The sequence below is a fragment of the Tiliqua scincoides genome, chromosome 10, assembly GCF_035046505.1.
Source record: "Tiliqua scincoides isolate rTilSci1 chromosome 10, rTilSci1.hap2, whole genome shotgun sequence".
In the NCBI taxonomy this organism is placed as follows: Eukaryota; Metazoa; Chordata; class Lepidosauria; order Squamata; family Scincidae; genus Tiliqua; species Tiliqua scincoides.
Window position 1 is genome coordinate 25,647,730 of NC_089830.1, and position 65,000 is coordinate 25,712,729.

Sequence of the window (65,000 nt, forward strand, 5' to 3'; positions counted from 1 at the left end):
ACAGGCAGCGATAGAACAGCAAGGCACAAAAACTGGCCAAAAAGTGGCACAAAAAAGGCATAAAATGCAGCCATAAAAGCAGACGGTAAAATAACAATAAATAAGCATTGCCAGATAAATGCAGGGAGCAGTGGCAGAGAGGGGAATTAGATGCCCCCCCCCCCATTATTCTGGACACAATCTAACTGAAATTAAAATGATTTGGAAGGGTCTGGGGCAGAGCCAACACTTATCCACTTGAGCTGGGAAAGTAAAAGTTGGCTGATGGAGGGGAGAGGAAAATGTTCTTATTTTCCATTGCTTTGCTGGCATCCCAAAGTGTCACTGATCTGGGCAGGGTGGCAATTACTGATAAGTATTGAGCAGGAATGTTGGCAAACAAGGAATGCAGTGGGGAGAGTGGGGAAAGCATTAAGTCCTAGATGAAGGAGAGTTGGGGGGAGGATTCAGTGGGGTGGGAAGGCTTCAGAGGACCCAAAGAATGGTTGGGGGGGGAGCAGGCACGACAAACCTTTGCGCTAGATCCTGGATGTGTCCTTTGATTTTGACCCTCTTTCCCTCGCGCAGGCCTCCCAGGATGGGATAAGTGAAAGGAACGCTCTGTGGGGTGGAAAAGTAAGGAGGGGAGGTCAATGCATTCATGGTCCTTCTCTCTGAACTCTGAATCATTAACTGAATCATTAACTTCATGCCGGCAGTGATTACCCTGGCTGGCATGAAGATAAATCTCTGGATATGATGGGTGTTGCTATGCATTCGACTTTTCCAAAATCAGGCTTGTTTTTTTTTTTAAAAGATGGCCTTTGGGTTTCAAGGGCCTGGATCATGATGGGGGCATCTGGGAGAGAGAAACCCCACTCAAGCTTGGTAGAGGAGATGGGGAAGGGCAAGAGCCATGCTGGATTCTCTGCCCCCCCCCCCATGTCTTTTCCTGTGCAGCCTGGAAGCTTATGGAGGCCAAGCAATTCCCATCACTCAGCTCTACGCCAAGAAAAAATTCATCTGCTTCTCATCAGATGAGTTTGCATAATCTTCATCCAGAGCCTGGACACATGCCATCAGTCCTCCCATTGCCCTTGCCAGGATGCCCAGAAACCCCTAGCTGCAAGCAGGCAAGAAGGGTGGCATAGATGTGGCGGTGGTCAGCCACCTCCCCTGGGGCAGACTGTGCCTCACTGCATTAGAGGCATCTTGTCTCTGTGTTCAGTGCTGGGCAAACAGCTTGCATGGAGAACATGCTTGGCAGCCTGTCCTGTGGGCCCTTCTCTTGTTCATGTTCTCCCTCTGCACTCACCGGGTTCTGCTGTTTAAAAGCCATCCCGAAGCCTCAGCCCCACGTCCTTCACTGCCGGCGTCCTCCAGAAACGGGAGTGAATCTTTGCACAAGTTACCAGCTTTAGAATATGATTTCATTTCCTCAAATGAGAGGGAGGGGGAACTGGCTGCTCTCTGTTCTCTTATTTGCCAAACAAAAGCTGGATTTCTGTCCATACCCTGGTCGGAGCAGATATTTTTCTGGCAGCGTTCGCTTGTGACCTTTTCTGGCCCTGGAAAGGGAGGGAGGGCTATCACCCATGGAATTCCTGTGGTCCAGCTGTCGCAGTCAGAGGGCACATCTTCCCCAGCAAGCTTAACAGTGTTAATGCTGGCGATTCCTCTTTCTCAGGAAACTCTGCATGCTGGGGTTGGGAAAGGCCATCGTTTCCAGGATTCTCCAGGGTGCTGTGGATCAGGGACGTGCTGTGGGTGGGGACGCAGGTGAGGCAGAGCCTCCCTACCAAAGTCCTTCGGAAAGCAGCACCAGCACGGTGTGAAGCATGCAAGCACTCTCAACCCACATGCAAGAGCACACACTCACTGTTTTGGAAAGAGGGAAAGCAATTAAAAAAATGGAATTGGACAAAGTGCCAAGTCTGGATAGGTGCAATCCTGATTGTTGCAGAGCTCCAGGAGACGGACTCTGTATCCTCTAAATAAATTCCACTTTGTGACACAAAAATTGCTTATGTTGAATTTTTTTAATGTTTCTCATACAATTCAGAGGCGCTGCTTCCAACCACAGTCTTACTTTTCTTTGTATCATCAAAACTTCTTGAGTTATCTTAAATTTTGTGTGTGATGCCTAGTTTTGAGAAGCGCAAATGGATGGCATGTCCTAAACACCAGCATTCTTGAAATCCTCGCACAAAATGCACATCAAAATATTGTTCAAGTATTGTTCAAGTGAGATGCACAAAATTGTTCAAGTTTTGTTACAGAGCGTTATCGGAGGAAATTCTAGAAGGAAATGCCTGTCCCATGATGCAGCTGAGGTGAAAGTGGGCCCCATCTGCTGTCCCAACTCTTTCAGTAGACACACTATCTGCTGCCAATAGTGTCTTGCCCTGGAAAGCAACCGGGGGTGGAGGGGGGGGTGTGAAGTGGAGTTCAGATCTTCTGTCGGCATGGATTCAAGGCCTATTCTCAGAATTGTCTCTCAGGAACCAAGCCTACAGCTGATTAAACCCAGTATGGGTGTCACACAGAGATTCTGTCTGTGCCATGACCGCGTGGCTCTGACCAGAGGATGAAACTGAAGGGAAAGCAACCAGACTGGAAGAATAGCTCGGGAAAGGTCCTATGGTAGATCTGGAGCCCTAGAAAAGCTATCCAGGCACAGAGGCAACCCTGAGGCAGGTACCTTACCTGAAGGCGCTCCTTGTCCCAGAAGTTTGGGGGTGATGTAATGACGTTATCACATCACCCCTGATCCTGAATGGGCACACTGTTAGTTCGGATTTTGGAGAAGCAAACCACAGACAGGAGAATTCAGAGGACTTCTGACAAAAGTAAACGTTTACTCGTTTGCAAACGGGACCCCCCCACACACACACAGGTGGAGGACCGTGAAGAGTTACAATGATGCAGGTTTCATAGGGCATTCTAGATAGGGGAGGGGTACAAGAGCACACAAAGAGAGAAAAGCATCCAGGGGAAAAATAACGGTCTGTTATCCAACAGACAGGAAAACAACATTTGGCATTTGTTATCAGTTCAGGATGTTGATTTGAGAAGGGCAATTCTATGCGCATCACCATTTGTTTACAGAGGTATCCATTACAGAGGATCTGGTACTCTATCTCATCCCTTTACCCTAACACTTTCATCCTTATTTGTTTATTGCCACTATTTATGGCTTTCTGTTCACCCTTGGGGCCCATACTAGATTTCTTGCAGCCAGGCTGTTCTCTGAGAGGGATATTAGATGCTGGCTGGTAACATTCTTGGACAAGGGTCAGAGAGGGGCACACAAAGAATTTGGGCCTTGTGGGTATTTCAATATTGTGAGCTGGGCATTTTGGGACCAACCCTGACCTTCCTGGCTATCACATTGCATTAAATGGAATAAGCCCTGTAGACTGCCGCCAGTGAGTGATCTTTGACCATCTTCAGCCCCAGTCTCCACGTTCTTACCAGCAAGCAGCAAAAAGACAGTCGTCGGCAAGAATGCCAGGCAGCTGGGCCAGGAGCAGGCCAGGGATGGTAAGTGGTAAGGGCTCCCTTTTCTGGGGATGTCGCTGGGCATGGCCCACCCATCACCCCCCCTTGTGATGCCACTGGCCAGGCAGGCATGTTCTCTCATCTGAGCACCAAAGGGACTCTGCTGCTGCGTTCCTGGTGGGTGGTAGCCCTTTCTAGTTTGACATCAGCCGAGTGTGCGGAGAAGCCTGCATGCCAGTCATGTAACAGTAGGAGCACACAGTTGGTGCCCCTGTGCCACAGACAGGCAATTCAGGCTCCCTTCCTGAGGCCACCAAGGACTGAACTGCCATAGAAGGCCTTTGAGGAAGTCCGTCATCTCTTTGTATCCAAAGGACAGGAAAACTAATGACCTACTTGGCAGGGTGTACTTATTGATGTTACAGGATTTATCTAAGGACCAGTACTAAGAACCATCACTAACCCCCCCCCCCCCACTACTGGTTTTGCAAACGAAAGCAAAGGAAACAAAAGGTTTTCACTTACTGACTAGCTTGTGGTGGACACACCAACACCGTATTCGATGGGCTGAAACACAAAGAAATGCACACCAGACAATAAGGACAAATGTTTAGCCATAACCATCACCCCACTGGGCCCTCTGAGACCACCTCCTTTCCCAGCTTGGCCACTGTGCACCCAAAATCCACCTCTGGTCACCTTGAACCCCACAGGACAAACTCTTAGAAATAAATGAACATTCCTGGCTGCAGCTCTGCCTCTCTTTCTCATTCCCACTGAAGAAAAAAAACAGACATGGATGGATGGGTGGCACCAGGATGAGGTCTCTTGTTACCTGGTGTGCTCCCTGGGGCATTTGGTGGGCCACTGTGAGATACAGTTTGTGGAACTCCTTGCCACAGGATGTGGTGACGGCATCTGGCCTGGGTGCCTTTAAAAGGGGATTGGACACATTTCTGGAGGAAAAATCCATTACGGGTTACAAGCCATGATGTGTATGTGCAACCTCCTGATTTTAGAAATGGGCTATGTCAGAAGGCCAGATGCAAGGGAGGGCACCAGGATGAGGTCTCTTGTTATCTGGTGTGCTCCCTGGGGCATTTGGTGGGCCTCTGTGAGATACAGGAAGCTGGACGAGATGGGCCTATGGCCTGATCCAGTGGGGCTGTTCTTATGTTCTTAACTACAATTCCCAGGAAGCCTTGCAGGTCTCTTGTTATCTGGTGCGATCCCTGGGGCATTTGGTGGGCCGCTGTGAGATACAGGAAGCTGGACTAGATGGGCCTATGGCTTGATCCAGTGGGGCTGTTCTTATGTTCTTAACTACAATTCCCAGGAAGCCTTGCAGGTCTCTTGTTATCTGGTGCGATCCCTGGGGCATTTGGTGGGCCGCTGTGAGATACAGGAAGCTGGACTAGATGGGCCTATGGCCTGATCCAGTGGGGCTGTTCTTATGTTCTTAACTACAATTCCCAGGAAGCCTTGCAGGTCTCTTGTTATCTGGTGCGATCCCTGGGGCATTTGGTGGGCCGCTGTGAGATACAGGAAGCTGGACGAGATGGGCCTATGGCCTGATCCAGTGGGGCTGTTCTTATGTTCTTAACTACAATTCCCAGGAAGCCTTGCAGGTCTCTTGTTATCTGGTGCGATCCCTGGGGCATTTGGTGGGCCGCTGTGAGATACAGGAAGCTGGACGAGATGGGCCTATGGCCTGATCCAGTGGGGCTGTTCTTATGTTCTTAACTACAATTCCCAGGAAGCCTTGCAGGTCTCTTGTTATCTGGTGCGATCCCTGGGGCATTTGGTGGGCCGCTGTGAGATACAGGAAGCTGGACTAGATGGGCCTATGGCTTGATCCAGTGGGGCTGTTCTTATGTTCTTAACTACAATTCCCAGGAAGCCTTGCAGGTCTCTTGTTATCTGGTGCGATCCCTGGGGCATTTGGTGGGCCGCTGTGAGATACAGGAAGCTGGACGAGATGGGCCTATGGCCTGTTCCAGTGGGGCTGTTCTTCTGTTCTTAACTACAATTCCCAGGAGGCCTTGCAGGTCTTCTTGTTGTCTGGTGTGCTCCCTGGGGCATTTGGTGGGCCGCTGTGAGATCCAGGAAGCTGGACTAGATGGGCCTATGGCCTGATCCAGTGGGGCTGTTCTTATGTTCTTAACTACAATTCCCAGGAGGCCTTGCAGGTCTTCTTGTTGTCTGGTGTGCTCCCTGGGGCATTTGGTGGGCCGCTGTGAGATCCAGGAAGCTGGACTAGATGGGCCTATGGCTTGATCCAGTGGGGCTGTTCTTATGTTCTTAACTACAATTCCCAGGAAGCCTTGCAGGTCTCTTGTTATCTGGTGCGATCCCTGGGGCATTTGGTGGGCCGCTGTGAGATACAGGAAGCTGGACGAGATGGGCCTATGGCCTGATCCAGTGGGGCTGTTCTTATGTTCTTAACTACAATTCCCAGGAAGCCTTGCAGGTCTCTTGTTATCTGGTGCGATCCCTGGGGCATTTGGTGGGCCGCTGTGAGATACAGGAAGCTGGACGAGATGGGCCTATGGCCTGATCCAGTGGGGCTGTTCTTATGTTCTTAACTACAATTCCCAGGAAGCCTTGCAGGTCTCTTGTTATCTGGTGCGATCCCTGGGGCATTTGGTGGGCCGCTGTGAGATACAGGAAGCTGGACTAGATGGGCCTATGGCTTGATCCAGTGGGGCTGTTCTTATGTTCTTAACTACAATTCCCAGGAAGCCTTGCAGGTCTCTTGTTATCTGGTGCGATCCCTGGGGCATTTGGTGGGCCGCTGTGAGATACAGGAAGCTGGACGAGATGGGCCTATGGCCTGATCCAGTGGGGCTGTTCTTCTGTTCTTAACTACAATTCCCAGGAGGCCTTGCAGGTCTTCTTGTTGTCTGGTGTGCTCCCTGGGGCATTTGGTGGGCCGCTGTGAGATCCAGGAAGCTGGACTAGATGGGCCTATGGCCTGATCCAGTGGGGCTGTTCTTATGTTCTTAACTACAATTCCCAGGAAGCCTTGCAGGTCTCTTGTTATCTGGTGCGATCCCTGGGGCATTTGGTGGGCCGCTGTGAGATACAGGAAGCTGGACTAGATGGGCCTATGGCTTGATCCAGTGGGGCTGTTCTTATGTTCTTAACTACAATTCCCAGGAAGCCTTGCAGGTCTCTTGTTATCTGGTGCGATCCCTGGGGCATTTGGTGGGCCGCTGTGAGATACAGGAAGCTGGACGAGATGGGCCTATGGCCTGATCCAGTGGGGCTGTTCTTATGTTCTTAACTACAATTCCCAAGAAGCCTTGCAGGTCTCTTGTTATCTGGTGCGATCCCTGGGGCATTTGGTGGGCCGCTGTGAGATACAGGAAGCTGGACGAGATGGGCCTGTGGCCTGATCCAGTGGGGCTGTTCTTCTGTTCTTAACTACAATTCCCAGGAGGCCTTGCAGGTCTTCTTGTTGTCTGGTGTGCTCCCTGGGGCATTTGGTGGGCCGCTGTGAGATACAGGAGGCTGGACTAGATGGGCCTATGGCCTGATCCAGTGGGGCTGTTCTTATGTTCTTATGATGAGGCCGCCTCGTATGGAGTCCAGCTGTGCTCTATCACGCCCAGTTCTGTCTCCTACAACTAGCAACATCTCCATACGAGCATCACTGCTCTGAAATGCTTTACTGGCAGATGCCGGCCATCGAGCACAGGACTCTCCGGTTTTCTGTGAAGAAGGCAGTGAGCTCACCTTTTTCACTTTAACATTTTCCGCAGTCCCCATGGTGTACAAGGACCGAATGGATCCAATTTTGAAGTCATGGGTTTGCGTGTAGTCCAACTTGTCATGGACAGTGAACTAGAGAAAGAATGGAACCAGAGGGTGAGAGTGGCTCTCGGGACACAAGAAGTGGAATTCTGCAGGCATAATCTGCAGGTCCGCCTTTCCAGTGGCGTAGCTGGAGGGGGGGCGGAAAAGCCAGCCTGGCAGGGGGCAAGCTGCCCCTCCCTTCGGAGCCATTCCCGTGTGGCTCCGTTTTGCTCCCCCCGCCGGGAATGGCTCCGAAGGGAGGGGCCGCTTGCCCCTGCCAGGCTGGCTGCTCCGCCCCCCCTCCAGCTACGCCACCGCCCATTTCCACCAGTAGGTGGCAGCAAACAAACAAACAAAACCAGTTGCAAGACTCTTAAGAGATTTATTGTAGCATCCCATTTCATAGGGTGCAGCCCATCAGTGAAATATCACATTTGCATTTTCAATTAAACATAGTGATGGCTCAGATCCCAGGGACCAACCGCTAGAGTGATGGAGCAGCCAGAGGTATTTTTGCCACCCCATCCCCTGATTTAGTTAAGCATTTTCCTTCCAACCTGGCTTGCTTCCAGTACCAGAACCTTTGCTTGTTCGGTGACCAGAAAATGTAAGGCAGGGCTTGTGTGGCCCAGTATTGACAGAAGAGAACAAGAGGCTAGGAAAACTCAGAAGCCCTACCTGCCTGCGTTGGCTCGGTCATGTCGTGAGAATGGATGATGGCCGGATCCCAAAGGATCTCCTCTATGGAGAACTCGTGCAAGGAAAGCGCCCTACAGGTAGACCACAGCTGCGATACAAGGACATCTGCAAGAGGGATCTGAAGGCCTTAGGAGTGGACCTCAACAAGTGGGAAACCCTGGCCTCTGAGCGACCCGCTTGGAGGCAGGCTGTGCAACATGGCCTTTCCCAGTTTGAAGAGACACTTGGCCAACAGTCTGAGGCAAAGAAGGAAGGCCCATAGCCAGGGAGACAGGCCAGGGACAGACTGCACTTGCTCCCAGTGTGGAAGGGATTGTCACTCCCGAATCGGCCTTTTCAGCCACACTAGACGCTGTGCCAGAACCACCATTCAGAGCGCGATATCAGAATCTTTCGAGACTGAAGGTTGCCAACAGAGAAACCTGCCTTTCCTTGGCCAGATCCCTGACCCCCTGAAATTGGCCTTGCCCACCCTCACCTGTAAACATGCAGGTATGTCATCCAGACAAGCGTCACTACCCTCCATCCACTTCCCTGGTCGACACAATATTCCCACAAGGGCTGGTGCCAGGTTGGTGAGCCTCCAGGCGGGTGCTCCGGTGCCCCCACTGCTCTACTACAGATGGTTCAGGTGCCAGCCAGCCAAACAAATAACATGGACCAGAGAGGAGTCCTAGTCTACCCTTCAGGGAGAGCTGCCACATTCTGGTTTACCAAATCTTGCCGGTCATAGTATGCAAATCACCTGCTAATTATGCCTATACCAGTGTAGAAACACTGCCATTGTCCGGATGTAACTCTCAGTGAATGTAAATGCCAGTCCCCAGTTGGTGGGTGACCTGGGGCCAAATCCTGCAGGGGGGGGCCTCATGATGGAGCACTGGGCACTGGCAATATTGAAGGTCCAGAAACCCTCAGCGGTGCCCTTTGTGGCTAATCCCTGACACTACCCCTACATGCTCCCTGTCGTACTTCCTATCCTAAACAGTTCTCACCCCCTCCCCATCACACCATCCAGCCTGTCTACACAGGCCTTTTTGCATCTATATTTTCTTTCTTGCTACCATTTCCCCTACAAAAATACCACACAGAAGCTTCTGTCAAACATTGAAGGTCTTCAGCCATTCTTGTCCAACAAGACACATTTCCAACACTGGGTGGAGGCAGGAGTGTTACGTGAAAATCCCCTTTTTCCTTTTAAGTTGTGATTTTATATCTGTTTATGTATTATGGACTAATACAGGCCAAACCTCAAAACACAGGACACACTTCTCCCAGCACACTTTTCCAAAAACCCTGGTCAAAACCACAAGCAGATGGATTACACAACCCCCATTTCCCTGTAGGTCAATGTATGCATTGTATTGTTTTATATACAATACATATGCAAAAGTATATGATATATGCAAAAGTGTCTCCTGATCCAATCACTGTGTATGCAAAACAAGTCGGCATGCACCTCCGGAGGAAGAAGTCTAGCATCTTAAATCATTGTTTAAGTATCGCCTATTCTTTGTATTGTCTTAACTCATCACTGCTTAAGTGCTCTATGCAAATTTGAATTGCCTTCCTGAGCTGCTGTATTTACTGGTTATTGTGTAAGGTCCCCCAGGTAGAAAGCCAGCCATTAGACACATTGAATTCTGCTGATAAGGGACATCTGGACCCCAAACACCCTGGTGGGTGGTAGTTTTCCCCCAGCTCCACCCCAGACACCCTGGTGGGTAGCAGTTCTCCCTCAGCACAGGGCCCAGCCCATCTTGGTCACAGAAAAAACCCTTTTAAGAGAGGGCTCCAAGCACATGGTCTCTCTCTCTGGGCTCCCCCTCTCCAAGGGCACAACACATCTGTGTTGTGAGGGTCCTCCATAGGACTCTCCACCCCCCATCCATCCGCTCCTCAGGACAGGTAACTATTTTTTGCGTTCTGAAACTCTTTCCCTTCTTTCTTTCCCAGCCTATTTCTCCCCTTCTCTCCCTATCTTTAGTTAGCAACTGGGTAGAACAGATCAGGGACCCCTAAAATTCTTCCCTACAACCAATTGGGTAAGAGGCACTTTTTCAAGTGGGTGCTCCTTTTTTTAGCAGGGGGAGAGTAACTGGCCCACCTCACCCCAGCACTGTCTGTTCTAGTGGTTGTCTGCTGGTATTCCTTGGCATCTTTTTAGATTGTGAGCCCTTTTGGGACAGGGAGCCATTTAGTTATTTGATTTTTCTCTGTAAACCGCTTTGTGAACGTTCAGTTGAAAAGCGGTATATAAATACTGTTAATTAAATTATCCTTTTCTGATTTCCTTGGATGCACCAGATACACTCCACACGCAACCACCAAGAAGGTTAGGTACACTGGATCCAAGTACTAGGATTCAAGTAGACATATTTTTCCATGTGTATTATGTATACCTGTGTGTTTTTGTGATAAAAATATAATCTTTGATTGAAAGTTATCTTTCTCCCAGTCTCCTCCTTAAGCTAAAAGGGAATTTCTCTGCATTACGCTGTTTTGATATCCAGCCTATGATCCTGCAGTTTCCAATAAAGGCAGTGTACTAATTCCCCTAAACAAAACAGCCCTCTTTTGGTAACAGGTGGGAGACACATACTCTTGACAATCCCCTTCTGACCGCCCAACATTCAGAGCCATTTTGTCCTTCATGATAGCGAAGGTGAAGCCATCTTGTTTTACAACAGGCAAGGCCACTCAAGATCTGAAGAGGGCTGCATGATGCAGTTTAGCTACTACTGGACGGAGAGATGCCTCTCACCTTCAGCCAGCCGCTCCTAACATTGATGGCAATCACAAACAAATCTCTTGACTGGAATGGCCCATCGAAGGTCTTTTCTATTTTGTCTACCCACGTCATATTTTCCTTTGCACCACATAGAAGCACAAGATTCTTCTCAAGCTGTATCTCAATGTGGCTGGCCACTCCGTCCTCATTCCTTAGAGTAATTTCAAAGCTGAAATACAAAGAGGAGACATTGAGGCTGAAGCCCTGTTGGGAGAGCTAATGGCATGAGGGCCAAGAGGGCAGTTGACCAAGAGGGCAGTCCTGAGGAGCATCAACAGGGCTTGGCTTGGGAAGGTTGGTGGCCTGGGAAGGACTTGGCTTGGGAAGGTTGGCTTGGGAAGGTTGGAAGGGGGAAAGTGTTGGCCCTCCATCATCACATGCCACAGTCCTGGGCCAAATTGGAGCTCCCAGAAAGAATTGTTTCTGATCCACATCCGGATTAAATCCTTTCGCCTAGGCCAGGATTCCGCAGTGAAGAAGTGAGCGTTGGGGTTTTAAGTTATGAGTGGCTGTCAGCTATTCTGTGGGGTGACAAACTCATCGTTCAAAAGAAGTAGTCCTGTATTGAGGCAGAGTCCTCCTAAACAGGTGGTGGAGCCAGTGGGCAGAGGGTGGTGGTGAAACGCAGGGAGATAGTCGATATGAAAGCCACAGACTTCCCTGGTTGGGCAAGCTGCGCCATTGCAGCAAGCGGCCTAGCAGCCCCCTCGTGCCATAGCGTGTGATAAGACCCCTCAAACCGCCATTGTGGCTGGCACTAGGGAGACGATGACTACTTCTTCCTCCACCTGATGGAGACCTAAATACTGCCCTAAATTCTGGCAAGGATGAGGTAGGGTGAAAAGGAAAACTGACGAGACCAAAGCTAAGGTAAGGAGGAAAAAAGGGGAGAAAGAAAGGGACAGGTCTAAGGGTGAGGCAGTAGCAGGGCTTTCTCCTGCTAGAGGCAGGGCCAGTCTGGGGATCAAAATCCTGCTGCATCATGAGCCATGTGATTTGCTAGCTGTGCTTCCTGCTAGTGGCATTCCCAAAGGGTTAGGAGAAGACGTGCTCCAGGTTAGAGGGAACGGAATGGGGAAAAGGAGGCAGGACAGACCTGCCAGCCCTCAGCTCCCTTGTGATTTCCACTTGTTCTGCTCGTCTAAGAAACGGCTGGGGAATGGAAAAGCAAACGGCAAAGGTTATAGACAGGTTAAACCTCGGACAAAGTAGATAGCAGAGCCTTCCTTCCAAACCACCGGTGACTTCAGTTCTCTGGGATGCACCCCATGATGAACTCAGCCTTTGTTTACTCTCCCACATCCTTCCCCTTCCAGCCTGCCTTGCCAAACTCTCCCTCGGATCAAGTCAGCCTGACCTGGCGGCTAGTCACCTTGCACTGTTGGCTTCCTTGCATTGACGGACCAAGGGGGAGGGGAAATGTCCTTCCGCTCTCACCTCTGGCTCTTTACTCTTTCTATGGGTTTCTTTTCCAGCACATAACAGAGAAGTCAATCAGCTGCTATTCCCAATCAGAACCACAAACCCTCACCTAATCTCTGGACAAAAAAGGACGTTTTCTTTCTTTTCTGAAAGGAAGTATTTGGGGGAAAGGCCCACACAGCCTCTCCTGCCCCCGTGAACAGCCACCCACCATTCAAATCACTTTCCACACTCACCAGCTTCAGGGACTTGCCCATCTTTGCTTTTGCTGGAGCTGAGCAACCTGCTCCCCAATTATAGAGTGTCTTCAATGAGTGCCAGTGAGGGTTTGCCCAAGAAAAAATGATTTGAACATTCGATTGCATTTATTACTCGACATGACAAAACAAATCTTGGGAAAGATTTATCAGAAACCTAAACCGAGTGGTACAGCTACACTTGGGGCTCCTGGACAGCAGGTGCCAGTTATGATGCATTTGTGGGGGGCCTAGATGGGTGGGCTGCTGCAAGAGGGACCCCGTGTCACATGCGAGCCAAGTGATTACCACATCAGCCCAGTGACATGCTCCAGTCTCCCAGAGAGCTGTGCCTCTGTCTGGTTCCTCCAGGACGTGTTAGTGAGAAGGCACATCTCAGGATTGGACCTGTGGCCTCCTTTGGCTGGAGGTTCAAGAATCCCACCCTAGAATCTGAATCCTGTCCTCTGGGGTTCCGGACAAGCAGACCCCTGGCCCCTGCACTTGGCCTGGTAGAGACAACCATCCTTCCGTTCAAGAAATTCAACCAATAGCCCAATCCTAACAGCAGCTACACCAGTGCCAGGCATTGTGAACATGCCATAAAGTACATTTTGTGATGACTCAGGAGCAGGCAACACTGGTGGGAAGGCCTGCACCATCCCACCAGCGTTGAATCTGGAGGGTGACCACTGATGCTGGTAAGCAAAGCACTGAGTGGTGTGGAGAGGGCATAACAGAGGCGGGGGGAGGTGTTTAGGGGCTCAGAGGGGGTGGATCAGGCCCAGGAGCTGGCGTGATTGGCAGAGGAGGTCTCCTAAGTCACTTTCAAATGTAGAAAATCATTGCAGAAAACTAGCACTATCGTGTTTCGCCTTGCACTAGAATGGAAAGTGTCTTGTGTGTACCAGAACAGACTTCTGCAGCAGCCGTAGCCCTTCAGCTGTGTCCTGAGCTCCTGTTCACTTCTGCATGGGAAGTGGGTCCACAAGCCAAAGAGCTACTGGAGCAGGTCAGTTTCCTCCCAGATGTAACATGATGTTAAAGCGAAACCCTAGAACTCACCATGCATTCCAGGAAGAAAGCCTCTGCAGTGCTGGCAGCCAATCGGAGCCTATCAGATCAAGCCGTTTCTGCCCCCTCCTGCCTGTCCCACATCCTCCAACTCCCTCCCTCCTTGTGTGTGAGAGCCCAGACAAGCAAGAAAGTGTAATGCATGCTCACTGTAAGGTGCGCATGATTGTGCAGCTGCATCCAGAGGAGTGGTACCCTGCGGCCCACTGTCTCCATTCCTTGACCCCGAGCTTTCAGGTTTCTCAGGAGCTGGGTCAGGACTCCAGCCAGCCTGAGAAGCCCCTTTTGTAGGGGGGGGGAGGGCAAGGCCGAGGAGGTGGAGGAAGATGAGCGGGCTGAGGGCTCCCAATGGCATCGCAGGCTGGAGGGGGTTTCCCCAGGAGTCGGAACTCCAACCAGTCAGGGAACACGGAGGAAGGGAGTTGGAAGTGGTGTGGCAGCAGGAGAGGGGAGAAACAGTATGCTCAAGTCCCAGCTCTGGTACCCTCCCCCAGTTGGCAGGATTGGGCCCCCTGGTTGTGCCCTTCTAACTCCCAGGCGTGGAGCAAGGGATCCAGGCAACCAGGGTTTTGTACCCCTTTTGGAGAGGGGAACAGGCAGTGCCTCCGCAGGCCGCTGGCATAGCTAATGATCGTGTCACCCAGTGCTAAGTTCAAAATGTTGCCCCAGAAGTGATGTTACGACCAGAAGTGACATCATGCCCGGGCTTTTTAAAAATTGAAAATGGGGAAGAATCCACTTCCTCTCCCCTCCCCCCCCAGCACTTCACCACCCACTTGCTCTGCTGCCTCTCCCCAGTCAGTGGCATAGCTAAGGCATATATCTGCTACCTGAAGTCAAAGAAGATTTTGTAGCCCCCCCCCCCGCATGACAAAAATCAAATTTAATTAAATAAATAAGTAAATAAAAAGTTATTGGTTCCATGCTGTATCATAACACCATCTCATTGGCACTCAGAACAATCAGGCTCATAGGTCAGTTTGGAGTTGAGCAAATCCACTTTTTGTTCCACAAGGCAGTTGTGTTTTCATTTTCTGGTTAATTGGCCATAACGTTTGAGAGAACACAGATATTCCAATGGGGCTTACTGCATTGCATTCCTCATTAAATTACCTTTCCAATGATATATAACATGATGGTATTACTCATACATACCAAGATTTTCACAGTTTTGGTCACTAGTGTCAAGCTCAGCACATCCTGGGGCAAGGAGTTCCACAGTCTAAAGGCAGAAGGGAGAGTGAGCAGTTGTTGTTTTGTGGCTGCAGCCCGCTGCTGCTCTCCTTGGCTATACCTACCTGTATAGCCCCAATCTAGCCCCAACCAAAGTAGTCCACAGCTAGAGCATGACAGCAATTAGAACAGGAAGTGGGTTTTTTTTCCCCTAAAGGCCTCGCAGTGCACGCCGAAAGACCAGTCCTGAGACCATGTGCAGCAGCCATTCCAAGATGTCTCTCTGAGCAGTGCTTCCTTCACGCACAATTTTCTTCTCGTGGTTGAGTAGCTTCATTCATTCATTCACTTGAATTTTTTAGACTGCCCTTTCTCCAAGAAGCTCTGGGTGGTGTCCCTTCCCTCCTTTTGTCCTCCCCACAACCCTGTAAGGCTGAGGGAGGGACTGACTGGCCTAGGATCACCCAGGAAGCGTCATGGCCGAGCAAAGCTTTGAAGCGGGATCTTCCAAATCTAAGTCCAACCACTACACCAGTGTTTCTCAGACTGTGAGTTGGGATCCACTTGGCCCCACAGAGCCTCCAATGAAGAAAAGCGTGATGGAAAGATCAGATAACTAACTGACTCAAACGCTGAGGCTATTCAAGAATCAGATCGCGACTCATTGCCTGAGCTCCTACAGTTTGCAAGGTAGTTGCTAATTGTGGTCCAAACAACTGAGCTCCCACAGTTTGCAAGCTGGTGTAAATATAGGGAGATCAATGTCTGAGCATCTTTTATCTGGTGTGTTTTTTATTTAATCCGTCAATGTCAGGTGGTGGGGGCAGGTGAAGGCTAGGTCACAAACCTAAGCCCCTCAAGCCTTGAGGCTCCCCAGGAAGGCTGCCTCATTACGAGAAAGGTGTTTTGCAAATAAACAAACAAAATATGACTCGTAAATAAAGAAATAAATATATTATTTCTTTCCAGGTCACCTGTTTTTTTGGGAAAGTCTCGTAAAGCTAAGTGAGTCCTGAGAGAGTGTCGTTTTAAAAAGTGGGTGCTAAAATGTTTGAGAACCTCTACGCCGTCCATGCGTCCGTGGTGGAACACAACTCAATGGAGCGGGGGAGGGTGACACCAGGTGCAGGAGGAAAGAAACCTTTTTCCTCTTGTTTACCTGGCAAATGGCCACAGAGCAAAACTTCAGGGCCAACAAAGTGACATGTGAGACATTCCTCCTCCTCCTCCCCTAGAAGGAAACCTCCTGGAGCCCTGAACGCCTCTGGTCGGGGCTTGCCTGTGCTGCCAAGAAGATGGGCAGAGAAGAAAACAGGTGAATGTTCTCATCGGACCTGCAAACCTTTCACTGAATGCCTTGACAGTATACTCCGAGGGTGACACTACTGCTCTTCCCACCCTCATCAAGCCAGCACCTTTGAGCCTGCTGGAGGTGAGTGACGGGTTCAGGCCTTTTTCCTGAGAAAAAGGTTCAGGCCTTTTTCCTTCTCCAGAAAGGGCAATAAAAACAATAAAAGGAAAACAAAAGCTTCATTAAGCCAATGAAACCTTACCAAACACCAGGAATTGTCTCATTTCCTCCAGGGCTGGGTGGAGCATGATTGATGTGATCTGTGTTTGCTCTGCTACAGGACCAGCTATGCAATGCCTTTGACAGCTGAACTGCCTCTCCTCTTATCAGGGATCGGAGTGACTTCACATGTTTATTGCTGCATATTTTTCCGGCAGGGCTCCTTTTGCCCCAGCTTTGGAGAAGCAGCCATTGCAGGAAAGGAGAGGGCTTAGGGCTGGACTTCTGGCTCCTGTTCGGCTGGGTGAAAGCGCAGGGCCAGAGGTCACACTGCACATGCCTGCGGTCAAGGCAGGATCTCCCAACCAGATGCTCTTTCATTTCAAAAAGCCATGGAGGGAAGGGGAGGGGGGCAGGATGCTGATGAGGGATACAGTGTTGAAGGGGATTTCCCCCCTCCCCTACAGCACATAGAATAACTCCTCTCTGGAACTTAAAGATAGTTTTTGTTTAAGGAAAGGCATCTTTATATTATGGGAAGGGGAATCCTAGCTGTGAGTGATTCGATCATTAGGAATAGAGAGAGATGGGTTTGTGGTGGGCAAGGGGACTGCATGGTGACTTGTCCACAGGGTGCCAAAGCTGCGTCATCTAGGTAGGCTGATAGACTGCGCTGGGGAGGAGGTAGCAGTCATGGTGTACATTGGCACAAAAGATGTTGGGAAACTAACAGCCCAATCCTCACTGCTTGGCGCGCGGGGCTGCCACAGTGCCAAAAATGGCTGCTGTGGTATCCTATGTGCCCCAGGCAGCTCCTCAAAAGAAGGGGACATTTGTCCCCTTCTCCCAAGTAAGGGAAGTAGCCCTGCAATGGAGCTAGTCAACCCTGCGGTGGGCACAGAATCAAGAAGCCTCATGTCGGACCATGTGGCCCAACACAGGGCTCTGAATCTGGCCCACCCCCTTCCTGTCCTGCTCCCTCCCCCTGCCACACCTTCTTCCTATATGCAGGAAAGTCTTAATATTAAGTTTCAATTGACTTGCTTGTGATTTCTCTTTCTGTGACCTGATCCAGCATAACCTTTGGCGTCTGTGAAGTTAGCAGCTTCAACTTACGAGGCAGACTGGCTCACCCTGTCAGCCTCTTTTTTTAGCTAGAAAACCACAAGGATGTCTGGAAGTTGTTCCTCTTTTATGTGATGGTACATTTAGGAAGGATGAAAGTGCAGGGGGGGGGAGGATTGAACCGTAGCATCAGGAAAACAAAGATAATGACAATAGCCGAAGATGGACAAGTCATGTTTGAAATCAATAAAATTGAACTGAATTCAGGAAATTGAATCAGTCCAGGATTTTATCTTCCTTGGATCAAAAATTGTTCATGATGTCAATTCAATATTCCAAATAAAAACGCAGGGTAACTTTAGGCCAGGGGTGCTCACACTTTTTTGGCTCGAGAGCTACTTTGAAACCCAGCAAGGCCTGGAGATCTACCAGGGGGGAAGGAAGCGTCTGACAGACACCCCCTTTAATGTATGGAGCCCCTGCTGGAGTCTAGTCAGTGTTGCTGCATGCCTGAAGAGCAGCTAAAGTGTCAGTTTCAGTGTCAGTTTGTATTAGTATGTATTGGCAACCTTCAGTCTTGAAAGACTCTGGTATCGTGCTCTGAAAGGTGGTTCTGGCACAGCGTCTAGTGTGGCTGAAAAGGCCGATTGGGGAGTGACAATCCCTTCCACACCGGGAGCAAGTGCAGTCTGTCCCTGATCTGTCTCCCTGGCTATGGGCCTTCCTTCTTTGCCTCAGACTGTTGGCCAAGTGTCTCTTCAAACTGGGAAAGGCCATGCTGCACAGCCTGCCTCCAAGCGGGCCGCTCAGAGGCCAGGGTTTCCCACCTGTTGAGGTCCACTCCTAAGGCCTTCAGATCCCTCTTGCAGATGTCCTTGTATCGCAGCTGTGGTCTACCTGTAGGGCACTTTCCTTGCACGAGTTCTCCATAGAGGAGTGTCAGTTTAGTGTTAAGCTAAATATGTCAGTTTCGTCTAGTCACTAGACAAAACTGACATATTAACAGTTTGGAGAGACAGGGCTCCGCGATCTACTCATTTTGCCTCGTGATCTACCGGTAGATCGCGATCCACCTATTGAGCACCCCTGCTTTAGGTCATACTGCAATGGTCAACATGAATAAGATCTGGAAAAGCAAAGATATTGTCCTACATACAAAAGGTAGACTAGTAGTTCCCAGATGTTTTAGCACCGGGATGCACTTTTTTAAACAACACTCTATTGGAACTCACCTAGGTTTACCAGACTTTTAAAAAGGAGATCTAGAAAGAAATATTTATTTATTTATAAGTATTAATAACTAGAAAAAGACCCTCAAACATTTGAGCTTTTTGCAGGGAAATTAGCAGCTACAGTATCTGATTTTTTTAATGACCTCAGGGCTGGAGGCAATTAGTTATCTGATCTGTCCATCACCCTTTGGCAACCCAAATCAGGTCCCATCCCACCAGTGGGACCTGACCCACACTTTGGGAACCACTGAAGACAACATCTTTCCTATAATGAGGTATGGGTGTGTGAGTCGGATGGTAAGAATGGCTGATCGAAGAATTGACGTGTTTGAAATGTGGTGCCGGCAAAAATTATAATGTGTACCGTGTCACAAGAGTAATCAACAGAGAACTAACTGGGCCAGAGTAATCAACAGAAAAATGCTGAACCGTACAAAACCAGATACATCATTAGAAGCCAAAAGTCTGAGAAGACAGCTGACTTAGGGTCCAATCCTATCCAACTTTCCAGCTCCGGTGTAGCTACAATGCAGCCCTATAGTAAGGGAATACATGTTCCCATACCTTGAGAAACCCCCAGTGACTGCCCCACCACTCCACTTACTTTGGCCATGTCATGCTGTGACCACACCTCTAACAATAAACCCTTATCACTCTTCTCTCACCTCCATCTGTTTTCCTTTGATCATTAAACAGACCTGAACTCTAGATTTGATGGGCGCTCTCCAAATACCACCCGCCCATTCTTATTAAGATCCCCTAGAAGGCTGACCTTGTGAGTCTGTTGCAGCAAAAAAAAAAACACCAAGATTCCCATAGTCTTTTATTTCAGCACATGGACTGTGCTAAATACACAAGTACAAAAATCATTTATATTGGCAGTAATAGTGTTCATAGCGTCTGCTTGGCTGAAATAAGAATGCAAGCCTACTCAGAAGTAAGCGCCACTGAGCTGCAATAAGTTTTAGGCTGCAATCCTATCCACACTTACCTGTGAGTAAGCCCCATTGACTATAATAGGGTTTACTTCTGAGAAGACATGCACAGGATTGGGCTCTCATTCTCAGAGTGTAAAGGATTTTGGCCTTCCAGTGCAATCCTGTGTATGTTTACTCGGGACTAAATCCCAATGCATTCAACTGGGGTTTACTCCCAGGTGTATAGGATTGCAGGATTATTCACATAACATAACACTGTTGTGAAATTTAAAACAAGCAAACAAACAAAAAACTATCACTGGGATTTCCAGTCTTGGCAGTCTGCTGGAGTAAAACAATCAAACATAGATCCACTATTCCTTACATTAAAAAGGCACACAGGTTAACTCTATAGGTCTGCGAAGTTCAGGAATGCTTGAGCTCACTTTTTCTCAAAACATTATCCAAGGAAGAGTCCAGGACAAGCTTTCTCAGTGGTGTAAAGATAACAGCACTTTCTGTTGAGCAGATGCCATTTCTCCTGGTTGTTCCCACTCTTTCTGAAACAGATAATGCAGTTAGAAGGACAAAATTGGGAGAGGTGCCGGGATCAAATGGGTGCACCGCCTTGATTGGTAGAGAGCTATAGAGAAGATGGACTTGTGTCCCTTCTATGCAAGTCATCCGAGGAGATGCTGCGGGGGGGGGGGGAATCTGTCCCAGGATTCACACATGGGGCTGACATCACATATATTTCAATTCCAAGATGAGATCTTCACATCTATTGGTGGAAATTCTGGGTACAAAACCCAGCTAGAATAATCCAGCTGAAATACCCAGCTAGGTAACTAAGAGCCCAATCCTATGCATATCTACTCAGAAGTAAGTCTCACTATAGTCAACGGGGCTTACTCCTAGGAAATTGTGGTTATGATTGCAGCCTAACTCCTGTTGTCCCCAGTAACTAACTCCAGTGTCCCCAGCTGGTCATTCAGTAGGAATTCAAACATTTAAATATATGGCGATTATTATTCCAAAGGATATATGGAGCACATCCTAGCCAGTTGCACCCATCGACCCCTCTGCTGCTCGGTGATGCAACTCTGATCAAACACAGGGGCTTACACTGAGTTTATGGGGCCAAATAAGCAAATTTTAAAATAGTGATTTTTAAATAGTTCTCATCAATTTGGAGCAATTCAGACTCCGAAATTCAGACTCAGCAATTCAGCATATGGTGCTCCATACAGGCTTTTCTCTCTCCTTTCCAGAGGCCACCATATACACAGCTGCCACACAAGCATGCTCTCAGTGGATGCCACTGAGCACATCACTTATCTCTTTGCTCCGTACTTGAGGAACGGGAAAGCTACTCACCTACCTTATAGGGGTGTTGTGAAGCCATAATGCACTTGATATACAAAAAGTGTCACATGAATGACCAGCATTAACAATCATCACCAGCCCCACCGTGTATTGATTTCACCAGTGAAAGAAAGGGAAACAAATAAGGGTTTGTACTTACTCACATGGGGGTCCTCGAACCAGGAAAATGAGGGGGCTGAAACGCAAAGAAATACAGCAGGAGATAAGAGGATTTCTTATTTGGATGAAAATAGAAATATGAAATAAAATTATACCATTTGACTTCTGTATATATTAAATTCAAATTAAAATGCGGTTTCCCCATGATGGCTTTCAAAGATGAACCTAACATCAAGTGCACAATAAATAAGCAATGGGTATGCCCAATAAAACCTATCTTTGGGCTGGAAATGGTACATGTTTTCCTGGAAATAACCAGTTAACCCCTGCTAACTGGTTAAGAGGCACTTTTTCGAGTGGGTGCTCCTCTTTTATTTAGCAGGGGGAGAGTAACTGGCCCACCTCACCCCAGCAGTGTCTTTTCTAGTGGCTGTCTGCTGGTGTTGCATCTTTTTAGATTGTGAGCCCTTTTGGGACAGGGAGCCATTCGATATTTGATTTTCTCTGTAAACCGCTTTGTGAACTTTTTGTTGGAAAGCGGTATATAAATGCTGTTGTTGTTGTTGTTGGAAATAAGACCCATTGAGCACAGTAAGCCCCAATGAAACAGGATTGTCCCTGTTACCCAGGGGCACACCTGGATGTTAACCTAAGCAGGGAGAGGCAACCACCCCATTGGGGATCCCATGGGAAAAAACAGTGACCTACACTGCAGGGGCGTTGTGAAGGGTGAACCCAGTGGCACATCAAGAAACACTGCCACTAATCAGTCATATGAAGATCTGAGCCTGTGCCATCTGGAGTCAGAACCCCAGGGATAGAGGGACAGACAAACAGAAGAGCTGTACTTACAATGCGGCAGCCAGGGCCCTTTCCTTTCTTGGCAGGAGCGGCTTTGCAAACTCGTGCCTGAAACACAAATATGCAGCTAGTATAGCAACAGACCCTCTGTAGGTGACAGTGAGCCCAGCACCGGTCCATCGGTTTCCTACCTGGAAAACAAGAAAGCCACCGGCCTGCCTAACAAGGGTGTTGTGGAAGAGAATGGTAGGTGGAGCACTCACTGTACTGAGACACACACCGATACGTGAAGAGTGTAAAGGATGGAGAATTGCACCCAGCCCAAGCCGCTCTTGGGAGAACATGGTGGAGGCTGGACTTACCTGGGTAGCTCGTACAATGTCTTTTTCAACAGAATTGCTGTCAGGTGCTGGAGCCTAAAACACAGAAAAATACACATAACGGAAGCTGAGAATCTGGCCCTGGGATCTGATCAGCTCAACCATCATTAAGTCAAAAGCCGTCATTAGCCAGGTGAGATCTTGGAAGGCAGACCTGCAAGGCGGCAATAAACACATCAGACCACTTAGTTCTGAGTAAGGACTTTGATTTCCAGCCCCTTTAATCCTGTACTATCTACTCAGGCAGGCGATAGCCTTTCCTGATTTCAGCGGTGCTGAAGATTTCTTGCTGCCTCTGGCAGCAATGCCCCCCCCCCCCGCTTTCTTGGTGATGCTCCAGCCTCTTCCCTTCCCACTTCCCGGACTGGAAACTATTCCCTGTTCCTCTGATCCTTTGTTTACCTGCACACACACATACCCCACAGGGCTGGAGAGGCTTGCAAAGTGGAGGGTTGAGCCACTGGGCTTCCACCCACTCCCTAGATATCAGCAGCCACCAGGCACCTTCCCATTGCCTGCCCCCCCCCCCGTGCACATTTCTGCAGCTGCTCCCCCCCCCTCCAAAGCCTCTACACCTTCTCTCTCCCTGGGGCTGCTGCAGGCTGAAAGCCAGCGAATGAAGGAAGGTAGGCAGGGTGGTGGCTGATGAACAAGGGTGACAGATTGAAGCTGCAGGCTTGGAGGTAACTGGCAAGCTGTTGCTGTAAGGCTGGAGGAAGGAGGCAAGCCCCATCCTCCTCCCTCTTCCCCCCCCCCCAGTTATGCACCAAAGAAATGGAGCTGTTTTCATTCCTTAGCACATGTCTGTGCAGAGCTTGCAAACTACTTCCCATACATCAAAAAAAGAAGAGGCAGTTTTAAAAGTGGGAAGAGTTCTGCTGAGGGCCTTGAGGACTGACCACTCACTCCTCCTGCCTGGTGAATGGCTGCCTGTCCATGGGGGCCGGGATAGCGCCCCCCCCCCCCTAGCATGGCAAGAGGGTGTGCGGAAATTCCTCACAACACATTCCCTGAAGCGAGGGAGTGAGAACCAGTCCGGGGAAAACAGGAATTCTGGGGAACCCATTCATGGCTTCATTTACGGTATGGAGCAAGAGTAGAAGAAACCGCACTTCCCCCAATGACTGCATAACGGGAAACTGTGGTTGAGTCAAGTGTACCACACTCTCTCCCTTCTCGAGGGCAAGGAGAGAGCAAAGGGCATTGAGGGCATCAGAGCCCGGCAGTGGCTTTGCTGGAGGGTGTGGGCCTCACCGGGTGACGCGCGTGGAAGGCTGACACCGCTACTGGCCAAAACTTTTCAAATCTTGGCATTTTCAAATAATGCCATCATGTTATATATCATGCCATGCAGAATTTCATGCAGAATGCACTAAAGCAAACCACGTTGAAATAGATCTGTTCCATCAAAAGCTATAGCCAAAAACCAGCAGGGATGGGACATTGATGTGTCACGATGCCCACTGCCCAGGGAGTTGCTCTACCCCTCTTCATGGGAAAAGGTCCATTATGGGGGGGGGGGGGTGACACGCTAGCCTCCCGCACCAGGTGACGTAAACCCTAGTGATGCCACTGGAGCCCAAGGCTTGTTGCGGCTCCTCTCTGGCACGCTGCTTCTGAATGCCAGGTGTAACGGAGTGGCACCAGGATGCAGGTCTCTTGTTGTCTACTGTGATCCCTGAGGCATCTGTTGGGCTGCTGTAAGATAGAGGAAGCTGGACTGAATGGACTCTTGGCCTGCGCCAGCAGGGGTCTTCTTATGTTCTAATTCCCCTGCAAAGCGCCTTCAGGAGTGGGATGATATTGGCCAGCATCCCATTCATGCCCAACACATTCCCCTGTACCTCCTTCCCCTCAAACTGCATTGGTCCTACCAGTATTCCAAGCCCCTATTTATCTCACCACCACCACCACCACCCCCCGGACTATGAACCTTTCTGGAGAGTTCTTTGGAAAGAGAGGGGCGCACTGGGGCCTCATTACACAGGGCCATGTATAACACGCGTGCTCCCAAAGCATCATCTTTGAGCAGGTCCTGAAGTGGAGGCATTTGGGTCAAGGATGGAGGCGGGGGCAGGCTGTGTCTTGAGGGGACTATGGTGGCAGATTGTGGCCCAGTTTATCCAGAGCCGGAGGGTGCAGGCGCAAAGAGAAACAAGGCTCTTATTATCGACTTATTCTGGGCACGAAGCCCAGAAGCAAAGCATTGTCTGGCCAGGTTTTTCTTCTTCTTCTTCTTCTGATTGGTTGGCAATAGTAAGAGCTATTGAGCAATGATCTGGGACAGCACGAAGGGGTCGGAAAACAAAGGAGAGTGGGAGGAAACTGGTGTGATGGAAGGAGAAGGGTTGGCTCCAATGGGAGGATATTCACAGGGTCAGGACAGTGATCAAAGGACCACTGGGGGAGGGGGGCACTTGGCAAAGGTTTTGGGTCGAGCGGAGGACGCAGGTGGTTCAGCAACACCAAAGCACTTTTTAAAAATTCACTCAAGGAACTGCTGAAACAACGTGGATCTGAAATGGATGCCGTGTCACTCCTCATCCACGAAGAGTTCTGGCTGGAGGATTGTCTGTGACCCTGGAGAACTTCTGTGCAGCTGAGCAGTGCTATGGAGGGAGATAGAGCAATGGGCTGGCTCTGTGGAAGGTGACTTAGCTGGCATTTCATCATAGCACTTCCAGGTCGTCAGAATTCCTTGCAGACATTCTTCTCTGCACATGCCCAATCTCATCTGATCTTGGAAGCTAAGCAGGGTCAGGCCTGGTTAGTACTTGGATGGGAGACCGCCTGGGAATACCAGGGGCTGTAGGCTTCTACCAGAGTCTTTCGAGACTGAAGGTTGCCAACCAACCACCCTTCTTCTCTTGGAGCTGCGCCCCTCTTTCTGGCTTTTTCCTTCCCCCACTTAGGTCTCTTATTTTGGGCCACCAATGGCTCTTGCTCTCTCACCTTCCCCTCCAGAGCCAGCTCCTCTGCCTTCAAAGGGCAGCGAAGCAGGACTTGGCAGGAACTGGCCAGACCATGGACAGCGAGCTGGAGCTCCCTCCTTGGTGGCACAGCTGACTTGAATGTAAGAACATAAGAACATAAGAACAGCCCCACTGGATCAGGCCATAGGCCCATCTAGTCCAGCTTCCTGTATCTCACAGCGGCCCACCAAATGCCCCAGGGAGCACACCAGATAACAAGAGACCTCATCCTGGTGCCCTCCCTTGCATCTGGCATTCTGACATAACCCATTCCTAAAATCAGGAGGTGTTTACCTCAGACCAGGATGTTGTCCCTCGGACCAGGATGTTGTATGAACGTGATGCCAACCCCTTTTGGGCAAAAGAAGAATGAAATGGAGCAGGGGAAGGAGGGAGAACAAGCTACTCCCTTTAGTGAGGACTTCAGCCTTGGATTTTAATTCCCCCCCCCTCAATTAGGCCACCTAAAAAGGGGCCAGGTAAGGGAACAAAAGCAAAAAGGCCAACGCGTGGATGGCCTTGTATCCTGAACTCTGTCCTAATCATCCCAGCCAGTAAACATCTGCTCTCGTGGGGTGTGTTACAGTCCAAGTTGATTTAACCTTTTCAAAATCAGGATCCTGTTTTCAGAAATGCCCTTGTGGCCTCACGGCCCCCAGTTGGGGAGTCCCTTGAAAGTTCTCCTCATTTTGGAGGACAGGCAATGGGGGAGAGGGATGGGGAAGCCCAGGACCACAGAGGTGAGAGGGCAAGGGAGGTTGCCAGTCTGTCTTTAAGGGACGGCAGCCTGGCAAAAAAAACCAGGGGGGCAGCAGAGACACCCCCCCACACACACACACTTCTCTTCTGCACAAATCTTGGGTCCGAGGAGTATGCTGCCATTCCAACTGCTCCCACGTTCCTTGGAAGGGATGGCCATTGGGGATCACCTCCCTTAGAGGGAGACCCATCTCCCACTGCACAAACAGCAGTCGTTCCAAACATGCCTATGCAGCCCCCTCCCCTGAAAGGCACAACTATGAGCGGCTGTCCTCTCACCCGGCTTAAGGGTAGAGTGAAGCGACAGAACACAACAGAGGTCCTGGTGGCAGTTTAAAGTTTAACAGATTGCTGTCGGAATGGCCTTCCTGATCTCTCCCACACTTACTGGCTTCAAGACGGCCGTCGGGGTCTCCTTGCTCTCCATCTCTGGGTGGGCTTGGTGGCTATCTGGTCCACGTCTTGTGCACTCCAGGTTTGGAGATGAAGGTTCGCTGGGAGCAAGTGAGTGCTGAAATTTAAATTGCCTGTCTCCAGGAAGTGGGTGGGACAAAAGGCTGGCTGAGCCTGGCTGTGCAATGTGCCAGGATCCAAGAATTCTTTAGCGGGGGGGGGGGGGGGGAGAGCAACTCTCTACCAGGTTGGTTCTCTCTACTCTCTAAAGGGCACCCTGTCCAGCCGTGGCAATCCGGTTGCGTCTCCTAAAATTCCCTCCTCTACAGTCTGCACAGAAATCCTCCCCCCCAAATTCTCCTCCTTACAACCTGCCCCAAAGCTGCAGCAACTAGGCAGGCTGAGTTGCTTCCCAAATGGCATCACCTTCACCTCCCGTGCAGCATGTGACAATCCTGGAGGACTCGCACAAGCCTTGGCTGACAAATAAACACCAGCTGCAGCTTCTTGGGTTACATACGTCTAAGCACAGAGCCAGCTCCAGCACTGAGCCGGAGTCTTGCAGACAGTACCCAAAGAGGCTGTGTGGCACTTTGATGTGGCCACCGAGTTGCACGATTCAAGAGGTTTTGCTTTCCAACCTCTGAATGGCAGCACTTGCACCCCCAGTCCCCAATCTGGATGGCCTCTTTCCAAGGAGGCGGAAAGGAACCAAACAAGTCTGGTCTTGATATAACTTTTAATGGCCTCAAAGCATATCCTTGTGTCACAATAAAGGCTGAGAAATGCAAACATGGCACACCTGTCTCAAAATCATGTTGTCGTTGTACATGCCTGCGATGCTCGGAACATGTGCTTGCATGCTCATGTTTCCTTAGCCATGCAAATCCGATGTGGCAAGATTTGAGTCTGCCCACGTACGCAGCCCTCCGCAGCTCCTTTTCTCCATGAGATTTCATGGGATTCCATCAAACACACAGGATCCCCCCCCCCAAAAAAAAGTAACACTGGGTGCAATTCAAACTGTCATTCACGCTGGATCTTGATTGTCAGTTATTTTATTACTCTTTAAGGAGGCAATCAGGGTGTAATGTGCATAGTGCAGGGCAGATCAGTTACAAAACGGATGGAGGAAGTAAGCAAATACCATTGGAGGCAAAAATGACTAGTCGCTGCCTAGTTAGGGTCTCTTCCAGTCACCCACCCTGATGTAAACAGGTGCAAACTGCCGGAGCCACAATAGCGTCCCCCACCGAACGCTACCCACACTTCTCTGTAAGCAGTCAGTAACCCGCATGGCAGAACTACCATTCCCAGTGTTCCATATGCTGCAACAAGGTGTGTCATTTTAGGTTTACAGGTCAGGTATGCATGACAGATGCTTTTGAAACAGCATTGACTTTGCGTTTCGACCACTGTGCCACGGCAGATTGATGTGCCGCAAATGGTCCCCAGGTGTGCCGCGGGAGTTTGGAGCACAGGAGTTGAAAATCACTGCAAAACTCTTCTGTGTTCTGCATCTCTGCTTCCAGGGCAACTGTCTGAAGTAATAAATTGTCTGTCCCTCTTCCTCTCCTGGCAGAGGGACAATTTGTTACTATAGACCAGTGTTTCTCAAACTGTGGGTCGCGACCCACTAGGTGGGTCATGAGCCAATTTCAGGTGGGTCCCCATTCATTTCAATATTTTATTTTTAATATAGTCAACTTGATGCTACCATGGTATGACTACATTTGGGGAAATGTTACAGAACTATATTTTTAACAGGTTTTACTAATGATATAAATGGGACTTATTCCTGGGTAAGTGTGGGTGGGATTGCAGGCTAGGATTATTAAAAATTTTTCCTGCTTGATGATGTCACTTGCAGTGGGTTCTGACAGATTCTCATTCTAAAAAGCGTGTCCTGGCATTAAAAGTTTGAGAACCACTGCTATAGACAGTGGGCCTAGAAGCTGAGCCACAGAACCCGGAAGAGTTTTCCAGAAGCCAGAAGTGATATCACAAGAGGCAAAAATCACAGAGAACACCATAGAGGTCAGCGTGCCATGATGTGAAAAACGCTGAAAATCGCTGATAGAGGGAAAAACCGGGGCAAACTATTGTGTGCTGTTCCCCCCTGCAAGAGATTTGAATAGCAACGTTGAAGACCCCAGGAGCAAGAGGCTGCATTTGGCCTGCAATGGTATTCCGGAAAATGAAGACACATCAGTACTGCACACAGGAGAGGGACACATCCCCACCTATTTCCATCTGGTCCACCTGGCCTGCGGGGATTCTGTGGGTGTAATGAAAGGCCACCACCCCATTCACGGTCACTTGATAGGCAGTCTTCAGACTGGTGATCTCCATCTAGTGGTCGAAACCAGGAGAGATTTTATTTCATACTGAGTTTCGAAGTCCATGCTGAGCGACATACAAGAGGCACTGGGCAGGTCTAGACTCTACCGTCGCATCAGTTCCCCACCAGTTCATTGCCCCCCATCACCCATCTGCTGCCTGAGGCAACAGCTTTAATCAACCTCATGTATGACCCAGCCAGTGCTGTCCACAAGTCTGACAGCAACTGTTACCCTGCGCATGCCTGATCTTGTCTGATCTTGGAAGCTAAGCAGGGTCAGGCCTGGTTAGTACTTGGATGGGAGACCGCCTGGGAATACCGGGTGCTGTAGGCTTATACCATGATCTCGGAAGCTAAGCAGGGTGAGGCCTGGTTAGTACTTGGATGGGAGACCGCCTGGGAATACCGGCTGCTGTAGGTTTATACCATAGTCTTTTGAGACTGAAGGTTGCCAATCATTTTTTTGTCCACAAGTCCCCAGAAGCAGCTGTTTGAACCAGTAGCTGTTACAGGTGACAAGAGGCTTCCACACATGTGGAATCTCATTTGGAAGCTCCTGCCTGGGTCTCCTGTTGCTAAGTTTGAGGTGTTTATTCATTTTCACATGTTTTTATACTGCCCTTCCTCCAAATAGCTCAGGGTGGTGTACATGGTTCCCCCCTCCTTTTGTCCTCACAACAATCCTGTGAGGTAGGCAAGGCTGAGAGAAAGTGAGTGACTGGCCCAAGTTCACCCAGGAAGCTTTATGGCTGAGTGGGAATTGAACCTAGATCTTCCAGGTCTCTCCTGAATGACTACACCACCTTGGCTTTTGCGTTGGCAAAAGCCTGAAACCCCATGAGACGTTTTGCCATCTCATCTAGCATAAATCCTCATTTACCTGGAAGGCTTGACCGCAGGAGAAAGGCATGGCAGAGGCATGCCTCTCTTCAGAGCCCCAAGACCCGTTGATGAGCGTGTTCCGGACCAGCGCATTCTCCTTCAGTCGGGGGTTGATGTGCAAGGCAATGTTGTTATTCAGGGAGTTTTTCAGGTTCACATGGAATCTAGGAGGGAGGCGGTGACAACAGTCATCCCAGAAGCCTCCAAAATGGCACAAGTATTTCCTCAGCTACATGCAAGCTGGCACCAGGGACATATGGTCAGGAGTGGCAGGAGAGGCAGAGCCTCCCTGGTGATTGTACGTGCACTCCACCCAGTTTTTGAGGGATCGCAGGGGAGACTGAGCTGTCAAGGCCGGCAAGATCCAGTCTCTCCAAGAGACTCTCCAAGACTCTCTGAGTCTCTCCGAAAGACTAGAGCTTGAGGCAGTAGCAGCTCAGCCTCCCCTGCGGTGACACAGGCACTGAGGCTTCTGGGTAGTCCCCAGAATCTCTTGCAGCATGATGTCACCTGAGAGCTCTACGTGCTGTGCCTCCCCAGCCTTGGACCTCACCACACATCACTGCCTGGCACACAGTTCGGAGATACAAGCCCCCTGGTTAATTCTTGATGAGCGCACCTGTTCGCGTTGTAAGCCACATTGCCCACAATTGTGATCTTATGGTTCCGAGTGAAGTACCCTGGGATGGCAACATGGAATGGGACAGCCTGAAAAGACAATGCGAGTCTGCTTTGGTCCAGGGAGCAAGAGGGCCTTGTATAAAAGGTCCTTCTACATTAAAAAGTCTGGACAAACTACCCTGCAGCAGGGACAGATATGTCCAGAGAACTTTGCAAGAACAGAAATTTGTGGGTTCCGCATTTCAGAGACCAAATTGCTTTAATTGAACCAACTTCTATCAGATCTTGTGGGGCTAAACAGTGGGCTTTGTACATTTTACTGAGCAAAACATTGAGGTGGGAGTTTGCAAACATTGATGTTAACACCACCGCCTTTTGTCCTATAGCCAGAACGTACATCACACTGGTACCTTGACATAAACACAGAAGAGTGAGATACTCACCGGGTTGGACAAAGTCACTCTGCTGCTGTTGCCCTGAAAAACAAATGAAGACTGAAGGAGAGACAACTCTGGTTGCAATATTGTGTGATCCACAGATGTGGAAGGGCCCAAATGCATTCACACCAAGCCTGCTCTACAGGGGTGGTGCAAGGAGGAGGTAACCGTTACAGCTTTCCTCAAGTAGCGAGCAAACGGGAGTAGCAAAAAGGTTCTGAATGCTTTTCAGCATGAATCTGCTGCTGCCTCCCTGTGGACAGAAGCCATTCCGATCCTCTTCCCGCTCACCGAAGCAAACTGGAGGGCAATGAGTCTGTCACCCACCACCCTACCATGCGCTGTGCAGTTCCATTAAGCAAAACAGGAAGTACAGAATGCCCATTCCCCACGTGTTCTGCACTTGCTGGTTTGGTTAAAGGGGCCCTACAAGGAAAGAGAATGGTCAAGGAGCAAGAGCCAGGTTTCCATCTCTCTGGGCAGTGGGGACATTGGTGTTGGATGATGGATCACCTTCAGCCACCCCGCCGCCCTGTCTAAACTAGGTGAACTGCAGTGTTGCCGCGGATTTTGACTCACACACCTGGGTCCATTGCTTCTTCCTCTACAAAGAAAGAACGGACAGAAAAGCAATAATTCAGAGGGCAAAGAACAACTAGATACATGCTTGTTACCCTGCACATGCCCAATCTAGTCTGATCTTGGAAGCTAAGCAGGGTCAGGCCTGGTTAGTACTTGGATGGGAGACCGCCTGGGAATACCGGGTGCTGTAGGCTTATACCATGATCTTGGAAGCTAAGCAGGGTCAGGCCTGGTTCAGTACTTGGATGGGAGACCGCCTGGGAATACCAGGTGCCGTAGGCTTATACCATGATCTCGGATGCTAAGCAGGGTCAGGCCTGGTTAGTACTTGGATGGGAGACCGCCTGGGAATACCAGGTGCTGTAGGCTTATACCATGATCTCGAAAGCTAAGCAGAGTCAGGCCTGGTTAGTACTTGGATGGGAGACCGCCTGGGAATACCAGGTGCTGTAGGCTTATACCATAGTCTTCCGAGACTGAAGGTTGCCAACCATCTCCCTATACTGAACAGTATCTCCCGATCTTGTCTGATCTCGGAAGCTAAGCAAGGTCAGGCCTGGTTAGTACTTGGATGGGAGACCGCCTGGGAATACCAGGTGCTGTAGGCTTATACCATGATCTCGGAAGCTAAGCAAGGTCAGGCCTGGTTAGTACTTGGATGGGAGACCGCCTGGGAATACCAGGTGCTGTAGGCTTATACCATGATCTCGGAAGCTAAGCAGGGTCAGGCCTGGTTAGTACTTGGATGGGAGACCGCCTGGGAATACCAGGTGCTGTAGGCTTATACCATGATCTCGGAAGCTAAGCAGGGTCAGGGCTGGTTAGTACTTGGATGGGAGACCACATGGGAATACCAGGTGCTGTAGGCTTATACCATAGTCTTTTGAGACTGAAGGTTGACAACCATTTTACTTCAGAGAGCTTTTTGGCCACCCTGTATGAGAAATGTGGAGGACATCAACTAATTTCTCACTAAGGTCTGTCAATTAACTACAGAGATTTTAATGGTTCAATCATCTGGCTTTTAACTGATTTTGTCCCTTTAAATCCTCCATGTGGGTGCTTTTCAGGTGCTGAAGGAAATCCAAGCAAGACCTCAGATACAAGTTCCTTTCTCAGCTCTTCACCCTGATATTCCATCCCAGTGAGCTAGAAATACCAGGAACCACACATGAGACATTGATCATGGAATTCATGAGGTCCACCATGGAGCTAGATGCCGCCTCCCCCCCCCTCCGTCCTATCAAGCTACGGGTGCTCCCATATGTCACCAAGAGGATGCTGTTGTGTTGGCAGAGGGAACAAGTCCCCTATTTGTGAGAATAACAGGGTTACAGTGTTTTGGACCTGTGATCTCATAGGATATATGAAGTAACTGCAGAGCAAGAGAAATACTCACAGAAGCCATTGGTTGTCCAAAATTTGGCTGGGCAAACGTGCTGGAGACCTGCAAGAGTAGAGATATCATTCAGTGGGCAGTGACCGGCCTGGGAGGTGGATGGGACTGGTGGAACCCTGCTCCGCTGGATCTTACAGTGTCACACGGCAAAGTCCGACATGGAGGTTCTCCAGTCTACACCGGCAAAACAGCTGGCATAAAGTAATCCCTGTACCCTTTCTCAGGGGAAGGAAACAAATGTCCCCTTCCCCTGAGGAGACCTCCAGTGGCTTCCATAGGGCCACAGGATACTGTGGTCACAATTTTGGGGCTGCTGCATCAGGCAACCCTGCCAGGGTTAGGATTGGGCCGTGAAGTTATTCCCAGATAATGTTTTTTCCAGCATGATGGAACGTTGGAAACTCCTGAGGCCCGGTTCAAATTTCCAGCTTGCTTTCAGCCTTCATTTGGAGATCAGGGCCACTAGTGTCTAGCTCAGCTTGTTGCCCCCCTCCCCAAAAGCTTGTTGCCCAGTGCAATTGTTACCCCCTGAACCCCCTTAGCTACACCACTCGGGCTGTACTTACATTGGTGGCTGAAATGACATTGTAGGCAGGAGGGGCATACGGCGGTGGGACCTGAAACACAGTCAAGTAAGTTAGCTGAAGTTGGATAGATGTCCAAGTGGGACAATAATGCAAAACGTTAGAAGGCAAAACAATGCAACGTACAGGAGCCTCCTGGAAGCTGATGCAGTTCAAGGAGACGTCCCCTTTGATCTCCAAAGTCTGTACAGTGTAGAAGGGAATGCGGTGCCTATACTCCAGGAAGTGGCTGCCGTTGACAGATACCTAGAGAAAGAATGGGTCAAGGACGTGGGTCACCCCAGAGCGTTGGTTTGAGGGAAATGTCTGCCATCTGTCCCCTTCTGGCTGCTCACCACTCAAAGCCACCTTGACGCCACCTTGTGCCACAACCATCAAGGCCCCTCAATGGAGAGTACCTCCCCCTGCGCCCGCCTGCTCCTTACCTGATAGCACTGAGTCTGGACACTGATGATCAACTCAAAATAGACCCCTGGCCGAAAGGTCATGCCAAAGGTTCGCTCCTCAGACCCCCAGCGGCCTTGTTGCATGGTGTTGCACACCACGACCCCACCTTCATCAAACCGTGGGTTGAAGTGGAAGGCAGTGTCACCATTTTGGCACAGCAGATTGACTGCGAATCTGAAATACGGAGAGGGTTGGGGTAATCTGGGTGGAGCTGGTGGCAAGGAAGGGGCAGGAAGGAAGGTGGTTGACAGGAAGGTTATACAGGGGGTGGATGGAGGGATGTTCTTTTCCCTCTCACACACAACACCAAAACCAGGGGACACCCACTAAAATTGAGCGTTGGGAGAGTTAGAACCGACAAAAGAAAACATTTCTTGACCCAGCGTGTGATTAGTCTGTGGAACTCCTTTCCACATGATGTGGTGATGGTGTCTTGCCTAGATGCCTTTAAAAAGGGATTAGACAGATTCTGGGTGGAAACGTCCTTCACAGGTTACAAGCCATGATGAGTATAAGCAACCTCCTGGCTTTAGGAGTGGGCTGCCTCAGAATGCCAGGTGTAAGGGAGTGGCAACAGGGTGCAGGTATCTTGTGTGTGGCATCTGGCGGGTCACTGTGAGATACAGGAACCTGGACTAGATGGGCCTCCAGCAGGGCTCTTCTTACCTTCTTAAGGTTAGCCCCAGCTGAGGGAAAAGGGCCACAGAAGATGGAAGGAGGATGGGAAAGAGGCACAGTTTGGAGCAAGAGAGGGAACCACAGAGACACAAGGGGGGAGGACGCAGGCGGGACTTGGCTTAGAAAAGGAAAGGAACAGGCTGCAATTGTCTGCTGCAGGGCTACAGAGCTGACAGAGTTGTGGATTTCCACACTGACTAGATCAGTTCTCTGGCAATCCACCAGAAGGTTCTGCTTCTGGTCAACAGCCTCCCTGGGCCACTTGGCCACTGGGTTTTTCCAAATCTGATTCTTTTTCTTGATATTTCTGAATTGCCATCAACCCTGAATTCTATTTCTAAAGGAGAGAGTGCTTTCCCCTTTCCCCACCGTTCTGTGTTCCCTGGAACTTCCTCCTTCAAGTCACCTTTCTCTCTCTCGGTATCTGTTTACTTCCCCTTTCTTTCCTCCACCACCCTTCCTGCAATGCAAACATCCTCCTCACCAGGTTATTCCGCAATGGAGAAGTGGCCCTTGGGAGCAGAGCATTGGGAGGGCTTGAAATGCCAAATAAACATGGTCACAGGGAGCAAAAAGGTGTGGAGGCAGCAGGCAGAACGCATGTGCGTGTGTCTGTGTGTTGTGAATGTAAACACAATTCACTGATAGGGTGACCCTTGTCTGGGAAACCTATGGTTGGCAACCTTCAGTCTCGAAAGACTATGGTAGAAGCCTACAGCACCCGGTATTCCCAGGCGGTCTCCCATCCAAGTACTAACCAGGCCTGACCCTGCTTAGCTTCCGAGATCATGGTATAAGCCTACAGCGCCTGGTATTCCCAGGCGGTCTCCCATCCAAGTACTAACCAGGCCTGACCCTGCTTAGCTTCCCAGATCATGGTATAAGCCTACAGCACCCGCTATTCCCAGGCGGTCTCCCATCCAAGTACTGACCAGGCCTGACCCTGCTTAGCTTCTGAGATCAGACGAGATCAGGCATGTGCAGGGTAAGTGCTTTTCCAAGTCCCAGATTATCTAGATGGCATAAGTGACCCTAAAACGGCTCAGCCGTATGCAAACTGTGTGACACCAGTGTTCCTCAGCCTGTGGGTCACGATCCCAATGGGGTCACAAAACCTCACTGGGGTGGGGTCATGGCAGCCTTCCAAAGCCATGTGCAGGAGAGGGCTTGGGTCCACAGTACTGCCTTATCAAAACCGAGTTCTTGAAATAAGCCTGCAGAGCCTCTTTTTGCTGCCTTGCCCCACAGCTTGTAAGGTTGGCCCACCTCACCAGGTTGTTGTGATGACACAAGAGATGGGGGAAATGGGGCAGGGGGTGAGGTTCCAGGATCAGGTTCCAGGAAGGGGTGGAATTGGTGGCGTATCCCATTGCATATTTGTTCTTTGGGGTCATGGCACAAAAAAGATTGAAGACCACTGTGTTATACCATATAGATTGTGCTAGTTTTGTTACACATTTGAAAAACCTCCACAGCCTCTGCTTAATCAAAACCTTATTGCACGGTGTAATGGAAGATCAGAAGATCGTCAGGTGGATGATGTGGTGTTGACAGCAATTCCATGTTTTGACAGCTGTTTGACAGCTCTGGGAAGGGCAGGGCTGGCTCCACAGCGGTAATCAATCAAGGCCAATGGAGTCTCTGATGGTCACCTGAGCTTCATTTGACCTTGATGGGGCTTTGAATGAGCTAAGGAGGTAGCTCACAGCTGAGCTGCACTTGCACTTAATGGGACACAAAGGATAAAAGGCAGCTTCAGAAGGACCAAAGACTACCCTGACCCAGAGGGAGATGCTACCTGACCCAGAGGAGACCTGACTGGAATTTGACCTTGAACTGTGACCTGGCATATCGTTTCTGGACTCTGATTTGGCAATCTGCATTTATTGGACTGGGACTGGACTCTGACTTTTGCTTGCTGCACTTGTGAGTTTAACAAGGGAAACTAATCAGCCTTAAGTGGGCACAAGGCCCAGTGGGGAGGAGCTGTGGCAAGACACACGGCGAAGGTGCGGATGAGCTAGAAATGCTTCGTTTAGATATGTGCCTTTTGGCCTTGCCATTGTTTCAGCAAAGCATGTGAATCTGGCCGCCCCAAGCTAGGTCAGTAGTCAAGCTGCTCCGTTAAGTTCTGAAACATTCCAAGATGTTTCCGTCCTCCCTCCCTTTCCGTCCTCCCTCCCTTTCCGTCCTTGGGTGAGTTGGGGAGGTGGGGAGTCGACAACTGTGCATGTCAAACTTATATAACTGACTTCTTCTAAACAAAGGTGGTACCTGCGCTACCAAAAAGAGATATGAGCTGTGTTTATTTTGTGGATTTGCAATACGTATTTGCATAAAGGTATAAAACCGCAGGCATTTTGTTCAGTGCAGAAGCATAGCTGGAGGGTGTACTAAGCACTAAGTTTTGCAGGGAGATTCACCACGCTTTGGAGCCACTCCAAGAGGGATAGCCATTATATGCCTCTGTTTTGCTCTAGCGGCCCAGAATGGCTCCAAAGGGGAGGGTGAGAGGCCTCTTGCACAACACACTGAGGCTCCCTGCAAAACTTAATGCTTTGCACCCCCTCTAGCTACACTACTGGTTCAATGGCTGTGCCCCTTTCTCCATGACTGTCTGCATGTTGGGTAACAGCCCAATACTATGCATGTCTACTCAGAAGTAAGTCCCATTAGAGTCAATGGGTTTACTCCCAGGAAAGCGTGGATTGGATCGGGCTGTACATAGGCACTGCGCACCAGAATGGCTGATCTTAAACAGAGCTCGATCTGACTATGACTTGACAACTGACGCCTCCAGGTTAAACTTTGGTGGGGGTCCATTTGCCTCCTTTGACAAGCTGGAGAAAAAAGTTGGTTGGGGGGGAAACAACCATGTGCCCTGCTTTTGGGAGAGGGGGCATCGGGTCCCAAAAGAAAGGACCGGCTAGCTTGTTTGTTTCTGGTCAGTTGCCAAGTTTAACAGCGAAATGTGAATCATTCCCTGGGAAAGAATTTTCACAAAGAGAAGTCCGCAAATGGAGGACAGTGGGAAAGATGGCAGTCACTGAGCGAGGAGGAGGAGGGTCAAGTACAATGGGAAGAGATCCAGTGGTAGGGCCCATGAGAGAGGGGCAAAGAGGATAATTTGTACCCGGGCCCAGGGTCAAAAAGGGGGCCAAAGGAGGGGGCCCAGAAATTTCCTGGGATCTTACGTTTTCAGATCTCACTCACACTTGCGGCCAGCATGGGAAGCTGGGGGCTCTACCATAGGAGAGGGGCAGTGGCGGCTGCTGCGAACCATATGCGCAGGGCCCAGGAATGCATGCATGACCCTCCTTAACACAGTGTTAAATCTGGGTGGAAACTAGCCTGCTACAGTAGCTCTTGGACTTGTGAATCCACTTCCATGAAGGCGTGTATAGAGCTCTGGGACACAGCAGAGTGGCTATAAGAACATAAGAACAGCCCCACTGGATCAGGCCATAGGCCCATCTAGTCCAGCTTCCTGTATCTCACAGCGGCCCACCAAATGCCCCAGGGAGCACACCAGATAACAAGAGACCTGCATCCCGGTGCCCTCCCTTGCATCTGGCCTTCTGACATAGCCCATTTCTAAAATCAGGAGGTTGCACATCATGGCTATAGCTGCTGCAGAAGAAAGTTCTGGTAACTAAATACGATGGTGCTGATTTTCTGCCATGATTCTATATTTCAGAGGTTTTAGAAAGTGTGTGTTTGATTTTCCATGTTATTGTCTCTAGCGACCGATGCTATGCAGGCAGGAAGACCTGGGCTCCATACTGGGAAGCCTGGTAGACCAGCTGTTGCCATCCCCAACCCTGTTTCGCTCCCTCCCTATCCCACTTCATCTTCTCGCCCTATCACCACCCTCCGCTTGCTCTGTTTCATCCCCGCCCGCTTTGGAAAGGGGCTGATACAGTCCTCTCAGAGGCCCTGTCCAATGGGACTGGGCTGGGGGGGGGGGGTGGAATGGAAATAGGGGACGTGACAAACCTTTTCACATTCATCTGGACCTGGCCTTGGATCAAAATCATCTTCCCCATTCTCAAGCCCCCAAAAATGGGGCCGGCAAAGGGAACACTCTGTGGGGCAAAAAAAGAGAGAAGTGGTCACATGCTTGGTGCTTCATGTTGATCTCACCCGTAACTGTCCCTAACAGAAAGAGCACTGAATCTCATGAGCTCTGTGATGGAAATGGGTTTCGTTTCTTAAAATCAGGATCCCGTTTTTAAAAATAATCATGAGATCCAAACTCCCAGTCAGGAACCCTGGACAGGGACACAACTCGGGATTGGGGAGAAAAAAGGAGGCCACAGGGAAACACAGGGCTCACCTCATATCTGTGGCTACCTCTGCTGGAAGGCAGCATCAAGGGCTGCCACCTTTGCTTTCGAGGAAAAAAAAATCAGTAGGAGCTTTCCCCATCACTGGCCTCCACGCCAAGAAGAGCGTCCACCGCTTGCATTTTTCAAATCACCCTTGCGTGCACTTCTGACCCTCTTAACAAGGCACCATCGCACCAGCTGTCTTGGCCCCGCACATTTACAAAAATGAACCTATGAGGTAAGTCTCCCCAAGGGGTCATCAGGGGCCAGGAGACCTGCAAACAGCATGTACTGAGCATGTGCTTGCCCTTCTCCATCTCATGAGAGGATGCACAGCTCTCTCTCTCTCTCTCTCTCTCTCTCTCTCTCTCTCTCTCTCGCACACTCACCGGATTTAAAATTGGCTGCTGGAGAGCCATCTTTAAGCTCTCTAGGCCCTGGGACTGAGACGTCCGCCTTCAATTCTTGCGTCCTGCAGGACTGAAATGGACTTACAACCTAAAGCATTGCATTTCCTGTGCATTCAGTTTCGTTTCTGCAGGAGGTGGGTGGCTTATATAATAGGGCTTCGTGCTCTGCCTTCTGCTACTAAGTCAACAAAGCACAGGAGCGGGCAAGGCATTCCCACAGACCCGAGGGAAGTACTCCAGTTGGCTCCCTTGCCAGCTATAAACACCGCTTATTTTTCAGGCATGACTTTACATGCTGTAACTGCCCCCCTCCGCACCAAGCACTGTTCCTATTTTCTGAACACTGTCCCTGGTGAATGATTATCCTTAACAGTCCCGGGTGGGGTGAGATTTGTTCATGAGAACTTGCCAGCAGATTGACCCCAATGTGATCAGCCACAACCATGGTCTAGAGCAGGGGTGCCCAAACCCCGGCCCTGGGGCCACTTGCGGCCCTCAAGGACTCCCAATTCAGCCCTCAGGGAGCCCACAGTCTCCTATGAGCCTCTGGCCCTCCGGAGACTTGCTGGAGCCCATGCTGGTGACGCAACTGCTCTCAGCGTGACAACCAACTGTTCAACCTCTCACGTGAGCTGTGGGACGAGGGCTCCCTCCACTGCTTGCTGTTTCACATCTGTGATGCAGCAGTGGCAGCAAAGGAAAGGCTGGCCTTGCTTTGTGCAAGGTCTTTTATAGGCCTTGAGCTATTGCAAGACCTTCATTCATTCATATAAGTTCCCTCTCTAATATATTCATTTATGTAAATTTATTCAAATTTGAAATGTAAATTAATTATTTTCTTTCTGACACAGTGTCAGAGAGATGATGTGGCCCTCCTGCCAAAAAAGTTTGGACAGCCCTGGTCTAGAGGGGGAACATGAACCTTTGGAGTGGGGATGCAGGTCCCAAAGGCTGGAGTTTGCCAGCTGTACAGTTTTTAAAGGTGGCCTCCCATCTTTTTTCTCACTCACCCGTCAATCTGGGGAAGTTTTGTACATGTGCTGCACATTCTACAATGATTTGATGGCCAAGGGCCAACTGTATCACACCTTTTTAAAAGGAGCTGTTTAATGCTACCCATTAAGCGGAACAAAGCCTCTTTCCCTCTCACGCTGTTCTTATGAAACTCAAGGATCTGTGTGGCCCGTGTCTGTTGAACAACACACTCATTTCCCTACTGCACTCCCTATTAAACCAGCATATATTAAATCAACACTTCCAATTCAAGCGCACCTGCTTAATTGCAAAATGCCTATGTTACAATCAACCAGAGGCATGTCCAGAATTTCCACCCATCACCGTTACAGTGGTTTAAGATCTACATTGATCCTTTGCAGAGAAGCCTGCCTTTCTCTCCCGCTTGTCGACCTCCTGACAGGGCTCTCCTTAAGTTCTCATCTTCATTCATTTCTAGCTTGCTGTTGGGAGTGAGGCCCTCCAGGGTTTGGCAGCTGCCTTGCAATGCACTCAGATGAGCCCTGTGGAAATAGTTGGGCTGAAGGTAACATGGAGCTGCCCACAATATGGCTTTGATACCCCAGTGCTGCCCCAGCCCCATATAAAGTCATGGTCACTGCAGCAGCATAGAACAGCCAGGAGATGAACCGCTCCAGGAGGCTAAGAGAAAAGGTTGTGTGAGCCACAAAGGAGGGAAAGAGAGTTGCAGAGGTAGCCACAGAGTCCATTCCGTCCTTCCAAAGGTGAGCATGGAGCATTCCACCAGAGGGCGATCTAGCCAAGGAGTACCTTTGAGTACCTGGCTGTGGGTTTTTTGTTGGCAACCTTCAGTCTCAAAAGACTATGGTATCGCGCTCTGAATGGTGGTTCTGGAACAGCGTCTAGTGTGGCTGAAAAGGCCAATTCGGGAGTGACAATCCCTTCCACACTGGGAGCAAGTGTCGTGTGTCCCTGGTCTGTCTCCCTGGCTGTGGGCCTTCCTTCTTTGCCTCTTAGCCTCAGACTGTTGGCCAAGTGTCTCTTCAAACTGGGAAAGGCCATGCTGCACAGCCTGCCTCCAAGTGGGCCGCTCAGAGGCCAGGGTTTCCCACCTGTTGAGGTCCACTCCTAAGGCCTTCAGATCCCTCTTGCAGATGTCCTTGTATCGCAGCTGTGGTCTACCTGTAGGGCGCTTTCCTTGCACGAGTTCTCCATAGAGGAGATCCTTTGGGATCCGGCCATCATCCATTCTCACGACATGACCGAGCCAACGCAGGCGTCTCTGTTTCAGCAGTGCATACATGCTAGGGATTCCAGCTCGTTCCAGGACTGTGTTGTTTGGAACTTTGTCCTGCCACGTGATGAGGATGCGTCAGAGGCAGCGCATGTGGAAAGCGTTCAGTTTCCTCTCCTGTTGTGAGCGAAGAGTCCATGACTTGCTGCAGTACAGAAGTGTACTCAGGACGCAAGCTCTGTAGACCTGGATCTTGGTATGTTCCGTCAGCTTCTTGTTGGACCAGACTCTCTTTGTGAGGAATGTAGGCTCAATTCACAGATCATTCCAAGCAATTGTTTCTGCAAGTCATTCTTAAGGACACATATAATGGCTGGAGCGCCTAGATGTCCACAGGCAAAGCATGGTTGAGGGTGCTGATCTACCCCCTCTGCACTCAGCTTCAAGGGTTCAGCTGTTTCTCAGGCTGAAGCAACAGTCCTATCTGTGGTTTCTCAGCAGTTTGAGAATTCAGGCATAACAACATCAGACCACAGTTATTGCAAACTGTGGTTTGCAAAACAGCTTCAATCTGTGGTTTGAAATTCTGGTTCGGCACCCCGTCACAAACTGTGGTTTGTTGAACTAGAACAGGTCCAGATGTCGTATCAAGCCATGATTTGACACTATGTCTGAATGCACCCACTAGGGGTGTGCACTCCAGTCACAGGGGGGTGCTAATAATCTGTCGAGGAGATGAGGTCAAGGTTGCCAACTAACCAGAAAACAGCCAGTCTCAGGCAGGTTTGGGGGAGACTAGCTCCCATTTCTGGAAAAGAGGAAAAGCCCACTTTGCCACCCTCAATCAGATTTCAGTTGGAACGTCCATTTCTTTTAAATGCTGTGAACCATGCGCACATGTGCATTGCACAGAGATATGTATTGTGTTCTAGGAAAGACCAGCTTGTGCACATGGGCCTGTCTAGGCTGCACCTGGGGAAAAGCAGGGTCCAAGAGACATAAGCTCGGTGGTTGCACTCCAAGAGTCTGGGGTTGCCAATTCTCAAGGAAGGTATTCCTGGAATTTTTTTTGCCCACAACATAATGTAATGCCGGAATTTCCTGCAGGTCCTGTAAAAATCTTTAGAGCTGCATGGGGTAGTCAGTCACCCGAATGCTGATTCCAGAAAATCCCAAGAGGGCTGGCAACCCTACAAAGGTTTAGTTCTCTGGCCCAACAACATAACACCTGTCAGAAAATGTAACCTGTGACCGTTGTCTCCAGAAAAGGGGAGTTGTGGTGGAATATTGCCCTTGTTTTAACAGATCTACCTTTGCCCCAATCTGTTTGCTCAGCCACTGGAGACAAACAGTCATGGTCCAACACAAACACAGAAGTCAAGAGGCTTGAAATGCAAGCTAGACTGACAAAGGAAACTGCCTAAGCTCACTAGCACTAAGTCCGGAAGTCCTCGCCCTCTCTGCATGTGACCCATTCACTCCCAGGAGAAACACATTTGTGGTCAAGGCTGAGAGGCTTTCAAGGTTAACCAAACACACTCTAAAGCACCAACCCAGCCCCCCCCCTCTCTCTCTCTCTCTCTCTCTCTCTGCATTGCACAGAAGCTGACCCAAACCATGTATCTCCCTTGAGGATTCTGTCACCTGGCTGTGTGCAGATTAGAGATGACTTCAGGGTTTTCACCCCACTCAGAATTTGGGGGAGCACTTAGACACATCACTTTCAGCCAAACTTGGGTGAGGTGGGATGGTAAAACCGACCTTCTATCACAGTGCTTATCTTTCAAAGTGGATTCCGCCATAAATTGGCACATCCTCAAGGGCCGTTTCCCCACCTAGATTCCTTCAGAGAAGTCCCAGTTTAAGGACAATGAGAGAGAAGGCTCTTCTCACACCATTGCAGGAAGACCTCATGGCCAAGAAGACAAAGCATTTTGTAGAGTTGCTGTCTTCAACTGGGACTAGCCAGGAGAATAGCCCTGGTCCTAGGACTGGGTGTCCAAGTACCCCCGACCAGTTTAGAGAGCAGGCCGGGATGACCAGCTGATGGTAAACTAGCCAGTCAGAGGTGTGGACTGGAGATTGAGCCATCACCTTGCCTGAAAAAGCTAAACAGAATTCGCTCATGTCTCACCTTGGATGGGTGACCGGAAGTCATCATTGACTAGAGACGAAGGAGTGTGGACTGGCAAGAAATGGATCCCATCCTGAGAACCTGCCTGAGGTGTGTTTTGCAGCTGCCTGTGGAAGCCTGGAAAGCACAGGAGCTGGGCAACCTGCACAATGAAGGAAAACATCGGAAGAAATGGAGGGTGTTCTGAGTTTCTCTCATAGAATAATGTAAAATTTGAAAAAAAAATGGGGTTTATAGTCAGCCTGCCTATGTAAAAACCTTGTGCCTATGAGAAAGATGGTATATAAATACTGTAAATTTCTTTCCTTGCCTCCCTGAGTACAGCATGTAGTGAGGCGAGATAGCGACCGCACTCGGCACATGCTCTTGCGAGGCGACAAGGCTGCATTCAGGATTCCAACACTCCCTACAGCAGCAACTAGGACAACACAAGCAGGAAAAGCTCAAACACCCACAAGCTGCACAACTCCCAGTTGTTTACTTTGGAGGGTTTCAATTTCCTTTCCAGCCCTCTTGGATTCCATTTGAATTGCAAGCCACTTTGATTCCCCCCCCCCAAACTAGAAGGGCCAGTCATCACATAACAGCATTAACAATGATAAGAGAGATGAACACTTAATTGGCAGCTTCAGCATAGATTGCAGCAGGGGTGGATATATCGGATGTTTATCCAAACCCTCCTCCAAAAAACCTCAGATGGGAATCTTTCTGCTTATATCCTCACAACAGCCCTCTGAGGTTGTCCAGGTGGGGAGACACAGGTGTCTTCGTCAGCTCCCCAACCTTACACCAACACCCTAACCACAACGACACCCTTAATCCTACTCGGGCCAGCTTCTGTTGGTGAAATCCTATGACAGGCCAGAAAAATACTCCCTTTCCTGATGAAATGCAATGCAGTTGTGTAAAATGAAGTAACTCTATTCGCATGTTTTCCACCTACATGAACAAAGCACTCAGCCGGCTTAAGATATATACCCCAAATAGGACTGTATTAAACCTTTTCGAGAGCAGATCCCAGGAAAGCCCTGGGTGAAATCTCAACCCCTGAACTCTGATGCAGCTGTGGTAGGTGCATGAGATGATGGCTTTTGGGTCCGGACATGCTGAGTGTCACCCAGGTGTTTGTCACACTCCCACTCAGGGACGAGGACAAACAAACATCCCTGTGACTCACAGCATTGGCAACGCTCACAACTCTCTCCAAAGTATAGTATCCTTTGTGTATATACTAAGTGTATAACAAATATATATTCCCTTTCCCTCCACCATGTATTTTGGGTTTGAGTCCCTGGTACAGCTGCATCGGAATGCAGAAGGAGTTTGATTGCAGGCTGAGAGCTACTGGTGTCGCCTCCGCCAAGCAGGTTGCTTTTACACAATAAAGACCTTGATCAGCGGCGTAGCTAGTGGGGGTGCAAAGCTCTACATTTTGCAGGGAGCCTCACCGCAGCATGCACGGGGCCTTTCCCCCCTCTGTTGGAGCCATTCCAGACCCCTAGAGCTAAACAGAGGGTATGCCTGGCTCCAAAGGGGAGGGGCCGCTTGCATGCTGCGGTGATGCTCCCTGCAAAACTTAGTGCTTTGCACCCCCCTCTAGCTACACCACTTGATTTTCCATGCTGTGATGGTTTTCCAGGCTCGTTTAGACATTTATGAAATCTACTTTTAATAAGTTTTTCATTATCTAATTCTTCCTTTCTCTGCCATCTGCAAAAATAAAAAAGCAAAATGGAGGAGAGCAGCCTCAAAGATAAGCATTAAGGACTCTTCATCACTTAACACCTTGGGCAAAGATTTGACTGGATTCCCTGGGGTGCCTTTAATCCGTGAGTTGAGACATGTGGCTGCATGATCGCTCCAGACCTGGGCAGGCAACATCTTCCCCTACAACTAACACCATCTTGGCTGAGCCAAGACCTCCTGGTGCCCCCTTTACCTGGTGATGCCCCAGTCTCTGCGGCTGCCATTCCCTGGACTGGAAAAGGAAGAGAGGGATTAAAGCAGAATGTGGAGGGGTGGAGGCTGGTGGGCTGGAGTGTCTCACTGAATTGGGAACAGGAGGGCAGAACTTATTTTTTCTTAAACCAAAAGCCATCTCAGATGCTGTCATGAAAGGGGGGGGGGCAGCAAGGGGAAGGACTGCTCAACCCTTTCTCTACCTGCCCTTGTTTGCTCAAAATCCCCCTCCTCCCAGCTATTTTTCTCTGGGTAGGAGAAAAGATGGTGCAGCTTTACAGCTTTCCCCACACAGGACGGGGCAGTTAAGAACATAAGAACAGCCCCACTGGATCAGGCCATAGGCCCATCTAGTCCAGCTTCCTGTATCTCACAGCGGCCCACCAAATGCCCCAGGGAGCACACCAGATAACAAGAGACCTGCAAAGCTTCCTGGGAATTGTAGTTAAGAGCATAAGAACAGCCCCACTGGCTCAGGCCAGAGGCCCATCTAGTCCAGCTTCCTGTATCTCACAGCGGCCCACCAAGTGCCCCAGGGAGCACACCAGATAACAAGAGACCTGCAAGGCCTCCTGGGAATTGTAGTTTAAGAACATAAGAACAGCCCCACTGGATCAGGCCACAGGCCCATCTAGTCCAGCTTCCTGTATCTCACAGCGGCCCACCAAGTGCCCCAGGGAGCACACCAGATAACAAGAGACCTGCAAGGCCTCCTGGGAATTGTAGTTTAAGAACATAAGAACAGCCCCACTGGATCAGGCCACAGGCCCATCTAGTCCAGCTTCCTGTATCTCACAGCGGCCCACCAAATGCCCCAGGGAGCACACCAGATAACAAGAGACCTGCAAGGCTTCCTGGGAATTGTAGTTTAAGAACATAAGAACAGTCCCACTGGATCAGGCCATAGGCCCATCTAGTCCAGCTTCCTGTATCTCACAGCGGTCCACCAAGTGCCCCAGGGAGCACACCAGACAACAAGAAGACATGCAAGGCCTCCTGGGAATTGTAGTTTAAGAACATAAGAACAGTCCCACTGGATCAGGCCATAGGCCCATCTAGTCCAGCTTCCTGTATCTCACAGCGGTCCACCAAGTGCCCCAGGGAGCACACCAGACAACAAGAAGACATGCAAGGCCTCCTGGGAATTGTAGTTTAAGAACATAAGAACAGCCCCACTGGATCAGGCCACAGGCCCATCTAGTCCAGCTTCCTGTATCTCACAGCGGCCCACCAAATGCCCCAGGGAGCACACCAGATAACAAGAGACCTGCCTCCTGGTGCCCTCCCTTGCATCTGGCATTCTGACATAGCCCATTTCTAAAACCGGGAGGTTGCGCATACACATCATGGCTTGTACCCCGTAATGGATTTTTCCTCCAGAAACTTGTCCAATCCCCTTTTAAAGTCATCCAGACCAGACGCCGTCACCACATCCTGCGGCAAGGAGTTTCTTTGGGAGAGAAGATTTTGAGTGGGCACACGCCAGGATGGGGGGAAAGTTGTAAGAACCCTTCCCCAATCATGTCTCTCGTCCCCCAACTGTAGCTTCTGATCCTGTTTTTCATCTGGGGAATGATAGAGACTTCTCCAGAAACCTCTCAGGAATGCATTCTTGATTTCTCCTGGGACCTGTTTTTACATTCCACCAAAGACTGGCAAAAATGAATGCTGGTGCCCAAATATTGCAGCTCTTGAATGTCTCTCTTGCGGTGCTCAAACATCTGAAGTTTGTCACCTGTGGCTCTTACGTTTAAAAAGTTAGGCTACCCTTGTAATATAGGACTTCAACCCTAGTCTCCCCTGCCAAACAAGGGTGACCGAACTTGCTTAAGAGCCATATGTGATAAACTTCAGATGTTGAGCTCCTCAGTTGAGTAGAGGTCCCATAGCTGTGCATGCAGACACTCCCAGCATCTGTGGATAAAATATTTCAGGGGACATGGTTGGAGGGTCATGTCATACAGTCCCCAGCCTTGTTTCGACACAAGCTGTAATCCATCTGGAGACTGCATTGGGATTGAACCTCTGATGCACCCATTGGTGGGCCTGCCTTATCTGATGCATGCTGCAACAGGAGACCAAAATCCCCTGACTCCTGTAGACTCCCTACAAGAAGGAAGACTCCAGCCAGTTCCTCCTTGCCAAAATTGAAACAATACATGCCCCCACTTCCTTGAGCAGTAAGGAGCTGTAGGCCAGTGGTTCTCACACTTTTAGCACCAGGACTCACTTTTTAGAATGAGAATCTGTCAGGACCCGCCGGAAGTGATGTCATGACCAAATGTGACATCATCAAGCAGGAATAGGTTTCACAATCCTAGGTTGCAATCCACATTTACCCAGGAGTAAGTCCCATTTGCTATCATATACACCAGGGGTGTCCAAAGTTTTTGGCAGGAGGGCCACATCATCTCTCTGACATTGTGTCGGGGGCTGGGGAAAAAAATAATTAACATTTAAAATTTGAATAAATTTACATAAGTTTACATAAATGAATATATTAAAGATGAACTTATATGAATGAATGAAGGTCTTGCAATAGCTCAAGGCCTATAAAAGGCCTTGCACAAAGCAAGGCTGGCCTTTCCTTTGCTGCTGCTACTGCATCACAGATGTGAAACAACAAGCAGTGGAAGGAGTCCTCATCCCACAGCTCACGTGAGAGGTCAAACTGTCGCCCTCACGCTGAGAGCAGTTGAGTCTGGCCAGTGCGGGCTCCAACAAATCTTCGGAGGGCCACAGTTTCATTGGAGACTGTGGGCTCCCTGAGGGCCGCATTGAGAGGCCTCGAGGGCCGCAAGTGGCCCCAGGGCCGGGGTTTGGGCACCCCTGATATACACAATAGCCTGTTAAAAGAACAGATCTGTAACATTTCCCCAAATGCCGTCACATACCATGGGAGCATCAAGTCTAATATATTAAAAATAGGTCTTTGGAGGTGATCCAATTGATGTATGTTCCCCGATGTGTGCCGAACACTGTGATCAGGTTGGAATCCGGTACCCCAAGTATAGAGATGTCGATGTGGCTAAATGCCTTACATTATTTTTTGAAGATTCTCTCGCGACAGGATAACTTTACTTATTTGATCTTTTCGGATCCTTTTGTAGGCACCTGGGAAAAAAGGTGCTTGGATCATTTCAAACTCTGCAATCTCTCCCCAGAGTCTTTTATAATGATGAGCCCGGGAGACGCAAAAGAAATTTTGCGTCAGAGGTTGGTAGACCTTGAATTGAGATCTGGGAGAGCCAGACTTTCTGGGTATGCTTTTCTTGGGGATCAAGCTCTTGCATTTTCTCCTGCCAGATATTTTTATAATATTGTTATTCCTAAATTTAGGATTGCTTTTACTAAAGCTAGGTGCAATGCACTTTTATCAGCAGTTCTTTTGGGTCGTTATGCAAGGCGTCCCTACTCAGAGAGACTGTGCCCCTGCCCTCAAAACGTGGTGGAGACAACTGCCCACGTTGTTTTGCAATGTCCATATTATGATGACTTGAGATCAAAATTTATTTCCCCGATTTTTGGTACTGAAACGGGGATGCAGGTGGAGGAGCAGCTTGCTTTTCTGCTATCTGATGTATACTCTGATATATCATTCAGGGTTGCCCTTTTCTGTTATGCTGCACAGTTGGTAAGAAAGAAAATTGAGAGTGTAAATCTCTGATTTTATGATTTTACATATGTGTAACGGGGTGTTGGTTTTAATTCTGTGTATTTTGTTTTGTTGTTTGTGATAGCTGGTCGGATGACCGTAAATAAAGTATCTATCTATATTAAAAATAAAATATTGAAATGAATGGGGACCCACCTGAAATTAGCTTGTGACCCACCTAGTGGCCCCCAACCCACAGTTTGAGAAACACTGCTCTAGGGGAAGTACTATGGGTTTGGTTCACTCGTTCAACTCCTTTCAAGAACAAAGAGGGTGCTACTGCTCAATCTCCTTTCAGCATCCCTCCTAAACATCAATGTTTAAAGCCCCAGCCTTGAACTCCAACCACAATGAAGAACAGCACAGTCCAATATCTGCTTACTCAGACAGAAGCTCCATTGAGTTCAATGGGGCTTGCTCCCAGCTAAGTGTGTACAGGATTTCAGTCTATTAACTGCACCTACTTTCATCTGTTCTCACTTCTGCCTTTCCCGTCCCTTTCTGCTGTCAAAACTTAATTGTAAGCTTCCTGGGACAGAGACTTGTGGGTTTTGTTTGCTTGCTTGTTTATTTGTTTGTGCGTAGGGGGCTATCGTTAAATGCCCCCCTTTCAGCCTCAGCCCCCTCATCTACAGGAAGGTTTGTGGTCAGGATTCTAATGCTCAATTTACACAGCTCTTGTAAGTATCACAGAGTGATAATACTGTACACATCAAGTGTCTTTGAACAGTGGAAAAGGCTACACAAAGGCTAAGTACAGTATTGTTCAAATTAAACCCTTGCAGTACTGAGACTGGGGATCCTTCTTAATTGATTGATGGCCCTTAATTAAGGCAACTGGGCACAAACAACATAACATCTCAATAGAGGCTAATCCTAAAGGAAACAAGCTAATTAATTTTGCCAAATCCACTTAATGCTGAGTTAACGCTTACAACAATCAGACACACCCATTGGAAGCATCCCTCAATTAAAATAGCTCCGAAAGTAAAATTATCCCAGTCATTCCAAATTTATCAGCAGTCATTGTCTTCAAGCAAATTACCTTTCCTGAACTGTGTCGTAATTGCTTCAGTACGCTTGGGGGGGGGGAGATCAGTTTGGATTCAGTCTATATAGCATCCAGTGTTCTACCACTGGTCCCAGTAGCTACCAGACTCCAACAAATATATACTGAGACCTTGTTTCCCCCACCCCAGTAAATGAAAGGATATTCCATGCCCCGATGCCATCATGCCACATATTTCCTTGCCCTCCACCAACAATCTGCTCCCTGAGACAACCACTGCAGTTCGTTACATGGATGGGACGGCCCTGATCCTGAGACAGATCCTTGGGGAACCCGTCTTCTGACTTCCCTCCACTGTGAAAACTGGCCATGTGCTCCTACTTGATGTGAGGACAAATTCAGAAGGTACATCTCGTATCAAATGGTTGGCAACCTTCAGTCTCGAAAGACTATGGTATAAGCCTACAGCAGCCAGTATTCCCAGGCGGTCTCCCATCCAAGTACTAACCAGGCCTGACCCTGCTTAGCTTCCAAGATTAGACGAGATTGGGCATGTGCAGGGTAACAGTTGCTATCAAGCTTTCCTCTTACTCCCTTCTCATCTTACAGGCCACCCCAGGCTTCCTGGCAGGCTTCCTGTTTTTGATGTAGTGAAAGGAGTTTTTTTTTTTCATGGTTCTCTGTGATGTTTTTTGTGGTTCTCTGTGATGAACTCCTGACACTTTTCATATCCTCTATTCTCAGCTTACATTTCTTTTGCCTGAGTTGGAGTTCTTATTTTTCCGCCTTCCCTTTGGGGCAAGATTTCCATTTACTGAAGGAAGCCTTCTAGCCTTTTATATAATAGATGCTTCCTCCTCGACCTGATGGTATCGTTCGTGGGCCACAATCTAGCTGAGCTTCTGTTCTTGAGGTTTTACATAACCTCCATGCACCCTGGACAGATTTGACCCCCTTGACTTTCCTTTTTAGCTTCCTCGTTGCCACATCCTTTACTGCTCAGGAACCAAATACATCCTTGTGGGACTTCTTTGAAATCTTCAGTTCCTGAGAAGTTGAACCCCAGTAGGGTCATCGCTCCCTAGTGGATCAGCATCACGGACTGACACCTCGCACTAGGTCCTGTGCACTATCCCCAGGGTACCCCCTCTAGTGGTTTCCAAGACCATTTGGTGTATTTCAACATTTTCTCTCTTTGGCATGTCCTGAACATGAATTTGTCCATGTGAGAGTCATTGAACATACTCATAGTTCATCATGTTCATAGTTCATCTACCCACCGGGTAGATGGGACTCGTCAGCCTGGGAAGGCAGCTCCTGAGAGAAGGAAAACTCTGATCCCAAACCTCCACTGCCTTGTGGCTACATCCAGTTATGGAAAAGGCTTCAGGAGTCAACCTCGAGGCAAAATCCGGAGCCAGAGTCCCTGAGGCAGTTCATGGCTGAACACAGTCACGTTCTGGCAACTCCTGCGACGCCGCTGGAACCAACCGTATTGGCCTCTGCCTTTCCATTGGACCATTTCAGCGATGTGGAGAGGGGGGATTTGCTGCATGGGTAACAGCCTATCCTCCATACCTACTTTACCCAGGCTTCGCGCACTGGAGAGGACACTCTGTTCCAGAACCACTATTCAGAGCGTGACACCATAGTCTTCCGAGACTGAAGGATGCCAACAAGAAGTTCATCGTCTCCTTCCGCCATCCAACCCCGGAACGTCCTTGTTCCTTGTTGTTAAATGGACTTTTCTGTTTCATTCCTGCATGTGATATTCCCAAAAAATCCAATTAAGGGGGGGGGGAAGAAAGATAACCAAAGGGGTAGTCGAGGAGCTTTGGGGCTTTACCTACAGTAGGAATAGTGATGTCATCAGCAGGTGTTGCTTTGGAAACATTTTTCGAAGAACTTTAGCAGAACAGATGCATCAGTCTGCACAGGAAGCAAACTAAGAAATGTGCTTAAGGGCATACACTCATGTCTATGCCATTTTCCTCAAGGGGGACAGTAGAACCTCTATGGATTCAGAGAAGGACAGTTTTCCCTGGCTTCTGCTAGAGATGCCAAACCTGGAACCAGGCGCATGCAAAATAGATGTTCAATCACTGAGCAGTGCCCCCTCTGATGTGAGTAAACGATACTCAAGCTGGGACATAATGTGAGTTCCAGGAACTTGATGAATATAGCAGCTTAGCTGTCTAGTCTTTGGTTCAATAAGTTCAGGAGAAGCTAACATCTGGAGTTGGGTCAGGGAGGTTAAGAACATAACAACATAAGAACAGCCCCACTGGATCAGGCCATAGGCCCATCTAGTCCAGCTTCCTGTATCTCACAGCGGCCCACCAAATGCCCCAGGGAGCACACCAGATAACAAGAGACTTCATCCTGGTGCCCTCCCTTGCATCTGGCATTCTGACTTAACCCATTTCTAAAATCAGGAGGTTGCGCATACACATCATGGCTTGTACCCCATAATGGATTTTTCCTCCAGAAACTCGTCCAATCCCCTTTTAAAGGCATCTAGGCTAGACGCCAGCACCACATCCTGCGGCAAGGAGTTCCACAGACCGACCACGCGCTGAGTAAAGAAATATTTTCTTTTGTCTGTCCTAACTCGTCCAACACTCAATTTTAGTGGATGTCCCCTGGTTCTGGTATTATGTGAGAGTGTAAAGAGCATCTCCCTATCCACTCTGTCCATTCCCTGCATAATTTTGTATGTCTCAATCATGTCCCCCCTCAAGCGTCTCTTTTCTAGGCTGAAGAGGCCCAAACGCCGTAGCCTTTCCTCATAAGGAAGGTGCCCCAGCCCCGTAATCATCTTAGTCGCTCTCTTTTGCACCTTTTCCATTTCCACTATGTCTTTTTTGAGATGCGGCGACCAGAACTGGACACAATACTCCAGGTGTGGCCTTACCATCGATTTGTACAACGGCATTATAATACTAGCCGTTTTGTTCTCAATACCCTTCCTAATGATCCCAAGCATAGAATTGGCCTTCTTCACTGCCACTGCACATTGGGTCGACACTTTCATCGACCTGTCCACCACCACCCCAAGATCTCTCTCCTGATCTGTCACAGACAGCTCAGAACCCATCAGCCTATATCTAAAGTTTTGATTTTTTGCCCCAATGTGCATGACTTTACACTTACTGACATTGAAGCGCATCTGCCATTTTGCTGCCCATTCTGCCAGTCTGGAGAGATCCTTCTGGAGCTCCTCACAATCACTTCTGGTCTTTACCACACGGAAAAGTTTGGTGTCGTCTGCAAACTTAGCCACTTCACTGCTCAACCCTGTCTCCAGGTCCAAACTATAGTTAGTTTGATCATCAGCCAAGAAAATGGATTGTCAGTGCCAAGCGCCATTTGAAAATTGTTTCTAGGTGAGCTTGTTCATATGCAAAACTCTCCTGTACACATTAACCCTTGCTGGCTTGTGCCTTCTTCATGCTCCCAGTATGTGTGGCTCACCTTCTTAGCCAGGTCGGTTTGGGTTAGGGGCCTGAGGACCCAATCCTATCCAATTTTCCTGTGCCAGTGCAGCCAAGCCAGTGGGGCATGCACTGCCTCTTGTGGTGGGCAGGTATTCACAGAGGCCTCCTCAAGTTATGGGAACATCTGTTCCCCTACCTTAGGGCTGCATTGCGGTTGCACCGGTGCTGAAAAGTTGGATAGGATCGGGCCCTTAAATGCTTCTAGGTTTGGCTGGCACAGAAGAAAGAAGTTTTGTAGGGGAACAGACAGAAAAGACACTCCAAGGCTGGACAGGCACTAGTCAGGGATACTGCAGCAGTTGCCTGCCCTGAGCAGGGGGTTGGACTAGATGACCTCCAAGTTCATCCAACTCCAACATTGTATGATTCTGTTGTTTTGAGTGTGGCAAGGGGAAGACAGAGACTAATGGCACAGTTGCCCTGACAACACCTCATTCTTTCCTAGAAACAGTGCGCCCCCCCCTTGCACTGATGCAGGTTTCACCTGTCGTAATGCATCCTTCCTGTCTCCGGTCTTCCTGTCAGGTGCACTCTCTTCCCCCCCCCCCAAATCCTGCATAGCAGAAACCAAGACTCTGTAGCAACCGCCTGGCACTGCCACGCTTCTCCTCAGATGAGCAGGAAAGACAAATAAGAGGGAGGGAGAAGGTGACAAAGAGAAATTACAGGCTGAATAATGAAGCATAATAGCATCAGGAAATCAAAATAAACATCTTCAGAGATTGGCATCTGGATGACTGGACTGCAATGCCGAAAGACCCATGAAGCTCTTTAGGAATTGCTCCAGAATTTTTGAAGACATGGTTTAGACCAGGGGTGTCAAACATAAGGCCCGGGGGCCAAATGCAGCTCCCAGAAGCAATTTATCCGCTCCCCATTATAACTGCACTCTCCCATTGTGATAATTGGGCTCTCTCGTATCTTGAAAGTATCAACAAGACTTGCCCATTTTCTCTTTTGTCATTTGCCGCTAATAAGTTTCAATGTGAGAACAAAAGTGTTTCTTTCTGGTCATCCCCTGCTTAATGATGTCACTTTCAGCCTTCAGCAGGCACCACGAATGAGAGCCACCTCAGCTCTCTGAATGAAACAGAGTTTGGCATCCCTGGGTTAGACTGCATTTGACATACAGCTCTTTCGTAAAAACACCAAAGAAGCTTCTGGTCCCACCAATCTGGATCAGGGACATAGCGTTGGGGAAGAGGGAGGGGGTTACTGTTTTCCCCTAGTACTTCCCCCTCTCATCCGAATTTCACAACCAGCAGCTATTTGCACTTGGAATAATGCCACTTTCAAAGCTTTGTTGAAGGAACAAAGATAAATTGCATCAGATAAATAATTCAGGCTGTCAGGATTATTTTCTTATTTGCACTTATTTGAAGCAAATAGATGCTTCAGGGCCTTGGTGATTGCACCTAGTCTTTAAAAAAAACAAACTGCAGGAGATCTGATTGTCTGGTTGCTTTCAGAGCCTATTGTAGCAAATACAACAAGGGGTCCTGTGGTATCTTTAAAAACTAGCATATTTGCAGTGATGGGGTCTGCAACTGACCCAGCATATGGTTCCGGGCATGTCACTTATGTGTCTGTTTCAGTTACTCCCATCTGTACAATGGGAATGTTTGACCTGTCCACACATGCAATCAGGAGGTGGTGGTAGAACCCTGAGGAGATAAAACTGGGCTGTTGCTCCTCGGGTAGAGGATGCCATGTCTGAATGTTCCTTCCGGAAAAAAAGGACTTCCTGCAATTAAATTAACAAACAAAGCCAGGGCACAGCAGGGAGAAGGGTTCCAGCCCAGCAAAATGGGATTCCCCCACCTGCAGTCTTGTGATTCAGCTCAGTCTTTTCATCCTTCTTCAATGCACGTGTAGGGTAGGCTCAAACCATCTACCTTGAGTAGAGGAAGGGGGTCCACAATCACAGCTCAGCTGATCTTACACACTTGTTGTAAAGCTAGAAAAGCCACTCTCTGAGCTCGTTGGAGGAACAGCAATAAACTACATTAAATAAGTCAAGGCAGTTCTCAGGATCACAATCGTATTCACGGGGAGAACAGTCACTATTTCGAGGTAAGAGTGGGAGACCAGGAGTGGCTATTCCTCACCTTATTCTCGCCCAAGTCCTGAACTGTTTGACCCGCAGGCTGCGAAGCCAAACCAGACGCGATCACCAGGGTGCAAATGGTACCCACCTCCCACTAATTAAAAGGGAACCTAATCCACTGGACCTGACTCATGCACCAATGGTTGGCAACCTTCAGTCTCGAAAGACTATGGTATAAGCCTACAGCATGCAGTATTCCCAGGCGGTCTCCCATCCAAGTACTAACCAGGCCTGACCCTGCTTAGCTTCCAAGATCATGGTATAAGCCTACAGCAGCCGGTATTCCCAGGCTGTCTCCCATCCAAGTACTAACCAGGCCTGACCCTGCGTAGCTTCCCAGATCATGGTATAAGTCTACAGCACCCGGTATTCCCAGGCAGTCTCCCATCCAAGTACTAACCAGGCCTGACCCTGCTTAGCTTCCGAGATCAGACTAGATCGGGCATGCACAGCTCCCATTCATTTCAGCAGAGCTTGTTCAGGAGGCTAGCCCAGAAGACTGTGGTGAGCTAGCCCACTACTCCCCCCCCCCCAGACATCCTTAATGGTGCTCCAAAACCGTCTTTCTCCCCAGAGATTCCTGCTCAGATGTGAAGATCCTCACTGGAGGTCCTGCTGGCCGTATCTCTATCATGTGTCAGTTAGGATGGGGTAGTGGTTCGGGAGATGGACTTTGACCTGGAAGATCCAAGTTCAAATCCCGGCTGTGCCATGAAGCTGCCTGGGTGACCTTGGGCCAGTCACTCTCTCAGCCTCACCCACCTCACAGGGTTGTTGCGAGGACAAAAGGAGAGGAGGACCCACATACACCATCCAGAGATCCTTGGAGTAAGGGTGGTATAAAAATGTGAAAAACAGAATGAATAAATATGAACTTAACCCATTTCTGCCCAGCCCACAGGTGTACACATTTGATCCCTGTTAGGTATATGCAACGTTGGCCAAAAATGCTTAAACCAGGGGTGCTCAATAGGAGGATCGCGATCTACCTCGCGATCGCGAGGCAAAATGAGTAGATCGCGGAGTGCTGACCCCCCCTTCAGGTGCCTCTGGGAGGAAACGCCGGGACTAAGGCCCATTGTACTCAATGGGGCTTACTCCCAGATAAGTGTGCCTAGGATTGCAGCCTCACAGCCTAATCCTAGGCATGTCTACTCAGGAGTAAGTCCTGTTATACTCAGTGGGGCTCAAGGTACACCAACATACATTGCACACATAAATGTTATATGTTATGATGGCACAAACATTGTAAAAAAAACTCTGGTAGATCTCCGGGCCTTGCTGGGTTTCAAAGTAGCTCTCGAGCCAAAAAAGTGTGAGCACCCCTGGCTTAAATAGATGGCAATAACTATGGTCCCGTCCCCCTCCCCCCCCCTCCACTGCACAGAGAGGCCTGTCCAGAGTCTGGCAAAAATCTCATTATTTCCCTGAGCCTTGATCTACTTTAGTCCGTTTCTTGATGTTGTTTACACTCTGATCCTACTACTGATTTTATCACTGTGGTTTTATTTGATTTTAATCTATGAAATTATTCAACACGGTGTAATTGCTGTCTGTGTGGCACACCTGGCGCTGATGGTGCAGGATTTACATACAGTAAACGGTTTACAGGTGGAGAGATGGGTGGATGGTCTTTGGTATTTGCGGTGAGAACAGCCCAGTGAAAGAATCAGGCCAAGAAACACACAGCCCTATCCCTTCTATAACACCTTCCTTCCAAACATTAACATCTGGACCAGTGTTTCTCAACTAGTGCTACTTGTACCGCCAGTGGTACTGGAAGTGGTGTCCAGTGGTACACATGGGACCCCCCCGACCCCCTGCCACTTGGCAGGGAGACCGGCAAAGCAACGTGACAAGCAGCAATAGGAGGCCTGGTGGACAGAGCTCCCACAAGTACTTTTCAAACACTCAAAAAAGCTCTCCCGTCTGCCGAGGTTCTTAGTGGTTGTTGCACTGCGTCTGAACCCCCAATCAGGAAGTAACTGGTGATGACATCATCACCAGTTACTTCCCGTGGTACTTCCAACAGGTGGAAGTGTGGTGGGAGACAAACCTCGAGAAACGCTGATCTAGACAGCTGAGGTTGGGGGGCTTTCCCCACTGAGGTGCTTTGATACAGAGGAGGCATTCCACTTTCAATGGGAAGGCAAATTGTGTGGTTCACAAAGCTTTCCATCTAGTGGTCTGCTCCCCCCCAAACCTGCGGCACTCACCCCCCACAGGCACAATGCTATGTCTGTTCTTACACACATACCCCATTCCAGCTCTACCATGAAACTCAGTGAAGTGAGAGGCCTTTGGGCAGCAGACTCTGGGCCAATTTTCAGGGTCAGCACCCCCCCCCCATGACTGGCCTCCAAGGGAAGGAAGGTGAGATGCCCTTACCTTCTAATAGTGAAGGTAGGAAGTGGGAGAAATTTGAAGGGGAAATGTTGACTTTGGGCCAGTTTCTCTCTCACACACACCTACCTCACACGGTTGTTGTGAGGACAAAAGGAGGGGAGGAACCACGTACACCACCCTGAGCTCCTAAAAGTGTGAAAAATAATAAAAATACATTTGGAGCTCTGCTCCTGGCAGCAAAATGTCACAAGACAGCCCTGCTCTTCCCTACAGGACTTGGGCTCTCCACAGCCTGGGACGGTCCCCAGGCTGAACTGCTTGTTCAGTGGGTTGGTTTGGCTACCTCCAGCACCTGCCTCCTTAGGTCAGTAACTACTTAACCCACCCACCGCTTCCCCACCAGGTGCGATTTTCTGCAGCTGTGCCCCATATGTCCTCCCCCTGCCCGCTCCATCTGCAAGGATGATTTGCTGGGCAGCAAGGAAGGGGAGAAACACACATACACCCACCTGCCATAAATCAGGTCTGCAAAACACTGGAGGCGAACTTGGGAGAGGCTGAAATTCAGGTCATCGCATTAGAACAGGAGCAAACCAGCAAGTTGAGTCTGTGTGGTTTGGGTTCATATAAGCCATGTTCATACAAGCCAATATAAGCCATAAGCAGCTTATCTTCCATGTTGGTCGTGTTTGATGCTGTGTGCAGTATCCACCCGATGTTTGACTCACATTTGCTCTGGCAGTGCTCAGCTGAAAACAGAAGCAACAGATCTGAGGAGGACAGAGGCACCTGAGGGGGGACATGATTGAGACATACAAAATTATGCAGGGGATGGAATGAGTGGATAGGGAGATGCTCTTTACACTCTCACATAACACCAGAACCAGGGGACATCCACTAAAATTGAGTGTTGGGAGAGTTAGACAAAAGAAAATATTTCTTTACTCAGTGTGTAGTTGGTCTGTGGAACTCTTTGCCACAGGATGTGGTGACGGCATCTGGCCTGGACGCCTTTAAAAGGGGATTGGACAAGTTTCTGGAGGAAAAATCCATTACGGGGTACAAGCCATGATGTGTATGCGCAACCTCCTGATTTTAGAAATGGGCTATGTCAGAAGGCCAGATGCAAGGGAGGGCACCAGGATGAGGTCTCTTGTTGTCTGGTGTGCTCCCTGGGGCATTTGGTGGGCCGCTGTGAGATACAGGAAGCTGGACTAGATGGGCCTGTGGCCTGATCCAGTGGGGCTGTTCTTATGTTCTTAACTACAATTCCCAGGAGGCCTTGCAGGTCTCTTGTTATCTGGTGTGCTCCCTGGGGCATTTGGTGGGCCTCTGTGAGATACAGGAAGCTGGACGAGATGGGCCTATGGCCTGATCCAGTGGGGCTGTTCTTATGTTCTTAACTACAATTCCCAGAAAGCCTTGCAGGTCTCTTGTTATCTGGTGTGCTCCCTGGGGCATTTGGTGGGCCTCTGTGAGATACAGGAAGCTGGACGAGATGGGCCTATGGCCTGATCCAGTGGGGCTGTTCTTATGTTCTTAACTACAATTCCCAGGAGGCCTTGCAGGTCTCTTGTTATCTGGTGTGCTCCCTGGGGCATTTGGTGGGCTGCTGTGAGATACAGGAAGCTGGACTAGATGGGCCTATGGCCTGATCCAGTGGGGCTGTTCTTATGTTCTTAGATCTCAAATTGCAGGTGTCCATAAATGATTGAAATCCTGGATTCGCACCCAGGGCCGGCCTTAGGAGCTGTGGGGCCCAACTGGGAGCATATTTCGCAGGTCCCCAGCCAAGGTCTGTAGAATCTTAGAGATCCCAATAAAATTTATTATAGACTTTCGGCCTGATCCTATGCCAGAGCAGTGCTGCTGGCTGGCATGCTGCCCTGGTAACCACTGGCATGTGAGTGCTGTAAGGCACATTGCCACCGTCGGTAAGCCCACAGCACTGGCACAGAGGCCAGGACCAATCGGTGCTGGGCCTCAGTGCCAGGAAGACACATTGCAGGAGCTCCGGCCAATAGATGTTCCCAGTGGTGAGGCTAAATAGGGGCGCAGCTCTGAGAAGACCCACTGCCAACCATAGAGCTCAGCATGGGGTACGGGAACATTTGTTCTCCCTTACCGTGAGGAGACTCTGGCAACTGCCCCAATGGATGCAGCGGCGGCAGTTTCTGTGCCATTCTCACGACATGACCGAGCCAACGCAGGCGTCTCTGTTTCAGCAGTGCATACATGCTAGGGATTCCAGCACGTTCCAGGACTGTGTTGTTTGGAACTTTGTCCTGCCAGGTGATGCCAAGGATGTGTCGGAGGCAGCGCATGTGGAAAGCATTCAGTTTCCTCTCCTGTTGTGAGCAAAGAGTCCATGACTCGCTGCAGTACAGAAGTGTACTCAGGACTCAAGCTCTGTAGACCTGGATCTTGGTATGTTCCGTCAGCTTCTTGTTGGACCAGACTCTCTTTGTGAGTCTGGAAAACGTGGTATTACTCTGAGAAGTAAACAGTTACAAAACCACCTGTTTTAGTGACTGTGAAATGATTTCACAAAAATATTGATTTTATTATTTTTACCCTAGTGTGGGGAGCCCTTAGGCGCTGGGCCCAACTGGGAATAATTGGTCCAGTTGGCCTAAAGCCAGCTCTGGCCTCTCCAGTTTCCCCAGAGCTTGCAAGTTCCCAGGACCTCATTGGATACACGGGTCAGTTTCTTTATATGAGGAACAAAACCTGCAGACTTTATGGTGCCTTTTCGAAACAAAAGATTTGTTTGTGATTAAGTAACACAGTCTGGCAGTGCCAATTGCTGGGCAACGTCTAAATCTACAGCACCCTACAGCCTGTTTCTGCCAGCTGGAAACCTCCTGGCCACTGGCTTCAAACTCCTTTTCTTCTCTCTTCCAAATCCAGATTACCAAATCCCTGCCATTCAGCCTGCTTCTCAACAGCGGGGTGTGACATAAATACAGTAAGTTGGGATGAGCCATTCTGTCATCAGAAGGGCATTAATTGGGCATCCTCGTGTTCACCATCAAATTCCAGGATGCACCAGAACCCAGAGGCCAAATTGAACAACAAGGGAACCTGTTTACACCAATGCACTTTGCAAAGAGGTGGGAATGCAAAGTGCTGCTCCTTCTGCAATTTGCAATGTGACACAGACCTCACAATTCTTCCCCCAGTAACACTCACATTGCTCAGGTAGTGTCTCAGGTAGTGTTCAGGAACTTGCAGGTCTCAGTGTGGGCTTCACAAAAACATCTCCATCTAGTCGTCTCAAGTGATTCTTCCATGCTGCAGGTGACCGTCCGTTGACAAGCCTGCATTCCCGACATTCACACATGTTCTGTCCCAATTTCTTTCCAACAACAACAACAGCAGCAGCAGCAGCAGCAGCAGCAGCAACAACAACAACAACAACAACAACAACAACAACAACAACAACAACAACAGTATTTATATAACGCTTTTCAACAAAAAGTTCACAAAGCGGTTTACAGAGAAAATCAAATATCTAATGGCTCCCTGTCCCAAAAGGGCTCACAATCTAAAAGGATGCAACACCAGCAGACAGCCACTAGAAAAGACACTGCTGGGGTGAGGTGGGCCAGTTACTCTCCCCCCGCTAAATAAAAGAGGAGCACCCACTCGAAAAAGTGCCTCTTAACCAGTTAGCAGGGGTTAACCTCCAATAACTGCAAGGGTATATAAAAGCCTTTCCTCCCAACCCCTGCATGGTCACCTAAACACCTTAGCACAGTTATAAGTCCCATTGACATGAAGTATAAACACATTGAACCCGCTGGTCAGAATACCCCCGTGAGTGAGTTTATTTTCTGCTATCGGTCAGACACGAGCAAGGGCTTACGATTGGCACCAGGTGCGTTCACCTGGTAGACAGCCAACGCATCCGCTTCCTACATGCGGACACGTTCCCAGCAAACTGATGAGTCAGACCTGCAGATCTTACCCGGTTCCATTCCTTTGGCAGTTCCTGCCAGCCAGAAAGAGCAGGGAGTTCAGGGAGGAACCTCAGGCAGGAAGTGATACTGTTAGCAAAGGATGGCAAAAGATGGCATTGGTACCAGTGGCACCAAGCAATGATGGCGGGGAGCGGGTGTCCCTTGTGGTCCTGGATGTAGGGTGGGAAAGGCTTAGACTTCCTCTCTTAGAGCTGCCCTAAGCTGGACCAGGGTCTCCCACAGCTGTTTAAAGTGAATCAAAACAGAAAGACAAAGACAGCAATGAGAGGCTTATTCAGCCAGTCTGTCTATCCCAGTGGTGTAGCTAGAGGGGTGCAAAGCACTAAGTTTTGCAAGGAACCTCACCGCAGCATGCAGCCGTCCCCCCTTTTCAAAATGACCCTGTTTTGCTCCCTGTGCCTGAAATTGCTTGAAAGGGGAGGGGGAGAGGTCACTTGCACACCGCGGTGAGACCCCCTGCAAAACTTAGTGCTTTGCACCCCCTCTAGCTATGTCACTTGTCTCTCCAGATTCAAAACTCTTTGTTTTTACTGTGCTCTTTGCTCTCATAAACACAATTTGCTCTGCAACTGTTCTCAGGGCAACAATTTAGCTCTGGGGCTTGAAAAGCTTTGTGCACCTGCAAATTTTCACAGCCCAAATCCTGATAAAGGGACAAGGGGCAGGTTAAGCTGTTCTTTTTCTTTTCCTTTGGCCAGTCCGAAGCTTCACCCCACCCCATTGTCAGCCCTAGAAAAACATCCAAGGCCACTAAGGAATATTCAGATTCCTTTGTTAAATTCCTTCTCTTACCAAGTACAGTAAATCAAGAATACTCAAATGCAAAACATGTTTTTAAAGAGAAATGGTTTTCTCTGGGGAAGGAAATGTGGTAACAAAAAGATATATTTGACAGCTGGCTTGGAGAGGGAGTTTGAAGAGGCAAGGCCAATTCTGTGTTCCTATTCCTTTGCAAGTCCCCAATTTTATTCAGACTCTTCTCCTGTGATGGATGTATGGCATGCAAAAAAGTTGCAGGTGAAGTTTTTTCTAGCACAGAGACAGGCATTCAACTGGAGAAGCTTTCCCCATCTTGGTAAGCTCCACACCAGCAAAATGTTCACTTGTTAGATTTCTGCAGGCCAGGATCTGTTTAAAGGCTAAACAGATGAACTTCCTTTGTACTCAGTTGGACTACAGACGCCACCCTGAGCTCTTCAGAGGAAGGGTGCTATAAAAATACAAAAAATACTTGATTATATACTCGAATAAAGTCCAAAATAATGTTCTTATGTTAACCTGCTGCCATACATTTTATTAAGACCTACTTATTGCAACAAAGATAACTGACTGTAGAACACATTGGAGTAAAGCCTGAAACCATATTGTATATCACTGGTTTGCATTCAAATGGCTTTGTAAACATACCTTTGCCATGCCATGTTTTAAAAAGCACAGGAGGAGCAAGGCTACTAATAAAGTGGGCAACCACACATAGAGCCTCTCTCTTGGCACATTGCAAACTCTTGTTCCTAAGCTCCAGCTCGTTGTTCCTCATTATTTCAGGAGTTTGCCTAGACGAGATGAGAAGAGGCATTTTTTTCACTGAGGTCTGAAACCAAACTGCAAGTCTGAGGCTGTGAAATTGGGACGAACCGAGTGCTCTCACTCAGGTAAGTTTGCACTGAATGGACAAAAGAAGGTTTTTAAAAAATACTTATGGCTCAAGAAACTCCTTAAATGGGAATCAACATTGAGGTCCTCTACCTGCAAAGAGAGGCAAATAATGCCTCTTTTCCTCCCTGTCTAAGGCCCAAATCCGAACCAACTTTCCAGCACTGGCATAGCTGTGCCAATGGGACGTGTGCTGCATCTTGCTGTTGGGTGGCACTCACAGAGGCCTCCTCAAAGTCAGGGAGTGTTTGTTCCCTTATCTCAGAGCTGCATTGCCCTTCTGTCGGTGCTGGAAAGTGGGTTAGGACTGCAGTGCCCTAAGTCAGAGAAGCAGGGACAGGTTCTGCAGAGATTGAGCAAGGATTTGATCCAGCAGAAGCTGCAAGGGAAGCCAAAAGGACGAGCTGGCAACCAGTAGATGTGCTTTAGACATACATGGCTGATGTTGCATGCAGGTGCGCAGGCTGCCTACACCATCCAACGCTCAAACCTGTATTTTTGCCAATCAAGCAAATATCGCAGACTCCATAAACCTCCAGGGCCCTCTCTCCTCCAAAGGGAGCCCAAACCGTCATTGCGCTGGCATGCCCCAAGTTTCTCACTGCTTGGCAAAGTGGTGCACGAGCATGTAAGGATATTATTTGGAGCCTGGCTCGTGAATGGGTGAAATAAATTGCTTCTTGCTGACTCATGTGCTTAGGAAGGGAAAGGTTTTGATCTTTTTTTATTCCTAGGCCTCTAGCTCCATAGCTTGCATAACTCGAATGTCTGCTTCACGCTGAGTAACAATTATTATTATTGTTATTATGCTGCTTGAATCGGTGCCACGTTGAATGCAAGTCAAGCCTCTCGTCATCGCATTCTGCACGCCCCCCTGCAAACTCTCCAATGTCCGGAGGTAAAGACGGAAGGTGGCCAGGGATTAAAAGAAAGCATCTAACGAGCAGTGGCACGTGTGCCTGGGAGGCAGCGGAGGAGAGCGCAAGTAGATCCAGGGAAGAGGAACATCCATGAGTACAGAGTTACAAGTGCACGGCTAGCCAGACAACCCCCTCCCAACAAGGCCCCAAATAAGAACATAAGAACATAAAAATATACCTGGAGGGGCAGAAAAACATGGCAGAGTTTGAGATGGAAGCCAACATGAAGACCAACGTGATGGCCAGCACGAAGACCGACTCAAAGGCCAGCACGAAGACCAACTCAAAGGGCAGCACGAAGACTGACACAAAGGTAAGAATGTACAGAGCTTGTAGCGCAATGTGCTCGGCTTTTTTTTTTCCCCAGTGTGGAGTGTCTCCACTTTAAATCCACAGCATAAAATGCATTTTGAGTAGACAACATTCAGGAAAATGTTGGATTGTTAGAGATTTTGAAAGAAACCAAGTTATAGGGCAGGGGTGGCCGAACTGCGGCTCTTTGAAGCATAATGCGCAGCTCTCCGAAATACATTGACTTGAGCCCCGTTTTGCATCACAGTTCAGAGGAAAGGCAAATGAGAAATGCTCAATCTTTGTAGCTATTTCCCGGGTATAAAGTGAGAGTGCACTGG

The 65,000-nt window shown here is 49.1% G+C and overlaps 2 protein-coding genes and 3 pseudogenes across 3 annotated transcripts in view; 4 read left to right on the forward strand and 1 right to left on the reverse strand.

Annotated features, from left to right (window-relative positions):
• The first annotated feature begins 24,759 nt into the window (after positions 1-24,759).
• Positions 24,760-24,878, forward strand: LOC136661969 (5S ribosomal RNA; annotated as a pseudogene).
• Positions 24,879-26,909: 2,031 nt separating this feature from the next.
• LOC136661542 (galectin-9-like) lies at positions 26,910-38,998 on the reverse strand. Of its 2 annotated transcripts, XM_066638829.1 has the most exons (11): positions 38,876-38,998; positions 38,155-38,243; positions 33,459-33,654; positions 33,160-33,279; positions 33,016-33,066; positions 32,450-32,497; positions 31,052-31,072; positions 30,475-30,507; positions 30,030-30,118; positions 29,409-29,574; positions 26,910-28,539 (listed from the first exon to the last, which is right to left on the reverse strand). In XM_066638829.1, exons 1-11 carry the CDS (start codon positions 38,903-38,905, stop codon positions 28,396-28,398), a joined length of 987 nt encoding a protein of 328 aa, XP_066494926.1. In that variant the 5' UTR covers positions 38,906-38,998; the 3' UTR covers positions 26,910-28,395. The 2 variants fall into 2 exon arrangements, with proteins under 2 accessions (XP_066494926.1, XP_066494927.1); XM_066638830.1 differs by lacking the exon at positions 31,052-31,072.
• LOC136662029 (5S ribosomal RNA) lies at positions 28,743-28,862 on the forward strand (annotated as a pseudogene).
• On the forward strand, positions 31,126-31,244 carry LOC136661927 (5S ribosomal RNA; annotated as a pseudogene).
• Positions 38,999-64,564: 25,566 nt separating the features above from the next.
• The window catches only part of NKPD1 (NTPase KAP family P-loop domain containing 1), a 28,114-nt gene continuing 27,678 nt past the window's right edge, over positions 64,565-65,000 (forward strand). Inside the window, exon 1 of the mRNA XM_066638115.1 lies at positions 64,565-64,681. Within this exon, the coding sequence (XP_066494212.1) occupies positions 64,565-64,681 (117 nt within the window). The remainder of the gene's footprint in view (positions 64,682-65,000) is intronic.

What these genes read in the sequence shown, in the direction of transcription:
- LOC136661542 (XM_066638829.1), bottom strand. Translation starts at nt 38,905, where the DNA reads ATGGCTCTCCAGCAGCCAATTTTAAATCCG. An exon ending in TCCAGACTCAGTGCTATCAG is followed by an intron (nt 33,280 to 33,458) that starts GTAAGGAGCAGG and finishes TTCTTTCTCTAG; the next exon opens with GTATCTGTCAACGGCAGCCA. An exon ending in CCTGCGGTCAAGCCTTCCAG is followed by an intron (nt 28,540 to 29,408) that starts GTAAATGAGGAT and finishes TTCGACCACTAG; the next exon opens with ATGGAGATCACCAGTCTGAA.